The sequence below is a fragment of the Littorina saxatilis genome, linkage group LG12 (assembly GCF_037325665.1).
Source record: "Littorina saxatilis isolate snail1 linkage group LG12, US_GU_Lsax_2.0, whole genome shotgun sequence".
Taxonomy (NCBI): Eukaryota; Metazoa; Mollusca; class Gastropoda; order Littorinimorpha; family Littorinidae; genus Littorina; species Littorina saxatilis.
In genome coordinates this window covers 65,344,956-65,405,903 of record NC_090256.1, presented here as the reverse complement: position 1 = coordinate 65,405,903, position 60,948 = coordinate 65,344,956, and the positions used below count along the sequence as shown (strand labels likewise).

At 43.7% G+C, this 60,948-nt stretch overlaps 4 protein-coding genes across 6 annotated transcripts in view; 3 read left to right on the top strand and 1 right to left on the bottom strand.

Moving 5' to 3' along the window:
• The first annotated feature begins 980 nt into the window (after nt 1–980).
• LOC138982568 (blue-sensitive opsin-like) lies at nt 981–28,239 on the top strand. The gene is made up of 2 exons (XM_070355892.1): nt 981–1,275; nt 23,839–28,239. Exon 2 carries the CDS (start codon nt 23,916–23,918, stop codon nt 24,981–24,983), a length of 1,068 nt encoding a protein of 355 aa, XP_070211993.1. The 5' UTR covers nt 981–1,275; nt 23,839–23,915; the 3' UTR covers nt 24,984–28,239.
• A 12,427-nt stretch (nt 28,240–40,666) lies between these two features.
• LOC138982566 (probable G-protein coupled receptor 139) lies at nt 40,667–42,283 on the top strand. Its single transcript, XM_070355890.1, has one exon. The coding sequence runs from the start codon at nt 41,145–41,147 to the stop codon at nt 42,279–42,281; it is 1,137 nt and encodes a 378-aa protein (XP_070211991.1). The 5' UTR covers nt 40,667–41,144; the 3' UTR covers nt 42,282–42,283.
• Nucleotides 42,284–42,305: 22 nt separating this feature from the next.
• LOC138982567 (neuropeptide S receptor-like) lies at nt 42,306–47,198 on the top strand. Its single transcript, XM_070355891.1, has one exon. It carries the CDS (start codon nt 44,191–44,193, stop codon nt 45,271–45,273), a length of 1,083 nt encoding a protein of 360 aa, XP_070211992.1. The 5' UTR covers nt 42,306–44,190; the 3' UTR covers nt 45,274–47,198.
• Nucleotides 47,199–54,520: 7,322 nt separating this feature from the next.
• Nucleotides 54,521–60,948, bottom strand: part of LOC138982565 (SH3 and PX domain-containing protein 2B-like) — a 25,980-nt gene continuing 19,552 nt past the window's right edge. For 2 of the 3 annotated variants that reach the window (XM_070355887.1, XM_070355888.1), the window contains exons 11-12: nt 60,459–60,575; nt 54,521–59,108 (exon numbers count right to left, since the gene is read on the bottom strand). In XM_070355887.1, coding sequence (XP_070211988.1) covers nt 57,441–59,108; nt 60,459–60,575 — 1,785 coding nt within the window. In that variant the 3' untranslated portion in view covers nt 54,521–57,440. The remainder of the gene's footprint in view (nt 59,109–60,458; nt 60,576–60,948) is intronic. The other variant, XM_070355889.1, reaches the window with a different exon arrangement.

Genomic DNA, 60,948 nt, shown 5'->3' with positions numbered 1-60,948 from the left:
GAGACGAGCACGCGCGACCCGTGTCTGTCTACTTGTTTCGGCTTGCCAAGCCTTACTACATGTAGTCAGTCTTGGTGATGACTGATTTTTAGTGTTCCAGGCCGAAAGATTGGCTAAATGTTTTGATTTCGCTTCACGCGACTTGTTTTTTTGTCGCACTGTTGGCGCGCCGAATCGCACATGAGCACGTATGGTGAATAACTTCAGCTGTTTTAAGTTATTGAGACATCCCAGTGCACTTGTGATTTATAGAGCAAATCGAGAAAATTCACTTTATTGAACGAAGCGCATAGCGCTGAGTTCAATAATTATTTTCGAGATTTGCTCTATAAATCCCTTAGTGCACTGGGATTGTTTCAATAACGATATTGTCAGTACTGCCAGAGAAAAAAGAAGATTCAAAACGCACATTTTGCTACGCGCATTTGGATAGGCGTAACTGTGTGGTCAGGTTTGTGTCAGAACTGCTTTTGTGTGGGCTGTCTCAAGTGTGTCGTGCTTTCGTCACACGCATTTTAGTTTCTGTTGTTAAATTCCAGCCTGTGTAGCGTTAAGCTGAACAGTGATGATCTTTCAGAGAGACCTCATTTGAACTCGGAGAAAGGACTGTGCTCTTCGTTATTTGCGATTCGAAACCTCCAGTCGAGCTTCGACTGTGCGGAGTGACTCCCCTTGAATTGACTAGCTCAGTAGCTGGTAGTGGTACGTTATCGGAATAACACTTTTGTTTTCTGTTCGCCGCTGGGAATTGTATACTAACTCATCATTTGGTAATGTGGATGATAAGCTACATGCCACTAACACGGCATATGAGAAGAATCTATGCTAGTCGGCGAAAATGAGATGAAATACAGCGGCTTCTATTTTTAGATCAGTGGCACTGTGGCACAGGCACATGCAATCTGTCAGAAAAAAAACCTTCTGCTTTAATTGAGAAGCAGGGAATTTAAATATGGTCATTTGGTATTGTGGATAATATAAGCTACATGTCATTAATTAATTCTGAGGATGAGAGCACAGTCTCGCTTAGGCAAAGGGCGGAAGAATACGCTCTGTGGAAAAGTTAGCGACTCCAAGAGTGCGCTGACAGTTTTAGCGCATCGCTATTAGCCAATCAACTGGTTCACATCAGGCATGTAACACCAGTACTTATTTGCACGTGTGCCGCACGCCGCCCAAACATCGGAGTTGCTCAACACTGAAACCCTACAGCACACCACCTGTTCCTGCCGCCCACCGGTTCAGTTAGACTGCTTTTGCTGCAGCTGATCCAAGGTAGGTGTGCTTGCATTTTACCACACTGAAACGTAATTAACGTAACCGAGTGTTCCGTTTGAGCAGTGTGTAATACTTGTAACAACCTTGCTGATTCAGTGTTTACTTGTTGTGCCCCTTTTGATGTTTAGCCTATAATTGCTTATTGGCATTGCAATTTACGAAGTAAACTCTCGTTTAAACCAAGAGTGTATCCATGAGTGAGGTAGGGTAAAGCTGTTTTGAAAATACTCACAAGACGACTTGCCTGTGTTTGATGTCTATCAGTCTCTGTCTGTGTATCAGTCCGTCTGTCTGTCTGTCTCTCTGGAAACGTTTCTCACTACAAATTACAAATCTCTCTCTCTCTCTCTCTCTCTCTCTCTCTCTCTCTCTCTCTCTCTCTCTCTCTCTCTCTCTCTCTCTCTCTCCTCCCTCCTCCATTTCTTTTCTTCTCTCGGCTTCTTCTTCTGCGTTCGTGGGCTGAAACTCCCACGTACACTCGTGTTTTTTTGCACGAGTGGAATTTTACGTGTATGACCGTTTTTTACCCCGCCATTTAGGCAGCCATACGCCGTTTTCGGAGGAAGCATGCTGGGTATTTTTGTGTTTCTATAACCCACCGCGGAACTCTGACATGGATTACAGGATCTTTTTCGTGCGCACTTGGTCTTGTGCTTGCGTGTACACACGGGGGTGTTCGGACACCGAGGAGAGTTGTATACTCTATAGTCTCTGGGAGAGTCTGCACACAAAGTTGACTCTGAGAAATAAATCTCTCGCCGAAAGTGTGGACGAACTCACGCTGACAGCGGCCAACTGGATACAAATCCAACGCGCTACCGACTGAGCTACATCCCCGCCCCTTTTCTTCTCTCTATCTCTCTTTCTGCGCGCGTAATACAAAATAGAACCTTTCCATCGTCATTCTCGACGAAGCATGTAAAAAAAAAAAAGAAAAACGTGTTCTGCTCACTTTGTGTAATATTATCGCTACCTTGAGCAGAGATAATCCTCATACCACCGTCATAACGGCAACGCACCGAGAACAATTCAAGGAACAAACAGTCTTAACGCTGCGGGCCAAGCAATGCAAGAACATAATTATTGTGTACCAGCATAGGAATTTTATCAGTCACCGAGGAGAGTCTGCATACAATTGACTCTGAGAAATAAATCTCTCGCCGAACGTGGGGACGAACTCACGCTGACAGCGGCCAACTGGATACAAATCCAACGCGCTACCGACTGAGCTACATCCCCGCCCCCGTTGCAAGATATGATTCTAATTTTGTTTTCTTGAAGAACAAGTATGCGTCGATTAAAAAAAACAAACACGTGCCCTCATTGTGCATATAAGTAATGACTGGATTACATCACAAACGTATATCGTTTTATTTTTGATATATATGACTGTTATGTCTTTGACAAAACCATTCCCCTGGAGGACCAGACTCCGTGTGGATCGAGATTTTTCAAATGTCAATGGGACACCTCACCTTTTCATGAACTATGAAACGTAAGCGCGAATCTGTCAAATCGAAACATCGTAACTGCCTTGATCTGTGTGTTGGTACCTAACGTTTTTGTCGGGTCGATTTTGGGGGTACCCTTTTTTGGGGCGGCGGTCACGTGACCCCTTTAAAAGAAATCATTGATCAGGAAAATGTGCTGCAGAGCCAAGTGAAGGGCGTTTAATGGCATAGAATTAACACGGGAACGAATGCTTTGGTTGAGGTACGAAATTGGGTGCAATGATTTTTTGCCGAGCTAAGATCAATTCTTTTGGATGTGTGTATTAATTGTATTGGGATAACGAGAATGGTTTATAGAGAAACGTTCCAAAAAGACATCAAGTTTGACATAATGTTTTAACGTTGACTGGGAATCGAGATGAGGGTCTGGTGTATGTGTGTGTGTGTGTGTGTGTGTGTGTGTGTGTGTGTGTGTGTGTGTGTGTGTGTGTGTGTGCGTGCGCGTAGAACGATTCAGAGAAAACTACTAGACCGATCTTCATGACAATTCGCATGAGAGTTCCTGGGTATGATATCCTTAGACTTTTTTCTTTCTTTTTTTTGATAAATATCTTTGATGACGTCATATCCGGCTTATAGTGAAAGTTGAGGCCGCACTGTCACGCCCTCATTTTTCAACAAAATTGATTGAAATTTTGGTCAAGCAATCTTCGACAAATTCCGGACTATGGGATTGCATTTCAGTTTGGAATCTTACAAATTAGTTAATTGATTTGCTCATTAAAGTTGTCATTACAATCTAATTTTTCGTTACAGATTAAAAAATGATCGCATTGTATTCTTCACTTTCTCCTGAATTCAAAAATGTATAGATATGTTATGTTTACTCTGAACATGTGCTCAGAATGGAAGAACAAAAGTTCAGTAAGTTCTACGGTCGTATGCTTCGCGGAGACGAGCGTGACTCGCCTCAGTCTTCGGGCTAGCCATAGATATCCCTTGGCCGTCTGTATAGATCTATGGGCTAGCCGAGACTGCGAGACTATCTGAAGGTAGTCTCGGCGATGACTGTTTTTGGGTTATTGATCTTTATAATTTGATAACGACTGACTAAATGTTTTTATACCGCTTCATGCGACATGTTATTTTATGAATCAGAACCACTTGAGGGAGGGAGAGAGTGGGTTAAGAGAAAGAGAGAGAGAGAGAGAGAGAGAGAGAGAGAGAGAGAGAGAGAGAGAGAGAGAGAGAGAGAGAGAGAGAGAGAGAGAGAGAGAGAGAGAGAGAGGGGGGAGAAAATAAGTGGTCATCCGGCCAAATCTCTTGAGATTTTCTTGTTCGTTCGATTACTGTCAGTGTGCAGAACGAGGATTTTATTGGCATGCACCGGATAGGGCCGGATGGACGCTTGGGATTAACAGCGAATAAAGAAAAACTGATGGCTCAGATTGCACCAGATTGTTCCATTATATTTTTCTTGATTTTTATCAAAACTTTCCCGAGGGGGCATGCCCCCGGACCCATTTGGGAGCAGGCCTTTGTCTTCTAAGTGACGGTTTTGGAAAGTAGTTGGCTCCTTTGTTGGCTCAGGCTGCACCAGATCGATCAATTGTCCTTGCTTTGATCCAAATTTGTCTTCTTAAACTTTCTTTTTGGAAGGTGTATTAGGGGAAGTGTTTTGGCTCAGAGTGCACCAGATTGCTCCATTTTCAGAGTTTTTATCAACACTTTCCGGGGGAGCTTGCCCCCGGACCACCCACAGAGGGTCGAACGGTTCGCGCCCTCAACTAAACGCTTCGCGTCGTCGAATTGTCCCTAAAATGATGTGATCCGCCCCTGCCGCGTGTCGACTTCATGTAAAGGTCGTTAACGACTTCGAAATATAATGTACTTCTGATAGCGGGTATTTTCCTCGTAGACCATCATGTCATTTGGAGTCGATGGGGGTACGTTAACCCTCGTGAATACCTTACACGCAAATGGATGAACTTGTTCAATCTGCATATTATTCTGCATGGTGACCCCATTCCTCCGCTGCACTCAACGAGGAGAGGACATGACTATCTGTGTATCGAACAGTTTGAAGATTAATTTGATAATAAGATTGAGGTGGGTTTTTTTTTTTTGGGGGGGGGAGAGAGAGAAAGAGAGAGAGAGAGAAAGAGAGAGAATACGAATACGAATACGAATACGAAAGTTTAATTGCTATAGGCCATCGGCCCCTTGCAATGGGGATATTACACATCACGCGCAACGAAGGTACGGTACAAACAAAACCGGGTGGAAAACCGAACCCGGAATTAGTATCCACTTGGTCACATCCAAGTCGACAGTGTCTTTCGTCTGAGACCAATGTCAATGTGATCGATCGCGAATAACGATGCTGTTTATATCAACACAAAGGCAGAGACATTCACAGTCTTTCTCCAGTCTCGAGGAATGTTCGTATTACACGCACATATTCATGCAAGTCTGTGTTTAGTTGCTCAATTTCTTCCCTGAGGCGGACCCTGTTCACCTGCTGCCCTCTCCGTAGGTAAAGCATGTCCCGTCTCATGTCCTCCGAAGCTGTTTCTGCTGCCACTGGTATTACGTCATACGTTCTGGTTTTAAACATTTCACAGTCAAACACTAGAATACAATCGTCACTTTCAGCAAGCAGCGTTTTCTTGCCACCTTTGGTCTGACATACTATTTTCTCAAACCTATTGTTCCTGAACGTAGATTTCAGCTTTGTTTTCTTGTTCTCAGGCAGCGTTGAAAGTATATCGAACAACGGAGCTTCATTTGCCCCAACTTCAGAAGACTGGTTGGCGGTGTCAATGTTTTCATGCACACAGGACAGGCTTACTTGTTTGTTGATACACAGCGTGCTATCTGGGTCAGGTGTGTCGTCATTCATGCGTGAAGAAAGCTCTGCGGCATTCAGAGGGGCGAGCATTGACACAGTGGAATGTGGTGGGGTGGACAAGCTAGGGTCACTGGCACGTGCTTCACGGCGTGAACTGACATCAACATGGACGCTATTTCTGGTTTGACCTAGATCAGACTTATTGACTACACACTGGTTATTATTGTTTTCCTCGCTCTGATGGTTTGCATCAATTTGAGCTGTAAACTGAACATTGTTTCTGTTCATGCCTACCTTGGCACTGTGCTGTTCTGCTCTTCGTTGGTCTCTTCTTTGTTGGGCTGGTGGCTTGCGTCTCCATGCACCGGTCGGTGCGGGTGTCATGGCGAAACCCCGGTCGTCTTTGCCATTTCTTAAGCGGAGAACGAACACTGCTCCTTCATCTGTTCCGGTCACCTTCCACGATGTCACCGTGTTTTTGCACAGTAAGGTGGATAAGATGTCTTCTGCAGCAATAGGAAGTCCTACGACTGGCATTTTGGAGTTAGAAACGCTGATAATTCAGGAGCTCAAGAAAACGTGTGTTGCTCCTTTGGTGCACCGCGAGAGACCCAGAGAGAGAGAGAGACAGACAGACAGACAGACAGACAGACAGACATACAGAATGATTGTGTGTGTGTGTGTGTGTGTGTGTGTGTGTGTGTGTGTGTGTGTGTGTGTGTGTGTGTGTGTGTTGGTTGATGGGAAAAACCTGCTTTAATTTTTTCCACCAAGCATTAGGTAACAAATGTCACCACACGTGATCAAAAGTGATGGTTTTGTTACTGTGGTAATGAGAAACAAGTCGCGTAAGGCGAAATTACTACATTTAGTCAAGCTGTGGAACTCACAGAATGAAACTGAACGTAGTCCGCCGCTAGTGCAAAAGGCAGTGAAAGTGACGAGCCTGTTTGGCGCTGTAGCGGTTGCGCTGTGCTTCATAGCACGCTTTACTGTACCTCTCTTCGTTTTAACTTTCTGAGCGTGTTTTTAATCCAAACATATCATATCTATATGTTTTTGGAATCAGGAACCGACAAGGAATAAGATGAAATAGTTTTTAAAACGATTTCGGAAATTTAATTTTAATCAATCAATCAATCAATCAATGAGGCTTATATCGCGCATATTCCGTGGGTACAGTTCTAGGCGCTCTGCAGTGATGCCGTGTGAGATGAAATTTTATACGGCCAGCAGATTGCAGCCATGTCGGCGCATATTTACCTTTCACGGCCTTATTTCAAGTCACACGGGTATGGTAGACAATTATTAACTGTGCCTAAGCAATTTTGCCAGGAAAGACCCCTTTGTCAATCGTGGGATCTTTAACGTGCACACCCAATGTAGTATACACGGGGGGTGGTTCGGACACCGAAGAGAGCCTGCACACAAAGTTGACTCTGTGAAATAAATTTCCGCCGAACCTGGGATCGAACTCGCGCTGACAGCGGCCAACTGAATACAAATCCAGCGCGCTACCAACTGAGCTATTTCCCCGCCCCTTACGGATTTTTCAGAGCTTGTTTTTAATCCAAATATAACATATTTATATGTTTTTGGAATCAGAAAATGATGAAAAATAAGATGAACGTAAAATTGGATCGTTTTATAATTTTTTTTTTTTTTTTTACAATTTTCAGATTTTTAATGATCAAAGTCATTAATTAATTTTTAAGCCACCAAGCTGAAATGCAATACCGAAGTCCGGCCTTCGTCGAAGATTGCTTGGCCAAAATTTCAATCAATTTGATTGAAAAATGAGGGTGTGACAGTGCCGCCTCAACTTTTACAAAAAGCCGGATATAACGTCATCAAAGACATTTATCGAAAAAAAGAAAACAAGAGGCGAAGCCATCAAGGCTCACGTAAGAAATCGACAAACAGTAACACACACACACACACACACACACACACACACACACACACACACACACACACACACACACACAGAAAGAGCATAGGTGAAACTGTGCAAGAAAGCGAGACACTAGATCTAGATCTGTCTGTCTGTCTGCATGTAGCCTACTTACAGGGAGTAACTAGTCTCGGCCCGCTCAAAATAATAATGACCGAGACTTTCAGTACTTCCTTCGCGTGACGTCTAACCCTCTTAGGTCATAATGTGACGTCAATGTAATGTGACGTCTTCAAATGTTAGAGTTTCTACCACAGACATACACACGCACGCACACACACACACACACACACGCACACACACACGCACGCACAGACAGACAAAGTTACGATCGCATAGGCTACACTTACGTGAGCCAAAAACGTCCGGGGATATCATTCCCAGGAACTCTCATGTCAAATTTCATAAAGATCGGTCCAGTAGTTTAGTCTGAATCGCTCTACACACACACGCGCACAGAGAGACACACACACACATACACCACGACCCTCGTCTCGATTCCCCCTCTATGTTAAAACATTTAGTCAAAACTTGACTAAGCTAAATGTAACAAGTCGCGTAAGGCGAAAATACAATATTTAGTCAAGTAGCTGTCAAACTCACAGAATGAAACTGAACGCAACGCAACGCAGCAAGACCGTATACTCGTAGCATCGTCACTCCACCGCCCGTGTCAAAGGCAGTGCACGTGGAATTGACAAGAAGAGCGGGGTATTCGTTGCGCTGAGAAGGATAGCACGCTTTTCTGTACCTCTCTTTGTTTTAACTTTCTGAGCGTGTTTTTAATCCAAACATATCATATCTATATATTTTTGGAATCAGGAACCGACAAGGAATAAGATGAAAGTGTTTTTAAATTGATTTCGAAAAAAAAAATTTGATAATAATTTTTATATATTTAATTTTCAGAGCTTGTTTTTAATCCGAATATAACATATTTATATGTTTTTGGAATCAGCAAATGATGGAGAATAAGATAAACGTAAATTTGGATCGTTTTATAAATTTATATTTTTTTTTACAATTTTCAGATTTTTAATGACCAAAGTCATTAATTAATTTTTAAGCCACCAAGCTGAAATGCAATACCGAACCCCGGGCTTCGTTGAAGAGTACTTGACCAAAATTTCAACCAATTTGGTTGAAAAATGAGGGCGTGACAGTGCCGCCTCAACTTTCACGAAAAGCCGGATATGACGTCATCAAAGACATTTATCAAAAAAATGAAAAAAACGTTCGGGGATTTCATACCCAGGAACTCTCATGTCAAATTTCATAAAGATCGGTCCAGTAGTTTAGTCTGAATCGCTCTACACACACACACACACACACGCACGCACACACATACGCACATACACCACGACCCTCGTTTCGATTCCCCCTCGATGTTAAAATATTTAGTCAAAACTTGACTAAATATAACAAGTCGCGTAAGGCGAAAATACAATATTTAGTCAAGTAGCTGCCCTTTTTCAGCAAGACCGTATACTCGTAGCATCGTCAGTCCACCGCTCATGGCAAAGGCAGTGAAATTGACAAGAAGAGCGGGGTAGTAGTTGCGCTAAGAAGGATAGCACGCTTTTCTGTACCTCTCTTTGTTTTAACTTTCTGAGCGTGTTTTTAATCCAAACATATCATATCTATATGTTTTTGGAATCAGGAACCGACAAGGAATAAGATGAAAGTGTTTTTAAATTGATTTCGAAAAAAAAATTTTGATAATAATTTTTATATATTTAATTTTCAGAGCTTGTTTTTAATCCGAATATAACATATTTATATGTTTTTGGAATCAGCAAATGATGGAGAATAAGATAAACGTAAATTTGGATCGTTTTATAAATTTTTATTTTTTTTTACAATTTTCCGATTTTTAATGACCAAAGTCATAAATTAATTTTTAAGCCACCAAGCTGAAATGCAATACCGAACCCCGGGCTTCGTCGAAGATTACTTGACCAAAATTTCAACCAATTTGGTTGAAAAATGAGGGCGTGACAGTGCCGCCTCAACTTTCACGAAAAGCCGGATATGACGTCATCAAAGACATTTATCAAAAAAATGAAAAAAACGTTCGGGGATTTCATACCCAGGAACTCTCATGTCAAATTTCATAAAGATCGGTCCAGTAGTTTAGTCTGAATCGCTCTACACACACACACAGACACACACACAGACACACACACAGACACACGCACATACACCACGACCCTCGTCTCGATTCCCCCTCTATGTTAAAACATTTAGTCAAAACTTGACTAAATGTAAAAATGAGAAGTAATGAGAAGAAGAACAAGTCGCGTAAGGCGAAAGTACAACATTTAGTCAAGCTGTCGAACTCACAGAATGAAACTGAACGCAATGCAATTTTTCAGCAAGACCGTATTATACTCGTAGCATCGTCAGTCCACCGCTTGGCAAAGGCAGTGACTGAAATTGACAAGAAGAGCGGGGTAGTAGTTGCGCTGAGAAGGATAGCACGCTTTTCCGTACCTCTCTTCGTTTTAACTTTCTGAGCGTGTTTTTAATCCAAACATATCATATCTATATGTTTTTGGAATCAGGAACCGACAAGGAATAAGATGAAAGTGTTTTTAAATTGATTTCGAAAATTTAATTTTGATCATAATTTTTATATTTTTAATTTTCAGAGCTTGTTTTTAATCCAAATAATACATATTTATATGTTTTTGGAATCAGAAAATGATGAAGAATAAGATGAACGTAAATTTGGATCGTTTTATAAATTTTTTTTTTTTTTTTTAATTTTCAGATTTTTAATGACCAAAGTCATTAATTAATTTTTAAGCCACCAAGCTGAAATGCAATACCGAAGTCCGGCCTTCGTCGAAGATTGCTTGGCCAAAATTTCAATCAATTTGATTGAAAAATGAGGGTGTGACAGTGCCGCCTCAACTTTTACAAAAAGCCGGATATGACGTCATCAAAATTATTTATCGAAAAAAGGAAAAAAATGTCCGGGGATATCAATCCCAGGAACTCTCATGTAAAATTTCATAAAGATCGGTCCAGTAGTTTGGTCTGAATCGCTCTACACACACAGACACACACACACACACACACACACGTATACACACACACACACACACACACACACGCGCACACACACACGTACACACACACACACACACACACACACACACACCACGACCCTCGTCTCGATTCCCCCTCTATGTTAAAACATTTAGTCAAAACTTGACTAAATGTAAAAACAATGAAAGAGGGACGAGGACAGGGGAAATGAAAAGTAACGGAAGGAGGAGTACATGACACAGCAGGAGGTGAAGGGGAAAGTAGGGAGAGTCTGACAGAGACAGAGAGAGAATTATAGCCATGCGTTGCCATGGAATTTATTTTTCCACTGGGGCTTTAAAAACAAGAATCTCCGCATCTCAACATTCTTGATACGAAACTCCCTTCCTTTTGGCACTGACTTTCTACTCAGTATCTCAAAAGACGGGTTAGCTTCTGCTAAAACTCAATCAATCAATCAATATGAGGCTTATATCGCGCGTATTCCGTGGGTACAGTTCTAAGCGCATTTTTTTTTTTAATATATATCGCGCACATATTCGAAGCGCAGGGATTTATTTTTGCCGTGTGAGATGGAATTTTTTTTACACAACACATCACGCATTCACATCGGCCAGCAGATCGCAGCCATTTCGGCGCATATCCTACTTTTCACGGCCTATTATTCCAAGTCACACGGGTATTTTGGTGGACATTTTTATCTATGCCTATACAATTTTGCCAGGAAAGACCCTTTTGTCAATCGTGGGATCTTTAACGTGCACACCCCAATGTAGTGTACACGAAGGGACCTCGGTTTTTCGTCTCATCCGAAAGACTAGCACTTGAACCCACCACCTAGGTTAGGAAAGGGGGGAGAAAATTGCTAACGCCCTGACCCAGGGTCGAACTCGCAACCTCTCGTTTCCGAGCGCAAGTGCGTTACCACTCGGCCACCCAGTCCACGGTTGCACTCTCGGCCGGTTGCACTTTAACATTTTTTTCCCCCGTTGAATTTAGCCTTTACAAAAAGCAACCGAATGATTGCTGTCTGCGCTAGCTTGTTGGCCTGTTTCCCAAACTTGAGTGTGTTTTTTTAACTTATAGCTAGCTCGACTTATCAGCCTCTTGAATTTCAGATGGCACTTACAGAGATTAAATATATCTGACTTGAAGAACTTTAGCACATGCTGCTCTGGCATGCATCCTCTTATTATGAAACCAGCCACAGTGAAATGCGTTGGCCTAGTGGTAAGGCGTCCGCCCCGTGATCGGGAGGTCGTTGGTTCGAACCCCGGCCGGGTCATACCTAAGACTTTAAAATTGGCAATCTAGTGGCTGCTCCGCCTGGCGTCTAGCATTACGGGGTTAGTGCTAGGACTGGTTGGTCCGGTGTCAGAATAATGTGACTGGGTGAGACATGGAGCCTGTGCTGCGACTTCTGTCTTGTGTGTGGCGCACTTTAAATGTCAAAGCAGCACCGCCCTGATATGGCCCTTCGTGGTCGGCTGGGCGTTAAACAAACAAACAAACCAACATTGAAATGCGCGGTCTGTCCGGGTCCCAATCATTGGCTGGTTGATTATTGGTTAATACGTTTGCCTTTTGATTTTAAAAAACAACAACTTGTTATTGTTGTTGAGGGGCTAGTTGTTTGTTTGTTTGTTTACAACATTTAGTCAAGTAGCTGTCGAACTCACAGAATGAAACTGAACGCAATGCAACGCAGCAAGACCGTACACTCGTAGCATCGTCAGTCCACCGCTCACGGCAAAGGCAGTGAAATTGACAAGAAGAGCGGGGTAGTAGTTGCGCTGAGAAGGATAGCACGCTTTTCTGTACCTCTCTTCGTTTTAACTTTCTGAGCGTGTTTTTAATCCAAACATAGCATATCTATATGTTTTTGGAATCAGGAACCGACAAGGAATAAGATGAAAGTGTTTTTCAAATTGATTTGGAAAATTTAATTTTGATAATAATTTTTATATTTTTAATTTTCAGAGCTTGTTTTTAATCCAAATATAACATATTTATATGTTTTTGGAATCAGCAAATGATGGAGAATAAGATGAACGTAAATTTGGATCGTTTTATAAAACATTTTTTTTTTTACAATTTTCAGATTTTTAATGACCAAAGTCATTAATTAATTTTTAAGCCACCAAGCTGAAATGCAATACCGAAGTCCGGGCTTCGTCGAAGATTACCTGACCAAAATGTCAACCAATTTGGTTGAAAAATAAGGGCGTGACAGTGCCGCCTCAACTTTCACGAAAAGCCGGATATGACGTCATCAAAGACATTTATCAAAAAAATGAAAAAAAGTTCGGGGATTTCATACCCAGGAACTCTCATGTCAAATTTCATAAAGATCGGTCCAGTAGTTTAGTCTGAATCGCTCTACACACACACACACAGACACACATACACCATATGACCCTCGTCTCGATTCCCCCCTCTACGTTAATACATTTAGTCAAAACTTGACTAAATGTAAAAATGAAACGCCTATATTTGTGAAGTAATAACTATGATAACTTAGGCTGATGTATTGTCCTGAGAGAGTGTCCGGCTTTGATGAAATTGTTCAGCTCTCCCCTGAACTGCGTGCTCCGACGCCTTTGCACTTGCCACTTTTTTTGTTTGCTTGTTCGTTTGCTAGTTTTGTCTTCTTCTTTGTTTTCTTACTGTTGTTGCTTTTCAGGGGTGTATTCGTGGTTTTTTTATCTTATCTAAGCCCTGAGACTTTTCCTGTGAGCTTTGAGCTCGTGATATTTATCGTGCGCAGTGTGTGCGCACTTGGCATGGCTTTCGGAAACAGACACGAGTCTGCACCCAAAAAAAACTTGGTCGAATCCACGGCAAAAGTGACACGCTACCCACTGCGTTGCAAGCCCGCCAAATTCTCTGAAGATAAACAAAGGTCCCGGCGCATTGCACGAGCATCTGTTACGCGCATTCTTACGATTACGACCATCTTAAGATGGCGCTGCGCCGGTACACGCCGCGTGTATTGGCGCAGCCGGCTTTAGACGGTTGCGCTATTACACGTCTGCGGAAAAACAGATGGCTGCGCCGATACACGTTCACCTACAAAGCAAACTGCGTTCAGTAAAACCTATTATTTTCCTAATGTGTGAGCATTGCTCACTTTCACATTGAGTTGTTGTCACACGTGATAGGTGTTCAGTGTCACTGTCAGTGTGCCCGTCGCTTTCTGACCATCGTCATTCTCCCAGCCAACATGGATCCAGTCTGGCGAGAAATCGGCGAGACCCTCGCAAAAGAACAGGCCGACCATCCTAGGTCTCTTGTTATGACTGAAGGTCTCTTGTTATGACTGAAGGCCGTTACAACAACATTGTAAAGTATATAAAGGACAATATCAGCAGACAAATATTCACAACAAATGTTTACTACTACCTGACTTCATTTCAAACCCACACCGATAATTATACATACACACATTTTACATTTAAAGCATTTGTCGGCTACTATCAATATGTATCGACTTAAGTTTGATAGATTGTGATTATCAACGTGTATCGGCGCAGCCATCTGTTTTTCCGCAGACGTGTAATAGCGCAACCGTCTTAAGCCGGCTGCGCCAATACACGCGGCGTGTACCGGCGCAGCGCCATCTTGAGATGGTCGTAATCGTAAGAATGCGCGTAACACAGTGGTTAACGAATCACAGCAGGGCCATGAAAAGACAAACTCCAGGATATATTGCACAGTCTGCAAGATAAGAAACTCCATGTGCATTTGTCAGAGGATCCTACCATACTTAAAACGGCTAGAAACTTGTCAGAGAGGAAAAACCATTTGGAGGTGAGGAGGGAAACGGTTGTATTGGCACCACTAAGCCATCGCCGCTAAAGTGCATGTGGAACATGGTTTTCGATGAGTTTTGCCAGTTAAGTTTAGTTTGGAGTTTTGGAAAATCCAGTTCATTGTCACCTCCCATTGTCACAAATAACTGGAGCGTGCTTTCTTTTCACTGTCTTCGAATCGCTGGCCTTTCAAACCGGACGTTTAGCGCCCCTGAAAGTCGAGCGTCGTAACCTCGAAGGGTCACGTGACGAGTTGGCGGTCAAGGCTATTTGGTCTATGCCGTGAAAGTCGCCAATGCCATCGGTTCTGTCTGAACTGAAAGGGACAGTCCTCTCCGTGCATATATACCGAGAGGCATAAATTCCGCAAACTGAACTTTAAAAAATCACAAAAAATCAACTCAGTGGTGAATGTTTTCAATGTTTGAATATTTTATTTATTGGCCATTTTAGTGTTTATAAACCTTCGCTTTATTGATTTTGAATAGAATATCATGAAATGACAATTTTTCTAAAAAAGTGACTGAGTCCAAGCGCAATGATTTTGGAAAACGTTTAGTGTTCATCACGTTCAATGCTTTGGCCAGCTGTAAGCATCCCAATCGCTTGCTGTCTCTCTCCTTCATCAAGTCGTGGCATGATTGCGATATCTGATACAGCCAAACAGCCAGTTGCATTTTATAGGGCCATACACTATCTTTTTTACGTTATTGTCTCCCGTTCAGCCCATTGTCTTTATTAGCACAGTGAACTGTGGCTGGATCAGCAATACTGCAAAGCGCACGCTGACAGCGTGAAACATTTGCTCCGACACTCAAGATGTCAACTACAAATTACAGGTTCAATCTGATTTTCGTTTGAGAGCAAAATCGTTCAATGCACTATTTGCAGAATTTATGCCTTTCAGTATACATGTAAGCGACTCAGCTCACCGTGTGAAATCTGTCCCGGGTTGTTTGAAACAAAATTGGGGGGGGGGGGGGGGAGGGGGGGGGGTTGAGATCATTCTTTCGGGAAGGACTGTGCCTTTAAATGTCACGTTTTACTCCAAGATGTCTATGATCTGTGTCCATGTCGTGCCAGCTAAGTCTTCTTATTATTATTATTCGTTCATGGGCTGAAACTCCCACGTTCACTCATGCTTTTGCACGAGTGGGTTTTCACGTGTATGTGCGTTTTTACGGCCCCGCCATTCTTCTTCTTCTTCTTCTTCGTTCATGGGCTTAGACTCCCACGTTCACTCATGTTTTTAGCACGAGTGGAATTGTACGTGTATGACCGTTTTTACCCCGCCATTCGGGCAGCCATACGCCGATTTCGGGGGAGGCATGCTGGGTATTTTCGTGTTTCTATAACCCACCGAACTCTGACATGGATTACAGGATCTTTTTCGTGCGCACTTGGTCTTGTGCTTGCGTGTACAGACGAAGGGGGTTAAGTCACAAGCAGGTCTGCACATAAGTTGACCTGGGAGATCGGAAAAATCTCCACCGGCAGGGCCGGACGAGAGGGGGGCTGGGTCTTTGGGGGCTTTAGCCCCCTCCCCAGCCACACAAAAAAAAGAAGAGAGAGAGAGAGAGAGAGAGAGAGAGAGAGAGAGAGAGAGAGAGAGCTTAATAATAATAATATTGCAAAAATGTGGTTTTTTGGCATAAAAGTAGAAAATTTGTTTCGTTGATGTTTAAGACAAGCTAATCTTTTCTTCATGCATCAATTCTAAATTAATATGTTACATTTCTGGTGGTGCTATTTCATTATTTAAATGACTTTTTTTGTGCAAGAATAGGATAATTTTTCATGTATAAATGTTAACATTTCCTCAGCTTATGGGGGCTTTGCTCCCATACCCCCACGCCTTCTGCGGCCCCCGGACCCCCGCTTCAACATTTTAGCCCCCCCCCCCCCCCCTAAAAACGTACTGACCGGCTTAACTCACCAGGCGGCAGCGACCGGGATTGGAACTCACGACCTCCCGATTAGGAGGCCGACGTCTTACCACCACGCCACTGCGCCCGTCGGCCCCGCCATTCAGGCAGCCATACGCCGCTTTCGGGGGATTGTGCCAGCTTAGTGTAACTCTGCGCTAGTTTCTTGTTTGAATTATAAAGACTGACTGATGTTGGTCGTTAGTTGGAGATTACTCACATACATTGGCGCGACTGAGCGATGGAATGAATTAATGCTTTCTGATTGTGTAAGAGATCATAGATTAACCGTTACAAGCAAATATTTTGTCAGGAGGATACCCAAGAGTAAAAGTAGAAACACTATCAAACATTAGTAAATCAACCAAAACAATTTTTGTTTAAATGCGTTCAGTTTGGAAAACCTTCACAATTTTCTTTGGAAACATATTTTCACGACTAAAAAAACAATACAACCGCACACAATGAGGAATACCGCTAATTCATCAACGTCAGCAGCAGAATCTACGAAGACATCCCAATGCATGCATCCAAGAAAGCCCCCAGAGTCTCTCCTTCGCGCTGTCATTCGTTACCCTAATCGTGTGTTTCACATCGCCGTTCCCTTGTGCACGGTGGCCCTAACCTGATTTGGTGATGACCGCACATTTCTGGTATTTTGCTGGTTGTGTGTGTGTGTGTGTATATAGTGTATGTGTGTGTGTGTGTATGTGGGTGTGTGTATGTGTGTGTGTGTGTGTGCTAAGTGCGTGTTGTGTGTATATAGTGTATGTGTGTGTGGGTGTGTGTGTGTGTGTGTACTGTGTGTGTGTATGTGTGCCCCTGTGTGTGTGTGTGTGCTAAGTGCGTGTTGTGTGTATATATTGTGTGTGTGTGTGTGTGTGTGTGTGTGTGTGTGTGTGTGTGTGTGCTAAGTGCGTGTTGTGTGTATATAGTGTATGTGTGTGTGTGTGTGTGTGTGTGCTAAGTGCGTGTTGTGTGTATATAGTGTATGTGTGTGTGTGTACTGTGTGTGTATGTTTGCCCCTGTGTGTGTGTGTGTGTGTGTGTGTGTGTGTGTGTGTGTGTGTGTGTGCTAAGTGCGTGTTGTGTGTATATAGTGTATGTGTGTGTGGGTGTGTGTGTGTGTGTGTATGTGTGTGTGTGTGTGTGTGTGTGTGTGTGCTAAGTGCGTGTTGTGTGTATATAGTGTGTGTGTGTGTGTGTGTGTGTGTGTGTGTGTGTACTGTGTGTGTGTATGTTTGCCCCTGTGTGTGTGTGTGTGTGTGTGTGTGTGTGTGTGTGTGTGTGTGTGTGTGTGTGTGCGTGCGTGCGTGAGTGCGCGCGTGCATGTTTTGGTGTGTGTGTGTGTTTGTTCGTGTATGTAGCCTATGTATGCTCGCGAAGCTGGGATGTAAGTCATCCGCGATAAAAATATCCTGAAAAACTTCCGTCTTTATTTGTTATCTTTTTCTTTAGTCCTTCTTCGTCTTTAGAACCGGTGGAAACCAGGTTTGACAGGTTTTTGTACACAGACACCACTTTGACAACAGGCTGAGATATACCTTTCAACACGTCGCGGCGTACTATCATAACATTGTAAGGATGAAAGACGGGTATCTTTTAACCTGATGCTAAGAGAGTCACAGAGAGAGAGAGAGAGAGAGAGAGAGAGAGAGAGAGAGAGAGAGAGAGAGAGAGAGAGAGAGAGAGACAGACAGAGACAGACAGAGAGAGAGACAGAGAGACAGACATAGAGAGAGAGATAGAGAGAGACAGAGAGAGACAGAGAGAGAGAGAGAGACAGACAGACAGACAAACAGACAGTTGGACCAAGAAAATGGCATTAATTTATCAGTACAATCTCTGACCCATTTGCTTACCATCCTACGTACGATGTGTCTGGAAACATCTCCGCGCGGAGGGGTTTTGCGGCCAGCGTAGCAAAGATAAAGAGGGAACATTTTCTCGGCTCGCGCGGCAGCAAGCATGTTAGGTCTCTAGACTGTTACAGGGTCTTTGAATGTAAATACGGTAGGCGACAAGAGTTTTCTGCGAGTCCTACAGAAACTCATCCTCGGCAGCTCAAGTTGTGCCTCAAAACAGCCTGGTACACCCAGATCGCTAACTCCCTATCAAAAGCCACTTCAATTACGCCCCACGCCCCATGGTGCCTCCACTAGGGAAAACAATCTGTCAAAATAACTGTTCCTTGCAATCTCTGGACGACTTTGCACCTCCCGTGGGAGAAGAAAATCTAGTCAAACCGTCAAGTGTTCTTTATCAATTTATTGACGGTGCAAGTAATCTACACACTCCTGTCACAATCCCTCTATACTAACATTTTCTTGGTAACGTTGACCATCACTCATTATTCGATGTTACGCACATTTATTCACAATTACGACGACCAAGCTTTCATCACTACGTGGACTATGGACCACAGGCTTTTATTTTCTTCTCAGAAACAGGGGTGTCGTTTTTCGTCCCGAGTCTGCGAAACAGCTACATTAATTTCGGCGAATTGCTGACAATGTTGTAATCATTTTGGTAGAGTAAGAGAAAAGAGGAAAGGTGCTGCCAAGGACTGTCTCAATTCTCCGATAATAGACATTGTTGGAATCTGAGCAGCTCTCGCGACATATCCGCGAGATATGCTCTTTGTTATGTATCGAATGTCGCGAGAAGACTTTTCGCAGCTCTCACGAGACATCCGTCCCAAATGCTTTGCTACGAAGCTTCGGTGTTTGCGAGAGTTCGGAATAATAATAATACGAGAATTTATATCGCGCACATATCTCACCACAAGGCGACTCAAGGCGCACAGTAGGGGAGAGTTACTGATTGCGTACCTGTTATCCATATCGTACCACCCCCATTCCCGCGAAATGACGAATGCCTGAAGCCCCTGCTGAAGTGTGGGGAGAACCCCGTAGGAAAGAAGCATTCTTCCGGTGTCAACATGGCAGCTAGCGAGAAAACCACCAGCAAGAACGAAAAATTCACTTTTTTCGCATTTTGATGTTATTTTCGTTGTGACAAATTTGTGTGACTATGCAAAGACTACACCACTGAGCAAATTAACTTGACTATACATTAATACCTTGTTGAGTGTAGGCTGCATTTGGATCAAAACATTGGCATTTGCTTTACATGTGGAAGGCTAGATCTGCTTATTGTCCAGCCTACCGAAGTCACGCATATCGTACCAGCCAGAGTCTTGATATAGTACCGGTGGTACGATAACAATGACTTCTGGTACGATATGCAGGATGACACAACCTCCTATTAATTGCCAAATGATCCATTTAGGAGTACTTATTAAGAAGTCTGAAGCCTGAAGTTGTTTCAGAAAAATGCTTTCCCCCTCGAACTGGACATCAGAGGACATGAAAAAATGTCTGGCAGCCATTGCAAACGGAATGGGCTTCAGCGCTGCTTCAAGAGTTATTGATATTGTACCACAAGGTCACTAATATCGTACCCCTAGTACGTTATAAGTGACTGACAGGTACGCATTACAGAACTGGTCTTGTAATTCGTACCATTTGGATGATTTTTTTAAATCCGTACTGAAACCAAGTTTGCGTTTTTTTCATTGAAAACAATATACGGAACGTTGAAGGCACAGGAGATGAGTGTTTATGGACAATTTGAAGTGCCTAGCATAAAATGGTTGCGTTATAGAGCTGTTACGAACTATGAGAGTGCCCTGAAATGCAGCCGCTCGGCGCAGAAGGGACAGCACTCTATATTTCGGGGGAAGGATGCTGGGTAATTTTGTGTTTCTATAACCCACCGAACTCTGACATGGATCACAGGATCTTTTCCGTGCGCACTTGGTCTTGTGCTTGCGTGTACACACGAAGGGGGATAAGGCACTAGCAGGTCTGCACATAAGTTGACCTGAGAGATCGGAAAAATCCCCACTTGTAACCCACCAGGCGGAATATCAGTAGATTCTATTGTCGAGCCGGACAGGTCTGTAATAGCAGAAACAACGAAGGGGAGTCGTAGAAAAAGAATGTAGGTACAGCCGGTTAAGGCAGTCACTGGCATTTACCCCCTTTCAATTACAAACAATTACTGCCCTAAATACAGATGTCACGATCTCAGCATCAATTGCAGCAATTTGGCGTCACCGTGCCGAACCGTACTCAGTTGTGTACATTACATGACTTGCCGCCTTTCTCGCAGAGAGAGAGAGAGAGAGAGAGAGAGAGAGAGAGAGAGAGAGAGAGAGGGGGGGGGTTGTAAGTCTGTCATGTGAATAACACTTTAGATACGGTAACCCCACGGGAGCAAGGTCAGCGTATGCTTACAACCCAGTCTGTCAACTAATCGTGTGTAAATCACAGACTGACACGGTACGAGCGTAAAATAAGGAAGATGTGGACAATTGCCAGCCTTCCGATGCTGTCCTTAGGCCAACCGCAGACAGTCACATTCTATGTAGTTATCTCGATTCAGGATCTAAATATATGTAGAACACCAGTAAGGTGGAAGTATGCAATACCAGTCTCCTGGCACCTGGGAGAAATAAGCTACACGGCTTGCTGCGTAATACCAGGTTAACACGAGTTTTTTGTTTAAATATTGAAATTTGAGCGAAAGCGAGCTCAAGTTTTCAATATTTGACAAAGCCATTGAGTGTAAACCTGTTAGCACACAGCAAGCCTTGTAGTACGCTGTACTTGAGTGTCTTCTACCTCAAACTTCCAGACGGAGTCAAAGTGTCAAATCTGAAGACGATTAATCTTGAACCTCGATCTCTTTGCCAAGTGAAGCCACACTAGGAATTATGTATAGCGTCACGTGTAAGTTCTCAAAAGGAAATGTAACAGTGTTTCGAGAATGAAGTTCAGGGTTTAGCCTGGGAGAATAAGGCAATGGGACATTTGTCCCCCTCAACCAAATTCCGATGGGACATATAATCGAAGGCAAGAAGCGCAAAAGAGACATGTACGCGTTTTGACCAAAGATGCAAAATGGTGCAACATGGTGCCATCTGAGAATTAACCGCTATATTGTGTTATCTGTGTGTGTGTGTGTTTGTGTGTGTTTGTGTGTGTGTAATCCGATGTAAAGTGTACATTTGGTGGCGCAGTGGTACGTAATCTCAATGCGCCCTTTGACGCACTTAGGGGAATTGTGATGGGACATTTTCAGATTTAATGCGCCAATGAAACCCTGAAGTTTGTCTCGGTGACTTGGCCATCAATAGAAATTGACTTCTGAGGTCCCTGTCAGACTGTAGTTTGACCCGTTATATGATATAGGATATCGGATATACATGATATACATGATATACATGATACACGATACACACACGTGTAAATGGATGGTTATATTTATCACATAGGTGGTCTATCTCAAGTATGTAGAATAAAAAGAAGCATTCAAATGGACAAACGACTTTATACCCTCAACGACGGGCGAAGTGGCCTTGTGGATAAGACACCGGCCTCCTAATAGGAAGGTCGTGAGTTCAAATCCTGGTCGCGGCTGCCTGGCGGGTTAAGGGTGGAGATTTGTCCAATATACCAGGTCAACTTATGTGCAGACCTGCTTGTGCCTTATCCCCCTTCGTGTGTACGCACAAGACCAAGTGCGCACGAAAAAGATCCTGTAATCCATGTCAGAGTTCGGTGGGTTATATTATAGAAACACGAAAATACCCAGCATGCTTCCCCCGGAATCGGCGTAAGGCTGCCTGAATGGCAGGGCAAAAACGTGAGTAAATGTGGGAGTTTCAGCCCATGAACAAAGAAGAAGAAGAGATCCCCTCAACAACAAAAAAGCTGTCTAGCTAGCTGTTTCAGATAACGCGGACATGATAGGGTAAACATTTGATTTTTTTTCCTAGTAGGGTCGCAAGCTACCCTAGATAGCTTGACGGTGGGGTGAGACCGGTGTAGGATCCGGTCCGGTCCCCCCTCTGAAGTAGTCCCCCGGGGGACCAATTCGTGGCAAAAACTGCTCTATAATGGTCCCCCCTTAGACATCCAGCCTCGTTTTCGACTGGTCCCCCTGGGCGATTTTGGTCCCCCCTCGCATCCAAAATAGGCCCCCTCTCGAACTGGTCCCCCTCTTTTCTAACCAATGTAGAGCTATGTCAGTATTTATTTTTAACTTTATTGTCAGAGGGTAAGTGCCATTTTTCAAATAGTTCAACACGTTGTCATACAGAGTGTCGTCCATGATGATAGTCAATGAAAAACTAAGACTGGCTGACGGAATGAATTGTCGTGTACTTATAATTATAGGCATGTTTGACACGAGTCACGTGACGTGTCAAGAAGCGTGGCGACCGTTTTCTCATCCCACAAAAAAAGAAAAGAGAAAATAAAAAACAAAAGTATAGGCTACATAGAACGGCAAATCTACGAAGTTAAATCACTTTTAAAAGTTTAGATTTGACACTGTAACCTTGACCCAGTGAGTGTGCACGCGTGCGTGCGTGCGTGCGTGCATAATGTGTGTGTGTGTGTGTGTTTGAGAGATGGGGGGAGGAGAGAAAGTGTGGGGGGCGAGAGAGAGAGAGAGAGAGAGAGAGAGAGAGAGAGAGAGAGAGAGAGAGAGAGAGAGAGAGAGAGAGAGAGAGAGAGAGAGAGTGAGAGAGATCCAGAGTCACGTTTTCTACTGAGTTGACACACACTATAACAATAAAGTTAAAATAAATACTGACATAGCTCTACATTGGTTAGAAAAGAGGGGGACCAGTTCGAGAGGGGGCCTATTTTGGATGCGAGGGGGGACCAAAATCGCCCAGGGGGACCAGTCGAAAACGAGGCTGGATGTCTAAGGGGGGACCATTATAGAGCAGTTTTTGTCACGAATTGGTCCCCCGGGGGACTACTTCAGAGGGGGGACCGGACCGGATCCTACACCGGGTCGGGATGAAACGGGTTGGACCGCCTTAGACTGTTTATTTCTGTTAGGATACTATCTCCATATCATGCACCATCACTACATGGCGCGGCCATAAAATAGCTCCCCCCGTTGAAAATGAGTTGGCACTTTGCCAGACAAGGTCGCGACCTCGCGAGAGGAAGAACGGCAACGGCGGTAGCGGCCCCCCCCCTCCCTACCCCCACCTAACCCCAACCCACACAGTTTATTGCAGAACGTGTATAAAGATTACCTGTGTTTATTTTGTCAGTTGTTTGTATGAAGCAGTCTCAACCGCAGCGCGTTTCGCAGGTAAGAAACGGCATGCTCACGGTGGGCTCTAGTTTATGCCTGTAAACGGTTTCACAATTCTTCAGAAATATGCGCTAATACAATAGCGCGCTTTAGCTTGCTATAGGTTGAGCCAAACTAATCGCCACATGTCCTAACTAATGCCTTTTGGTAAACTTTTGAAAAGTCCCGTGATCATTCAGTGTGTAATGATCGATACACTACTCAGTCCATATGTATTAAAACTGTAGGCCGTACTAAAGTCGTACAAAGCTTGGAGAGATTGTATGCCGTCCCAAAGGCCCTTCTGTGTTTGGCCAAGAATATCTCAGCTTGTCTTTCTTCATTCCAGGCTAGCTGCACGTGCGTGACAAGCTAGTGTGCACGAGACAAAAGAACACGACAGTGATCCGGTGACTCACATACACGATGACGTCGACCTTCACCATACCCAGCTCTACCGATCCACTTCTGTCCGTACCCATGTCTACTGATCCACCGCTCCCTGTACCTTACCAGTTCACAGTGGCCTCGACGATCCGTGACGTGTACATATGGGTTTTACTGGCCGTGGGTTTGCCTTGCAACGCCGCCTGTGTGGTAACGATCCTGTTCATGCACGTGAACATCGCCACTTTCTACGTGGCCTTGTTGGCCGTGGCTGACAGCCTGGCGCTGATTGTCAAGGCCATTTACATTAAGAGGGAAGTCCCTGACGCACCCAGCTGTTACATGCTGTACATCAACAATTTTTTCAGCTGCTACGCTAACTGGGTTCTGGTTCTCATCGTTTTTCAGCGATTCTATGCTGTTTGTTTCCCTCTCAAAATCAAGGGTGCCTTTACAAAGAAGAGGATTTACATCAGTGCAGGGGTTCTGGCTGCGGTCTTGTTCGTCATCATGGTTGTGCCCACGTTTTACTTCCTAGAATGGGACGCAGAATCAGAATGTAGATGGCGAAATGAAACTCAGATATACGGCGTGGACAAAGTGTGGGACTCCTGGATCATGTCTTTGTTGTACTCTTACCTACCGTTTCTTTTCTTGGTTGTATTCACAACGCTCATTATCGTGGGGCTGTTTAGGCATCGTCGTACCCGAATATCAATATGTGCGGCGGGAACGAGCAGCTCGAGCGACGACGGAAAAGCTGAACGTGCCATCAGCATCATGCTGGTGTGTGCTAGCCTCGTCTTTCTGCTTCTGACCCTGCCAGCCTGCCTTTTCCACCTCTTCATCTCTGATCTCTACGATCAGAAAGTGCGACAGGAGAGTGCAGAGAGGTACCTCGTCTACCAAGTGGTCACCATGCTGTCGGACGCAAATCACGCTGTGAACTTTTTCGTTTACTTCGCGAGCACGCGAAAATTTCGGCGCTGCTTCTTTGACCTTGTACGATGCCATCCCTGTCTGGACAACAGGGACTGGAGCAAGGAGAAAGCACAAATCAAATCTGATCCTGAAAGGAGAGAGGGAGAGGACGAAGAAGAGTGTTAGATCAAAAGTTCGGATGTTGAATTATCTCTAGACATCCACAGCTCATGGCTTAAGTTCTTTAAGGCCGCAGTGTGCATTTGCCCATTACGAGTTTTAGTTCCCTTTTACTACCGTTAGGCAGTCAAAGTAGGTACAGGTAATTGTCCTGCGCAGTGACGAGTGACTAGTCACTCCCAATGATTAGTACGCCATGAGATATTGCAAGAAATAATGCAAAGCAACCCTAGAACTTTAGTATGACCCTGATTCTTTTAGATCGGTGCATGCCAACTGTTTTGCAGGCGTGAGGTGATCATTAACGTGCGTGCGTCTTCTCTTATAATCCCTTATTTCGATTGCAAAATGTATATGTGGTGCGTCACCAGAGTAAATTCTGGAATTGGAATCGTGATAAACGGTACGTGGAAGCCTTAAAAATACATATGGATTTACATTTACTCGCTGTGACCGGACTTTTATTCAAGGAACTTTAAGGATTTGGCCACCCTATTGTGAATTAATATTAGTCCATCTGTCATGAAGTGGAATATGCGAATAAAGAAGTTATTTTCTATTACTACGTGCTCTGCCCTATCCAGTTAAACTGACTCTTTCACTCTTCGCACTACACACTTCACACACAGAATCTGGGAGGATACAGACTTATTATTTCCTCACAAATAACAATACAATTCTTCACATCAATACAGCAATACCAATCACCACTCACGAACGCACAGTTCACACAGTGATATTGTAATCACTCAATACATGTGAGTACATAGTATAACAATCTTTCTTAACCATACTATCTCAATATTAGGTTATTCCACAAGAGAGGATGTTGACTCACGAGTTCGTAGTTCTCACTTCATGCCGTCCTTTACACACTCTGGTGCCACTGTAATCCATGCAGATACCGTTATCCATATCTCACGTTCCTCCCCGAGAAACACTACTTCGCTCTTAGCGAAAAGTACCGGTTCGTCTCAACATCCAGTGTTGATGGGGACTCCACCGTCCATCCACCTTCGCCGATGTGACTACTTGTCCTGACATCGTCACGAACTCTCCAGTGTGGGTTCCAACCCCCGGACACCGTCATGGAAACTCCTAAAGAATTAACCCAAGTCTTATTATTACCCAATATTCACGGACTGTGTGATGATATCTTCTGCTATGGTCTGTTGAGACAGTGATATCAAAATCGAGACCTCCGGTCTCGATTTTGATATCACTGTCGAAACAGACCAATAGCAGAAGATATCATCACACAGTCAGTCAATGTTAGATATATTGCTAATTCTCTGGATATTTTGTATTAACTGTTAAGAAATTACAAAAGTATTTGTCTCAGTTTTGGCTGTTCCATATCCCTCCCTCTGATTATTATTTCTTTTTGTTCACTCTTTTCTTGTACTTTTCAGTATTTCAAAATGTCTTTTCTTTCAAAAACTATCACTACAGATTGCAACAGTGAGAAAACGGAAAATGACTCTCTCTCTCTCTCTCTCTCTCTCTCTCTCTCTCTCTCTCTCTCTCTCTCTCTCTCTCTCTCTCTCTCTCTCTCTCTCTAATATCGATAATAATTTGTCTTGGGCCCATCATGTTCGGTCGTTATGTAAAACAATGTCGAGAAAAATATATCAGGTAAATAGAATTAAACACTTTCTAGATCAGCACTCAAGGTTATTATACTTTAACGCATATATACAAACCATATATTGTTCGACCATCTGGGACTCTGCCAGTGCTAATATTTTAAAACCATTATATAGTTTACATAGACGAGCACTAAAACTAATTTTACTGAAACAATCCAGTCTTGTATTTGATGATTATAAGAAACTTAAGATTCTCCCATTAAAAGAAAGATTTAAATTAAATGAAGGCGTGCTCCTTCACAAAATACTTTCCGGCCGTGCACCACGAACTTTCGTTGCTAACCTTAAAGTCAAACCAAACCGAAAGTTTAACCTCCCAATTCCAAGGATAGATCTCTTCAAGTCAAGCTTAGCCTATTCTGGTAGCGTCCTGTGGAATTCTCTCCCGGAATTTGTGAGAGTCCCAATACTTTCAAAAAACACCTTTCACTGTATTTAATGTTAAATTACGAAAAATCACAGTGATGGAAGACTTCGTTTAGTTATATTTTCATTTGTCCAAAGCATCAGTGTTCATTATATCCACACAAAAACACTCAAAGCTTTAATAACACATTTACTCATGCATGTGTATTCAGCATTGTTTTCACTACGTTACATATACAGTGAAGTCCGGATGAAGTGATAGCCCTCGGGACCAACTTTTTTTATCACTACATCCGGACTATCATCACACCAGGACGTCCGGTTATAGTGATATTTTTGTAGGTTTTATCACTACACCCGGACGTCCGGTTATAGTTCTATTTTTGTAGGTTTTATTACTACATCCGGCCAATCGCTTGTAGTTGTAGTGATATCTTCAAAGCTTTTATTGCTACATGCGGCGGCACATTTGGTAAACTAGCCTCAAGGCAGTAACAAGGTGATTTTGGAACCACTATTGATTTCGTTTTGTGACGTTTCTTCTGTCGTCTTTGTCAGGCTTGCAAATGTCCTGTGTTAACCTACCCCCGTCCTGGCAGTTCAACAGCCGGTGTGTGTGTGTGTGTGTGTGTGTGTGTGCGTGCGTGCGTGTGTGTGTGTGTTTTAGAGAGAGAGAGAGAGAGAGAGAGAGTGAAGGGCCACTTAGAAATAAGGGTTAGGCTAAATGAAAAATTGTCAGATTTTTTAGGAATGAAATGTCTTTACTCAAGAGATCAATTTTCCGCTTCAGGGTAAGCACAGTGCGTGGCTGGCGTTTCCTCGCCATTTTGGTAAAGGGAGATTACTCTCGAAAATTATCACTACAGCCGGACTTTAGCTTCCCCGGGACTTGAAAATAGTATCACTACAAGCGGACTATCACTATATCCGGACTGAAAAATATCACTACAACCGGACTAAGTTAACAAAGAACATGAACAACTGGGATCGGGACCCAGAAATTCTATTACTACAGCCGGACTATCACTATATGGGTCTATCACTACAGCCGGACTTCACTGTATTTGTGTATAATATGTAATATGTAAATATTTATATGTTGTTGTTTTTCTCTACCTTTTTTTCTACGTGAATATCCGTGTAAATATGTGATTAGATTAGTCCCCTCTCTGGGCGAGGGCTGGTTGAAAAAAAGCTCGTTGTATTGCTTATGCCACAACCCTCGAAAAATAAAATTTGATTTGATTTGATTTGATTTGATTTGATCTCTCTCTCTCTCTCTCTCTCTCTCTCTCTCTCTCTCTCTCTCTCTCTCTCTCTCTCTCTCTCTCTCACACACACACACAGACACACACAGGCGCGCGCGCGCAAACCATGTCACACACGCACACACTCACTCACACACAATCCATGCACACAAAGCACATACTCGCACGTAAATAGTCAGACAGACATCAACACACATTCTACACACACACACACACACACACACACGTACCCAAACACATGTACACATTAATATGTAAGCGCCTAGGGCTATATCTAGATTAGGCGCATAAAAATGATCACAATAATAATAATAATAATGTACACACACACACACCTAAAGTGTGGATGGTTACCTAAGAGACGGCACTGGGTGTAGTGCCTTTCTAGTGCACTTGCACTACAACAGCACTGGGTGCAGTACTCGCTCCGGCATCGAAGAATTTTGCACTAAAAAATGCACAAAATTTGACCTATTTCGTCGCCTATAGAGGACGGAAAGAATGTCATTTTGAACATTGTTATGACATTCTTTCCGTCAAAAAAGTCAATTTAACGGTGTCAATTTAACCATAAGGCAACCATCCACACGTGTGGACGGAAAGAATGTCGTTTGGAACATTGTTATGACATTCTTTCCGTCAAAAAAGTCAATTTAACGGTGTTAAATGAAGCGACCATCCACACAATTAGGTTGCCATCCAGAGTTTAGGTTGCCATCCACGTGTGGATGGTTGCCTTATGGTGATTTAGGCAACCAAACCTGTGGAAACATGGGTACACACACACACACACACACATGCACGCACACACGCGCACACACACACACACTAACTTGTACACATAAACGTGCAAACTACACACGCCACGCGCGCGAGAAAAAAGCCCCAGAGAGGGGATGACGTCACGAACCTTTGATGTCAAACAAATCTTGACGTGGTCTAATTGCGCGAATATTATGCCCTAGTCTCTAGAAATTTCACCCCAACATATCTGCCCTGGGTGGCGACGGATCAATAATCGAAAATTTCTAAGATACATTTTCATTTAATTAATATACTTACTCAACTCACGTATGCAGCCGAGGAGGAGCAGTCCGAGACCCCGGCGGAAACGCAAAAGCGAGACCAGGGGAAACGGGAACGTGAGAGTCCCCAACAAGATGGGAACTCCCACCAGCACCACCCAACGCCGAAGCGCTAGAGGTAGGTGGTGCTGGAAACGCGAACTCCCCTGGAAAACCAGGGGAATCCGTCAAGAAACCGGAAAAATCCAGCCCGATGTCGGCCGACGTGATGGTGGCCGAAGCCCATATCCGCGGAATCGACGGGACGCTAACCGCGCCGGGCCGCGAAATCGACGGGACGCTAACCGCGTCGGGCCGCGAAATCGACGGGACGCTAACCGCGCCGGGCCGTGAAATCGACGGGACGCTAACCACGCCAGGGAGGGAAGCGACCGGCGAGGGAGGCACGCTTCTATCACACACTGTAGACTCCTTCGCAGCGGTGTGTTGAAGTTCTATCCGTGACTCCAGCAGCCTTTCCTTCTTCAAAACACAACTCAAAACATACCTGTTTCGTAAAGCCTTTGCTTAGCCTGAGTAGACTCTCCACAACTCTATTCTGTTTTGGAACTCTCTACCCTGTATGTGCTTTATGGTCTATTTGTCAATGGTATCTTTGTGTGTGCGCGTGCGTGCGTGCGTGTGTGTGTGTGTGTGTGTGTGTGTGTGTGTGTGTGTGTACCTTTAACATTGTACGCTAAGTTTTGCTTAGTGCTTGGGATCTTGGTGTTATGTCTCAGTTAAATGTATGCTTTGTATGCTTGTTGATTTGTGCTAGTTTATTCTATAATGAATTTGTAAAGCGCCTGGAGCCAATTGATGGGACTCGCGCTATAGAAAAGTTATTTATTATTATTATTATTATTATTATTATTATTATTATTTGCACCAGCTAGCTGGCTGTTCCATTAGCTGCACGGCAGTTGTACTCCCACCGCGAATTGCGCCCGCCGTTAAGAGTCGTTTTTGTGGATTATTTGGCATTTAGGTCCCAGGTAACATTATGAAGTTTAAATACGATCAATCGGACCTATTATCAAGTTAGTGTATCAACTTTTGAACGAACTGCGCCCAGTAGTTTCCCAGCAATAAGCTGTTAAGTCGAGACAGACAGACACACAGACACACAGACACACAATTAAAGTCTGTTGGACCCTAGTACTGCGTACTCGGGGATTAAAGTCTGCTGGACCCTCCTACTGCGTACTCGGGGATAAAGGAACGATCTTACCAGAGAAGATGCAACGCATAAACCAGATGGCCGTCCACAAAAGGCCAAGCAAAAAATATGCCAGAGTTACAACAACACGTGTAGACAAGAGCGTTGAAGTGGGTATGACGGCCGTTGGCGGGGCACGCGCATGCGCGGGTTGACGGTAGGGTAGGGAAGGCGATTCCCGTCCTTACGGACTTTATTTCTTTTGGGAGTTTCCTCCCCCTTTACCAGGGTAGAGTACTACTTCAATACCTAAGCAATGAACTGAAGTTTAATGCTAATTATGTGAGTTGACGTAAGAATATGATTATATGTTATTGAATCGAAGAATTGGTCGTCACCTTCCGTATTTTACTTAGTATGTTCCCTATTTTGGGGGAACTTCCATCCCCAATCAGGGGCGGATCAGTTGTTTTGTAAGGGGGGGTGCACTTTAAATCGAAAGTGAATGTGATGGGCGCGAAGCGCCCGAATTTGCCAGGGGGGTCCGGGGGCATGCCCCCCCCCCCCGGAAAATTGTTTGGCCCAAAGAAGCAAAATGGTGCCATCTGGTGCCATTTGAATTTAGAAAATAATGGTCATAGAATCAGCTTTCCAATTTTTTAAGAATTTTTTTGCTGGAGGGGGGGGGGTGCACCTGCACCCTGTGCACCCCCCCCCCCCCCCTCGTCCGCCCCTGCCCAACTGTAGCCTGAGTGTGTGCACAAAGAATCCTTCTTTATCATGATTTCAAGTATCGGCATGAATAGCGTTTGTGGGATACCTCCAGCTTCGCTGGGATCAAAGTCTATACCATACAGGGGTCACGTGAGAGCCGCTCAAATAAAGGTAACCACTGACCCGAAACGACCTGACTTCAGATACCAAGTCGCCCAAACCCTACTGTCAATCGAAATTGGTGCATAAATGGGGTGGGCGCTTACAAGGTAGTTAACGGGATGAAGGAAACAATGAATCAAGAAACCCAGGTGCACATCTGCGGCTCCTGGGCATGTGCAGTGTGCATGCACACTATCTTGTGCCTGCATCTTGCCATCTCTGAGAAATGGCGACCACAGCCAGACAGACAGACACACTTACGTCCATTCTTATATATATATATTAGATACTGTCGGGCCAAATACATGCGATGACGGCTCCTGATGCTTGATCACGACACAGGAATACATACCAAAATATCCTGTGTTGGCCAAAGCATGAGTTTTGTTAGTTTTTTGTTAGACATAATGCTTATGGAAGCTAACAAGCACTCATCTAGGTATGCATACATAGTGTGATACAGTATTTAGTCTTAATACGTAAGTTTACAGTAATTAAATTGTACAAAACTACGTACACAAAAAACAATAATATTTGGTAGTTAAGTTTGAACCTATACGTGTAGTTGTGCGATCCGTAACATTTGAAAACCAAAACTAAGTGCTATCTGTAACATGCAAGTTGTGCGTGTCGTAACATTGTGTTTTCCAACTACATAACTTTGAATTGATCTGTATGCGTCATTTTTAAACAAAGCGCAACCAAAATCACAAGATGCACTAAGCATAAGCTAGTCCATGTCTCTATTACAAGAAGTGTGTGTTTGGATGAATGTAATATCAATAAAAACAGCTATGAATGCCAGGTTTTGGTTTCTGAAAGCAAAATATTTCAAGAAGTCTTTGAATACGGGCACTGTGAGTTATATTACAGTGATCACTTTAATTCAACAAAAAGACGAATATATGAGGTAGGCCTACATGTTAGACACTAACTTTAGTAACATTATGCTTTTTGAGAAGCTGTTTAAGTGATATTTCTAGACCAACACGACCCGTAACTTTTGTGTTGTGCTCCCAAAACACGATGTAACTATTTATACGGCGTGTAAACACAATTCCAGGGCTATTTCCTCGTGAATGACACGAAACCCTTTTTTGGGGCGGCGGTCACGTGACACCTTTAAAAGAAATCATTGATTAGAAAAATGTGCTGCATAGCCAAGTGAAGGGCGTTTAATGGCATAGAATTAACAAGGAAACGAATGCTTTAGTTGAGGTACGAAATTGGGTGCAATGTTTTTTTGCCGAGTTAAGAGAGAGAGAGGGGGTGGGGGTGTGGAGAACATAAGTGGTCATCCGGCCAAATCTCTTGAGATTTTCTTGTTCGTTCGATTACTGTCAGTGTGCAGAACGAGGATTTTATTGGCATGCACCGGATAGGGCCGGATGGACGCTTGGGATTAACAGCGGAAGGCACGCCCGAAACTGATATGTCTCAGTAGAATTCAGAGGCGAGACAAAAATATGAATATGCAATCATCTCATTCTCACTCTCTCCGCTTCCTGTCTGCATGTCTACTTCTCTCTCTCTCTCTCTCTCTCTCTCTCTCTCTCTCTCTCTCTCTCTCTCTCTCTCTCTCTCTCTCTCTCTCAGTCTCTCTCTCTCACTCTCTCTCTCTCACCGAACTCTGACATGGATTACAGGATCTTTTCCGTGCGCACTTGGTCTTGTGCTTGCATGTACACACGAAGGGGGTTAAGTCACAAGCAAGTCTGCACATAAGTTGACCTGGGAGATCGGAAAAATCTCCACCGGCTTAACCCAACAGGCGGCAGCGACCGGGGATTGGAACTCACGACCTCCCGATTAAAAGGCCGACGTCTTACCACCACGCTACTGCGCCCGTCGGCCCCGCCATTCAGGCAGCCATACGCCGCTTTCGGGGGATTGTGCCAGCTTAGTGTAACTCTGCACTAGTTTCTTGTTTGAATTATAAAGACTGACTGATTTGGTCGTTAGTTGGAGATTACTTACATACATTGGCTCGACTGAGCGATGGAATGAATTAATGCTTTCTGATTGTGTAAGAGATCATAGATTAACCGTTACAAGCAAATATTTTGTCAGGAGGATACCCAAGAGTAAAAGTAGAAACACTATCAAACATTAGTAAATCAACCAAAACAATTTTTGTTTAAATGCGATCAGTTTGGAAAACCTTCACAGTTTTCTTTGGGAACATATTTTCACGCTTAAAAAACAATACAACCGCACACAATGAGGAATACTGCTAATTCATCAACGTCAGCAGCAGAATCTACGAAGACATCCCAATGCATGCATCCAAGAAAGCCCCCAGAGTCTCTCCTTCGCGCTGTTATTCGTTACCTTGATCGTGTGTTTCACATCGCAGTTCCCTTGTGCACGGTGGCCCTAACCTGATTTGGTGATGACCGCACATTTCTGGTATTTTGCTGGTTTTGTGTGTGTGTGTGTGTGTGTGTGTGTGTGTGTGTGTGTGTGTGTGTGTGTACTGTGTGTGTGTATGTTTGCCCCTGTGTGTGTGTGTGTGTGTGTGTGTGTGTGTGTGTGTGTGTGTGCGACAGGCTGAGATATACCTTTCAACACGTCGCGGCGTACTATCATAACATTGTAAGGATGAAAGACGGGTATCTTTTAACCTTGATGCTAAGAGAGACAGAGAGAGAGAGAGAGAGAAACAGACAGAGAGAGACAGAGAGAGAGCGAGATCGAGAGAGAGACAGAGACAGACAGACAGACAGACAGACAGACAGACAGACAAATAGACAGTTGGACCAAGAAAATGGCATTAATTTATCAGTACAATCTCTGACCCATTTGCTTACCATCCTACGTACGATGTGTCTGGAAACACCTCCGCGCGGAGGGGTTTTGCGGCCAGCGTAGCAAAGATAAAGAGGGAACATTTTCTCGGCTCGCGCGGCAGCAAGCATGTTAGGTCTCTAGACTGTTACAGGGTTTTTGAATGTAAATACGGTACAAGAGTTTTCTGCGAGTCCTACAGAAACTCATCCTCGGCAGCTCAAGTTGTGCCTCAAAACAGCCTGGTACACCCAGATCGCTAACTCCCTATCAAAAGCCACTTCAATCACGCCCCACGCCCCATGGTGCCTCCACTAGGGAAAACAATCTGTCAAAATAACTGTTCCTTGCAATCTCTGGACGACTTTGCACAGAAAATGTAAGTTTTACGCCCTCACGGCAAAGCCATTAGGGGCATGTTACACTGACGGGAAAACCCGGCTTTGTATGAAAATAAAAAATAAAAATGCGGGGGGGGGGGGGGGGGATGTAGACAGCTGGCTGCCGGCTGCTAGAGGAGACCTGAAATGGGCTATACGCTAGGGACCGGGTTGGGTCGTCTTGGGTCAGTGCTGAAATGGTTACTTTATTGGCTGTTGGCCGAACGGACACCCGGGCTTCATATTTTTGCATGCATGTATTCGTGTTTCCAAGGCCTGAGGCTTTTGCTGTGACCCTGGGATCTTTATCGTGCGCATGCGTGCACACGGGGGTGTTCGGACACCGAGGAGAGTCTGCACAAAGTTGACTCTGGGACACACATCCCGCGCCGAACTTTGGGGTTGAACCCACGCTGATAGTAACAACCGGTTTTAAAGCCAGCTCCTCTACTGACTGGGCAAACTCCCCCCCCCCCCCCCCCCAATTTGTTGGGGTCAAGAAGTTCCATGGAGGGCGGGGGGTATGGAGTAACACATAGTGTTGTGCTCAGAACATTCCCACCCATGCAGAGCCGCGCTAGGGGTACGCATTACCATGAAGCTGGCAGTCAGTGCTACCAAATGTCGTCTGTGTCTACCACTCGGTGGTGACTTAATGTGGGTCTATGTAAGCAGATGCCAGCGCAAGCAATCTGATGCAGAGTCAGGATGCGGTTTGGTACAAGAAAACCTTAGAGGCCACAGCCTCGGCCGTCTAAGGGATCTGTGTGTCTGGAGGCACATTTGGTTTCTGAGGTTCAAGCGGAGCTGTTGCCTCTGCTCCCAAGTTCCCGTGTCTGGAGGCGTTTTTGGTATGGAAGCAAACCTGTAGGTTGGGGCCTCTGCCTTTCAGGATGCCAGGACTACAAAATTTGTGTCTTGGGACACATTTAGCTTAAGATTCCAGAAGTGGATCTGTGCTGTGCTGGGTCTGCTGCAAGCACACTAGAACCAGCTCGCAACAGTTGAGGTGAACAGATTGGTGACCAAGACCATCATCGGTTTCTCTCCGAGTGATGGGTGTGGGCGGAGAAAGTCTCCCAGACTGAGAGCATTCTCCCTTCTGTAGCGGACGAGACTAGACATCTCTTCCTTGAGAGTGTCACAACCTTCAAACACGTGTGTGAGGTGTCCAGTCTTGCCACACTGACAGACTACCTTGTCCCAGTAGATGCGGCTGCTGACCGTGCGCAAGCGACGCAACAGGCTCATGGGTCTCGGGGGGAGTGGGAGGTGGTGCCCTTTCCTATTGTAGGGGAGGTGTATCCATCCTCTCTCTTCACATGTTTGTGACAGTGTCTGCTCTCTTTCCTCTCTTTTTAGCTTGGCTAGCAGCAGTTTGGCTTCCTGGCAGGAGAGCCGAATGTCTGTCACTGGCATGGTTGACATAGCCGCTGCTTTTGCTGCTCTGTCCGCCATTTCATTTCCCCGGATTCCTGTGTGGGATGGCAGCCACATGAGGGAAAAGTCTGTTCCTTTTGTCATAATTTGGTGGGCTAAGAAATGAATTTCAGTTTGCATCTCTCCTCTGTTCTTGGTGCCATGTGTAAGTGCTTGCAACGAAGACTTTGAGTCCGTAAGGATGACCACCCCCAGAGGTGGGGTTGGCAGATCGTTTATCAGTGTGCGGGCCATGTAGATAGCAAATAACTCTGCAGAGAAGATGCTGATCCCCTTGTTTAGCTTGTATTTTCGTGTTATATCAAGTCCAGGAATCGACAAGGCACACCCAGCCTCCCCTGACTGCAGGATCGAACCATCTGTGAAGACCTGTAGGTGGCTTTTAAATCGTTGATTGATCTTTTCTTTTGCAACTGTGGCTAGCAGCAATGGGTCTTCTGCCTTTTTGAGGCCGTCTCCATAGTCCATGATCAGATTTGGGGCTTCAAGCAGCCATGGAGGGTAAGGAAGAGTACCACCTGTAACCAGCTTTTCCTTGGACAGGCCACTCTGTTCCCATATGCCCTTCACATGGTTGTATATTGGGAGCACTGTTTGGTATGTATATGAGTCTTGGATTCAAGAGCTTTGTATTGCATGTGGTCGGTATCTCCCATGTCTGGGGTAAATACTTCCACTGTCGTGTTTGGGACACAGTGTATTCTGACAGCCAGTTGTGCACATCTGAGGTGGCATTCCTCTTTCAGTGGCAGCCATCCCACTTCCTGGTTTGCACCTCCCGTGGGAGAAGAAAATCTAGTCGGCAAACCGTCAAGTGTTCTTTATCAATTTATTGACGGTGCAAGTAATCTACACACTCCAGTCACAATCCCTCTATACTCACATTTTCTTGGCATGTAACGTTGACCATCACTCATTGTTCGATGTCACGCACAAAATTTTATTCACAATTACGACGACCAAGCTTTCATCGCGACATGCCGGGACTATGGACCACAGGCTCTTATTTTCTTCTCAGAAACAGGGGTGTCGTTTTGCGTCCCGAGTCCGCGAAACACCTACATTTATTTCGGCGAATTGCTGACAATGTTGTCGTCATTTCGGTAGAGTAAGAGAAAAGAGGAAAGGTGCGGGTAAGGACTGTCTCAATTCTCCGATAATAGACATTGTTGGAATCTGAGCAGCTCTCGCGACATATCCGCGAGACATGCTCTTTGAGACTTTGTTATGTATCGAATGTCGCGAGAAGAGTTTTCGCAGCTCTCACGAGACATCCGTCCCAAATGCTTTGCTACGAAGCTTCGATGTTTGCGAGAGTTCGGAATAATTAATAGGAGAATTTATATCGCGCACATATCTCACCACAAGGCGACTCAAGGCGCACAGTACAAACTATGAGAGTGCCCTGAAATGCAGCCGCTCGGCGCAGAAGGGACAGCACTCTATATTTCGGGGGAAGCATGCTGGGTAATTTTGTGTTTCTATAACCCACCCAACTCTGACATGGATTACAGGATCTTTTCCGTGCGCACTTGGTCTTGTGCTTGCGTGTACACACGAAGGGGAATAAGGCACAAGCAGGTCTGCACATAAGTTGACCTGGAAGATCGGAAAACTGAATCCCCACTTTTAACCCACCAGGCGGAATGTCAATAGTAGGTTCTAATGTCGAGCCGGACAGGTCTGTAATAGCAGAAACAACGAAGGGGAGTCGAAAAAGAATGTAGGCCCTAAGTACAGCCGGTTAAGGCAATCACTGGCATTTACCTCCTTTCAATTACAAACAATTCCCTCACTAAATACAGAAGTCACGATCTCAGCATCAATTGCAGCAATTTGGCGTCACCGTGCCGAACCGTACTTGTGTACATTACATGACTTGCCGCCTTTCTCGCAGAGAGAGAAAGAGAGAGAGAGAGAGAGAGAGAGAGAGAGAGAGAGAGAGAGAGAGAGAGAGAGAGAGAGAGAGAGAGAGAGAGAGAGAGAGAGAGAGGGTTGTAAGTCTGTCATGTGAATAACACTTTAGATACGGTAACCCCATGGGAGCAAGGTCAGCGCGTGCTTACAACCCAGTCTGTCAACTAATCATGTGTATCGTAGTAAATCACAGACTGACACGGTACGAGCGTAAAATAAGGAAGATGTGGACAATTGCCAGCCTTCCGATGCTGCACTGTTCCTTAGGCCAACCGCAGACAGTCACGTTCTATGTAGTTATCTCGATTCAGGATCTAAATATATGTAGAACACCAGTAAGGTGGAAGTATGCAATACCAGTCTCCTGGTACCTGAGAGAAATAGGCTACACGGCTTGCTGCGTAGTACCAGGTTTTAAACAGGTTTTTGTTTAAATATTGAAAATTTGAGCGAAAGCGAGCTCAAGTTTTCAATATTTGACAAAGCCATTGAGTGTAAACCTGTTGTCACACAGCAAGCGTTGTAGTACGCTGTACTTGAGTGTCTTCTACCTCAAACTTCCAGACGGAGTCAAACTGTCAAATCTGAAGACGATTCATCTTGAACCTCGATCTCTTTGAAAGTGAAGCCACAATAGGAATTATATAGCGTCACGTGTAAGTTCTCAAAAGGAAATGTAACAGTGTTTCGAGAATGAAGTTCAGGGTTTAGCCTGGGAGAATAAGCTAGGCAATGGGACATTTGTCCCCCTCAACCAAATTCCGATGGGACATATAATCGAAGGCAAGAAGCGCAAAAGAGACATTTACGCGTTTTGAACAAAGATGCAAAATGGTGCAACATGGTGCCATCTGAGAATTAACAGCTATATTGTGTTATCTGTGTGTGTGTGTGTGTGTGTGTGTGTGTGTGTGTGTGTGTGTGTGTGTGTGTGTGTGTAAGTATGAGTGTGCTGGGCCGGACCCAGGGGGGGGGTTCCAGGGGTTCCGGAACCCCACCCCTGGAAAAAGCATGTACCTTGCAATTGCTTTGAGTGTTTTTTTTTATTTATTTTTTTTAAATAAATTTTGTGTGTGTCTCTAACAAATGTTATTCAATGTGAAATCCGATGAGAAAAAGGTACCCCCCCCCCCCCCCACCAACTCACACTGACAGGCCTTAACCCTCAAAACAAGGCCCAGAATGCACCAGATTGCACAGATTTCAACAATTTTCCGGGGGAGCATGTCCCCGGACCCCCCTAGTTCGCGCGCCTGCTTTGCAGGCGCGCGCTTGTGGCTTCGCCACTTCGCTGATTTGCCCCCCCCCCCCCCCAAAAAGGAGGAACCCCCCCCTTACAACTCATTTGGTCCGGCCCTGGTGTGTGTGTGTGTGTGTGTGTGTGTGTTTTTGTGTGTGTGTAATCCGATGTAAAGTGTACATTTGTGACCCTCCACCACGGAATGAGTCGCATGTCACCTTTGCATGATTTTCATATTTTTACATTTTCCTAAAGAGTTGTTTATGCTCTATCCAGTGGTGAAAACCGTTTTAGAAAAGAGCGAAAACTGTTTGAGTTATAAGCCTGTGACTAAGGTGACCCTCACACTGTTACCAGACACTCCTCGGACTTATATTAAGCCTAGCGCAGAACCGCGCGAGGTGACATGCGACTCATTTCGTGGTGGAGGGTCACATTTGGTGGCGCAGTGGTACGTAATCTCAATGCGCCCTTTGACGCACTTAAGGGAATTGTGATGGGACATTTTCAGATTTAATGCGCCAATGAAACCCTGAAGTTTGTCTCGGTGGTTTGGCGATCAATAGAAATTGACTTCTGAGGTCCCTGTCAGACTGTAGTTTGACCCGAAATATGATATACGATATACATGCTATACAGGATACACATGATACACGATACACACACGTGTAAATGGATGGTTATATTTATCACATAGATGGTCTCTCTCAAGTATGTAGAATAAAAAGAAGCATTAAAATGGACAAACGACTGGAAGGTCGGGAGTTCAAATCCCGGTCGCGGCTGCCTGGCGGGTTAAGGGTGAAGATTTGTCCAATATCCCAGGCCAACTTATGTGCAGACCTGCTTGTGCCTTATCCCTCTTCGTGTGTACGCACAAGACCAAGTGCGCACGAAAAAGATCCTGTAATCCATGTCAGTGTTCGGTGGGTTATAGAAACACGAAAATACCCAGCATGCTTCCCCCGGAATCGGCGTAAGGCTGCCTGAATGGCAGGGTAAAAACGGGCCTACACGTGAAAATCCACTCTTGCAAAAACGTGAGTAAACGTGGGAGTTTCAGCCCATGAACAAAGAATAAGAAGAGATCCTCTCAACAACAAAAAAGCTGTCTAGCTAGCTGTTTCAGATAACGCGGACATGATAGGGTAAACATTTGATTTTTTTTCTCCTAGTGTGTAAGGGCTAGCTAGTCTAGATAGCTTGACGGTGGGGTGAGACCGGGTCGGGATGAAACGGGTTGGACCGCCTTAGACTGTTAGGATACTATCTCCATGCACCATCACTACTTGGCGCGGCCATAAAATGATACGTTTTCTGTTTTTTCACAAAATAAAGTTAAAGCCTTCCTGCCGCCGCAGTAGCTTCGCAAATAGCTCCCCCCGTTGATAATGAGTTGGCATTTTGCCAGACAAGGTCGGGCCCTCGCGAGAGGAAGAACGGCAACGACGGTAGCGGACCCCCCCCCCCCCCTCCCCTCCCTACCCCCACCTAACCCCAACCCACCCAGTTTATTGCAGAACGTGTATAAAGATTACCTGTGTTTATTTTGTCAGTTGTTTGTATGAAGCAGTCTCAACCGCAGCGCGTTTCGCAGGTAAGAAACGGCATGCTCACGGTGGGCTCTAGTTTATGCCTGTAAACGGTTTCACAATTCCTCAGAAATATGCGCTAATACAATAGCGTGCTTTAGCTTGCTATAGGTTGAGCCAAACTAATCGCCACATGTCCTAACTAATGCCTTTTGGTAAGCTTTTGAAAAGTCCCGTGATCATTCAGTGTGTAATGATCGATACACTACTCAGTCCATATGTATTAAAACTGTAGGCCGTACTATAGAGTCGTACAAAGCTCGGAGAGATTGTATGCCGTCCCAAAGGCCCTTCTGTGTTTGGCCCTGTTAAGCATCGCAAGAATATCTCAGCTTGTCTTTCTTCATTCCAGGCTTGCTGCACGTGCGTGACAAGCTAGTGTGCACGAGACAAAAGAACACGACAGTGATCCGGTGACTCACATACACGATGACGTCGACCTTCACCATACCCAGCTCTACCGACCCACTTCTGTCCGTACCCATGTCTACTGATCCACCGCTGCCTGTACCTTACGAGTTCACAGTGGCCTCGACGATCCGTGACGTGTACATATGGGTTTTACTGGCCGTGGGTTTGCCTTGCAACGCCGCCTGTGTGGTAACGATCCTGTTCATGCACGTGAACATCGCCACTTTCTACGTGGCCTTGTTGGCCGTGGCTGACAGCCTGGCGCTGATTGTCAAGGCCATTTACATTAAGAGGGAAGTCCCTGACGCACCCAGCTGTTACATGCTGTACATCAACAATTTTTTCAGCTGCTACGCTAACTGGGTTCTGGTTCTCATCGTTTTTCAGCGATTCTATGCTGTTTGTTTCCCTCTCAAAATCAAGGGTGCCTTTACAAAGAAGAGGATTTACATCAGTGCAGGGGTTCTGGCTGCGGTCTTGTTCGTCATCATGGTTGTGCCCACGTTTTACTTCCTAGAATGGGACGCAGAATCCGAATGGTGTAGATGGCGAGAGGAAATTCAGAGATACGGCGTGGACAAAGTGTGGGACGCCTGGATCATGTCTTTGTTGTACTCTTACCTACCGTTTCTTTTCTTGGTTGTATTCACAACGCTCATTATCGTGGGGCTGTTTCGGCATCGTCGTACCCGAATATCAATATGTGCGGCAGCAACGAGCAGCTGGAGCGACGACGGAAAAGCTGAACGTGCCATCAGCATCATGCTGGTGTGTGCTGGCCTCGTCTTTCTGCTTCTGACCCTGCCAGCCTGCCTTTTCCACCTCTTCATCTCTGATCTATACGATCTGAAAGTGCGACAGGAGAGAGCAGAGTGGTACCTCGTCTACCAAGTGATCACCATGCTGTCGGACGCAAATCACGCTGTGAACTTTTTCGTTTACTTCGCGAGCATGCAAAAATTTCGGCACTGGTTCTTTGACATTGTACGATGCCTTCCCTGTCTGGAGCGAGGCAGGGCTGGCCGCAGTGGGAGCGGTTCCTCGCAGGAGACGACGGACTTGACTCAGGCCACAAGTGCCAAGGTCTGGCAAAGACACCCTGGCTTTGGCGGCAGTAGCAACGGGCCCACAGAGACAGAGATGCAAATGCATTAAATGAGTTTTACTGTCGATTCGACAACAGGGACTGGAGCAAGGAGAAAGCACAAATCAAATCTGATCTTGAAAGGAGAGAGGGAGAGGACGAAGGAGAGTGTTAGATCAAAAGTTCGGATGTTTAATTATCTCTAGACATCCACAGCTCATGGCTTTAATTAAGTTCTTTAACGCCGCAGTGTGCATTTGCCCATTACGAGCTTTAGTTCCCTTTTACTACCGTTAGGCAGTCAAAGTAGGTACAGGTAATTGTCCTGCGCAGAGTGACGAGTGACTAGTCAATCCCAATGATTAGTACGCCATGAGATATTGCAAGAAATAATGCAAAGCAACCCTAGAGTTTTAGTATGACCCTGATTCTTTTAAATCGGTGCAGGCGTGAGGTGATCATTAACGTGCGTGCGTCTTCTCTGAAAATCCCTTATTTAAAAATGTATATGTGGTGCGTCACCAGAGTAAATTCTGGAATTGGAATCGTGCCTTGAAAAGACACATGGATTTACATTTACTCGCTGTGACCGGACTTTTATTCAAGGAACTTTAAGGATTGGGCCACCCTATTGTGAATTAATATTAGTCCATCACACAAGTGAGCAGTGTATTCTCGGACTTGACGTTGTGTAGTATTATACCTGTGTTATTCACCATGTTCTGCTGAGGTGCGCATTATCGGACAGTGAGTCGAGTGACGTAAGGTCCGGTATAAAGATTTCGCAAGATGTATCGTGGTTTGGATTTGTTTTTGGTTTTTTTCACTCCTGCAAATGTAACGGTGGTTGATCTAGCCTTGTAGCCTAACCTATCAGTAGGGCTTGGTTTTTGATCGTCTGTAATGTAAGGTTTCAAAGTATTGTGTCATGTACATTGTAGAATATGAAAGAGAGAATTATGTCAGGTGGAAACCAGCTGTCTGGTGTTAGTGTATTGTGTTGTGGTGTACACCCAACAAATCATGAGTAACTAACTTTTTTCGGCTTCCTTTTGGTGACCATGTGTTGAGAGTGAATACTTGAGTGATGTTGGATGACTTTGAGGATTTTAGGATGTTGTAAGAGTGGCTGGGTGGCCGAGTGGTAACGCACTTGCGCTCGGAAGCGAGAGGTTGCGAGTTCGACCCTGGGTCAGGGCGTTAGCAATTTTCTCCCCCCTTTCCTAACCTAGGTGGTGGGTTCAAGTGCTAGTCTTTCGGATGAGACGAAAAACCGAGGTCCCTTCGTGTACACTACATTGGGATGTGCACGTTAAAGATCCCACGATTGACAAAAGGGTCTTTCCTGGCAAAATTGTATAGGCATAGATAAAAATGTCCACCAAAATACCCGTGTGACTTGGAATAATAGGCCGTGAAAAGTAGGATATGCGCCGAAACTATGATGGCTGCGATCTGCTGGCCGATGGGAATGCGTGATGTATTGTGTAAAAAAATTCCATCTCACACGGCATAAACAAATCCCTGCGCCTTGAATATGTGCGCGATATAAATTGTATCCATAACATAAAAATTTAAAAAATTAAAAAATAAATCCCTGCGCTTAGAACTGTACCCACGAAATACGCGCGATATAAGCCTCATATTGATTGATTGATAATTGATTCACTGTGTTATACTTTGATGCTTAGATGTTTCGTCAAGAGCGCTATAAGTACGTATCTTAGTTGACTCATGTCAGCATAGTGTCTGCTTGTTTTGCATGAAGAGTACGGGGAAGGTGTTGCTATGTCAGTGGCGTTTTGATATTACAGTCATCGGATCATTTCATGAGTGTTCACTTCTCAGGCAGTCACAGTCCTTTGAAAATGCAACCTATGTTTCTTTATTCCAGGCTCAGACTGCGCGAATGACAAGGCCAGTAGTGTGCACGTGAAAGAAGAACATAGCCGGAGGAAAGAGACATCCAATCAAAGATCGATGGCGTCGACTGGCTCAACACCCCCCAGTGGCAGCAGCATGCCATATCCTTACGAATTGACAGTGGCCTCGACGATCCGTGAAGTGTACATATGGGTGTTACTGGCCGTGGGTTTGCCTTGCAACGCCGCCTGCGTGGTGACGATCCTGTTCATGCACGTGAATACCGCCACTTTCTACGTGGCCTTGTTGGCCGTGGCCGACAGCCTAGCGCTGATTGTCAAGGCCATTTATCATCAGAGAGAAACACCTGACGCACCCAGCTGTTATATGCTGTACATCAACAATTTCTGCAGCTGCTACGCTAACTGGGTTCTGGTTCTCATTGTTTTTCAGCGATTCTATGCTGTTTGTTTTCCACTCAGAGTCAAGGGTGCTTTTACCAAAAAGAGGATTTACATCAGTGCCGCGACTCTGGCTTTTGCCCTGTTTGCAATCATAGTTGTACCTACGTTTTACTTAAAGGAATGGGACGAAGTAAAAGCGGAGTGTAAATGGCGGGATGAGATTCGAAGTTTCGCAGGCAAAGTTTGGGACGCCTGGATCATGGCTTCGTTGTACTCATACGTACCGTTTCTGTTCATTGTCGCGTTCATAACGCTCATTATTGTGGGTCTGTATCGGCATCGTCGTGCCCGAACATCAATATGCGCTGCAGGAACGAGCTGCTCGAGCGACGACGGAAAAGCTGAACGTGCCATCAGCATCATGCTGGTCTGTGCTGGCCTCGTATTTCTGCTGCTGACGCTGCCCGTCTGTCTTTTCCACCTCTTCATCTATAAACTATACGACTGGAACGTGGTACAGGAGATGTCAGAGGGGTACCTCGTCTACCAAGTAGTCACCATGCTGTCGGACACAAACCACGCCGTGAACTTCTTCATCTACTTCCTATGTGGACCAGCATTCCGCAGACAGTTTTTGCAGCCTTTCCAACGGTTCTTTCGCTGCTCCTTCTTGCGGAGAAATGAGAGATCTTCCAAAACATCGAGCAGAGAAGGCGGACTGGTGGGAACAGGTCGAGACAAGAGTACAGCACAACCACACTCGCTGTCCACTGAAGCGGAGAGCGGCATGACTTAGTCACAGGACCGAGCTCAGATGACATAAAGCCGTGTCTTCATCAAGAGTTGCTTTGCGTATTGGCTGATCCAGATGACGAGAATGCTGTGTCTGACAGGCATAATCAGATCGGAGAGATCCAGTCTCTATTGTGGTCGAAATTAGCGTGTAATAAAACCGTTATTTCTCATATGCAGATTTTGAGCAAGTGATAACACACACGTCTCGACATGCCTGTAATCACAGTCAGCATATTAGCACTGTGAGGAAAATTTTTCAATCAATTTCATTGAAATCTTGGCCGAACATAATTTGGCTCGGTACGGGCTATATGATTGCATTGATATTCAAAGCTTATTTATTGATTAATCAATTTGGTTATTAAGATTAAAATTGAATTTGTTGTATTCTTTGAGAAATTTTCAAAGAAGTTATTTTTGTGGACTTGCTCCTCTACAACAATGGCGCCTCGTTTTGGTGCTGGACGGCTGTTATGAATATTCAATACCGGAAATCACGCCCGGACAGTAAGCCTCCCGTAAACCATCACAGATACTGTCAGGCTTTTACACAGTACAAACACCCTTCCATTTGAACGCTCACCAAACGGGAACATCCTAGGTGCCCTACGTAAAGAGCGAGCAATTTTTAAAGAATTAATTTTGCAGATTGTCTCGAACACTTTTTGGACCCATCCTGAACTCAGGTCACAAATGAGTTACTTCCCTTCGGGTCTCATTCTATCGATGTAAACTGGCCATAGCCGTGGATCGATGATTATCAGAATGTTTTTGGACCGTGGTGCGTTTTTGCGCTAGACCTAACTTTTAAAATCTAAATAATAAATTGACAGCTTGTTACACAAACATACTTTAATCATAAAAGAATTCTTTTTTCATCAATACAAAATCAGTACAATTCGAAGTTGTGAAAGTTTGAAAAAAGAAAAGCCTGGAAGCAGGGTCACGCAAGGGTCGTAGCAGACGACGGTTTATGCATATCGCCGTTCCTCTCAACAGTCAAAAGCCATCGCCAGAGTTCTTGTGAACCACAGCCGTTTGTTTCGTGCATAAAAACGTGCTATTGTAGATAAGCTCACATCGAGTCGCATTCAAATGACTAACTGACGACTACATTGTGAAAAAGGGAAACTGGCTCAGGGACGTAAGATAAACCACGCAAAAATAAATTCTTTGAAACTTGTTCGCTCTTTACGGAGGGCACCTAGGATGTTCTCAATCGGTGAGTGTTTAAATGAAATGGTGTTTGTACTGTGTGTAAAAGCCTGACCGTATCTGTGATGGTTTACAGGAGGCTTACTGTGCCTTTAATCAAATATAGAGCATTTGTATGCTTTGGCTGTATAGAAACCTTAATTATAGCTTTCATTGCTGTTTATGTACCATTGATTTTAACTTTGTTCAGTTGGTATTTGTATTATATGTTGCTTTTTCGCACTTTGTATATATTGTAGATTTCCACATACTCTTCGCCGACGGATAAAACAAGGCTTCTTTGGCTACCGAAAACACTCCCCCCTCTCTATGTTGGACAAAGTAAACTCTAAAGAGAGAAAGTTGAACGAAAGAGAGTTGGATGTTCGAATGTGTACATTTAGCAATTCGTTCTGCTGTTGCTGCAGGTGACAGATAGATGATTTTTCCTTCTTTCAAAACCTTGTGTAGCAAATCCTGGTAGGCCTACGTCATCGTAAAATGTAACCGATTTATAACATTTTCTCACCAACAAATTTACACTGATGACACACTGCATTATTGAGTTTCCCCAAATGATTGTTATCCGGCCAAATGACTAACACCTGTTTGTTTCTGCAGTTCGACATGGCGATGTAAAGAAAGAATTAACGGGCAGCAGCTAGCCGCTGCAATCCGGAAGCAAAGTTGCCAATTGTAAAATACAAATAAACAATTGTGTGTGAAGAAAAATATACGCGTCCACTTTTATGTGAATCTACCTTCTGACAGACACACAGATCCAGGCCCCCATCCCCGATCCTCCCCGCCCCAAAGACAGACAGACAAAGGGGGTCGCAGGCACGCACACACACACACACAGCGTCTTTTACATTTACATGTGCATGACTTTTACACTACACACACATACACACACGTACACACACACCGTCTTTTACATGTACACTACACGCAGGCAAACGCACACACACACAACCAAAATATACCAGAAAAAGCATTTTATTGTGGACAGATTGGTATATAACCATAACAAGCAAACAGCGTGCCTGAAAGGACGTAGTAACATTCATTGTGTGAGGGTAAAGCTCAGATAGGCACACATTTTGTGCCAAAAAATGAATATTAAAAAACCTGACTTTTGCAAATAGCAAAAACTCACATACTCATTTTATTAGCTTTCATCTTCTGCTAACGACTGCTAAACACTGGAGTACCAAAGGTCAGTATGCATTTATAATACAAATAACATTTCAAGAAGGGATAGGATGGACACACAGAACTAGACAGGAACAAGAATAATTCAATAATAACTCTTCCCCTCCACCTTGCCCCATCAAATTGGCAGGTTTTTATACATGGGCAATACTTAATTTGTAGGGCTCCTCAAACTGTGCGACCCTGCACGAGGAGCTGAAAAAAACGTACCAGGAATTCATAGAGGGGGTCCCGCGACGCACTTACTCTGAAAAGAGTGGGTCTTAGGACGCACACAATTTCTGTTATCATGCATACCATCGTTACAGTTTTCAGACAATGTTCTGCTGGATATGTACCAACACAAATTCACAGAGTTCTACATACCATGTTTTTATGAAGGGCTCAGAGAACTTCCAAAAGTCGCCATTACATCGAGAAGAGCGCTCTAGGGATCATATGTTGACAACCAACGTTCCAAACGCAAGAATATGAATTTACCTCATGGTCTTAAGACACGCTGTCCAAGGACCCCGAACTACATGAAGTCGATATAAAAAATGTCGTCCACTGATGTAGATACTTGCGTTTATATGCATCGCACTTTGATAGTACATGTATGCGAACTATACCACCTTGCTATCCCAGATTACCCAGAAATATAAACCCCTCAGGTTACGTAGTCAAGAATACTTCAGAACAACCAACCCTTCAACCAAAATGACCTCTGAACTCACAGTCATATAACTTTTGACGAGAACATACTGCATATTAATACTCTCTCCATGATATTACCTATAGTTTGAGGAAACAATCTTTTTCCTACTGAAAATTTAAAACAAAATAAAACCGACAAACATTCAAATGAAAGAATTTTTGTTTGTTTGTTGGGGGGGGGGGGGGGGGGGGTGTAAAGAAATACAGTGCATTTAAACTAATAATAACTATAAAACCACAGTCCTGCGAATGGAATACTACTCAAAAGTGTGAATATATGGTCCAACATTCCTATCACATACAAATTCAAACTCTCGCAACACTCAGTAAAATGAAGGCTTTAAAATAGATTCTCTGATGTATGGTCCCACTGATATATAAAATAAAAACAATTTCCATAACATTGCTTGCAATCACACACTCTGTGTTCATCCAGTACCATTCATACCTTGGCACATGGGGCGGGGATGTAGCTCAGTCGGTAGCGCGCTGGATTTGTATCCAGTTGGCCGCTGTCAGCGTGAGTTCGTCCCCACGTTCGGCGAGAGATTTATTTTCTCAGAGTCAACTTTGTGTGCAGACTCTCCTCGGTGTCCGAACACCCCCGTGTGTACACGCAAGCACAAGACCAAGTGCGCATGAAAAAGATCCTGTAATTCCATGTCAGAGTTCGGTGGGTTATAGAAACACGAAAATACCCAGCATGCTTCCTCCGAAAGCGGGGTATGGCTGCCTAAATGGCAGGGTAAAAACGGTCATACACGTAAAAGCCCTGCGAGTTTCAGCCCATGAACGGAAAAAAAAACACAAAAAACCCACCTTGGCACAGGGTATTCATTTATGATTTAATAAGTCAATTTTTGTTTTATTTTTTATGAATCTCCAACCCTTTGAAAAAAGTCTGTTCTAAGTCATGTAAATTGAACAAAATCGATGCGTATTTTCTAAACTCTCTGACAGATTGTTTTCTTCCAACCTAAATATGTACAAAGAGCAACCGCTTCAAGTAAGCTGCCATTTAAAAAACAAACATCATTTTGTAAAAGGCAAAACCTTTTTTTTTTTTAATTGCAGAATAAGTGAAATTCAGCCTCACCAACTCACTTTTGATTGCACACTCACACCTTTTAAAATAGTTCAATATTCCTTAAACATGTAAACACACAATCATATTCAAGCTCTCAAGTTATCCCATTAATTGAATATTTGGAGTACACCTATCTCACAAATGCATCAACTCAAATTTGATTATGCTTAAAAGAAACAGTGTTTGTCACAAAAATAACTGAAATCTCAGATGAGCATAGAGTTAACTTTTATGTATGGACTACAATGTATTTATTAAGGCTAAATAAAAGTATGCAGTATCTTTGTGCTGAGAGCCTTTTTCCTTTACACTTGGTAAAACTAAACGTACTTGTATCAAACGCGAACTGTAATCCTCTTCTCCATTACTGTTTTGATAAAGTCCTTGCTTTTAATAACGTAAGGGAAGAATTTAGAAAATGAGTAGATCAAGGTCTCCAAATAAACAAAAAACTTGATATAATAAAAAAAAATTGTTTATCACCAAAGGGATTTTAATCGACACAAAAACAGAATGAAAAGAGGACAGTTAAATTGCAATCTCTCTCTTGCACATGTAGAGTAAAAGGCACAAGTAATGAAAGCAGTGGATACCTTGGTGTGTGTTGCTCCTATGAATAATTTTCTCAGAACAGTAAACACACAAGCAAAGACAATTACTTTTTTGAGTTTTTGATCATAAATTGAGCATACTTTGTAAATGATAAATGAAGGTGACATAAAAGAACAAAGACAACATTGTTCAACTGGATGTGGAGTATGTTAGGCACTGGTTGCATAAAGTAATATATCTATATATATATGACTAAGTGCCAAAAGGTGCTCACAGAACAGAAGACGACTTTGTTTTACAATAAAAATGTTTCTAAAAACGTGTGTCTGCTGAAAATTGGTGTGTGTGTGGATGAATGTGCGAAGAGATAGTGGACATAATTTCGTGTGTCTGACTTGAACGGTTTTGAAGTTATCTTTGTTTAAAGTCAAAAATAACGCCAAAACCGGCCATCTGAAAAAGGACATCGTGATACCTCGTGTTTTGAATATGCCACAGGAAAATAACAAGAAGCACAAATGAATTGCATTTAGTTTGATTGAATGCCTGAAACATCGCTTTACAGACGAGACCAAACGTCAAATCTAAATCTCGAGAGAATTTTTTTTTTTCGATAACCGAATTTTAAGGTGTCGCACGCAAGATGATTCGTCATCACGGCATACATTTTTCAATCGCAGATATTTACTAAATTTCTTTTTCAAAAACTCTGGAATTGATGTCGACACGTCAAGCGATAACGGTGTATCAAACTGCTGTCTTTCAAGTAATCCAGCAAAGACTGCAGAACTTTTGAACAGCATTTTTGAAAACGATTTGAAAATTTCGTCATATCTTGCGTGCGACAAAATGTTCGGTAATTAACGGTTATTTTCTTTTAAAAACAAAATTTACATGTACAAAGATCTACTTCATTTACGGAACCACGTGACACATTCTGTGTTCAAAATTTGTGAAGAAATCACGAACCACGATTGCGCTATCAAGTGTTGAAATTATGTCGTCAACATCTTTTCAGATCTTGCGTGCGACACCTTCTTGCGTTCAACATAAAATGTCACTACCTTATCGAGTTTAATGGGTAAAACTAACTATTTGTTGTCTTAGTTTAATCTTCTTAATTAAAAGCGTAATAAAACCGAACTTCTAAGATGAATTTTAATTGAGATTAGCGAAAGAGCGGGCACGCAAGTCGACCTTAAAGTAAAAGAATGATAACACGAGCGTTTGTCGTGTTGTCTTGCGTGCAACACATTGTCCAAAAAGGAAAATGTATATTTTTCTCAGACGTTTTTTAAGTTGAAACCTTGAAACTTCACACACATTTGGGGTTTAATCGCCCCCATGCATGGTAAAAGTCTTGTTGACCCTTGTCAGATTTCAAGGTCACGGCTGGGTCACATGTGGTTCAGAAAACGGATGAAACATATTTTTTCAGAGATTTTTGAAGCTAGAACCTTCAAACTTCAAACAACGCTTTTGCTTAATGATTGTTCAACATGGAGAATTCAAGGTTGATCCTTGAGAAATGTGAAGGTCACAGCAGGGTCTCGTGTGGGTAAAAAAAAAACATAACCTTTTTCTCAGAGTTTTTCAAAGCAAGAACCTTGAAAGTTCACATCTTTGGGCTTAATAGCCTCCATACACGGTTAAAGTCTTGTTGACCTTTGTCGAATCTCAAGGTCACATGGGCAAATCAAAAACACGAAAATGCATCATTATCTCAGTTGTTTTTAAAGGGAGAGCCTTCAAACATCACACAACTCTCAACTCCGACTTAAAGAAGTTAAGGTAGATCCTTGTCACATGTCAAGGTCACAGAAAGGTCTCGTACGGGTAAAGCAAACAAAACAAACAGATAATATTCATTTTTTCAGCTTTGTTGTTAGCTAGAATAGAGGCACATGCCACCATTCCATTCAACATGACTCATAGAAATGTATGATGTATGACGTAATTGCATTGTGTGTAATGACGCGGCTGCCTCTGTAGTTATTCCAGCCTTTGAAGAAATGGCGTTTTTCCTTGCTTGGACACATTTTTCCTTTTCTTGGATGTTTCCGGAGTTTGGGTGAGTTTGGTGTATATGGTTGAACACAATTTAAAATTTGCATAAAAGTGTATTAAAATAAACAGTGGTAGCCAGTCTCATCTGTTGTGTCGACAATTTAATCTCTTTTGTGTGACCTCAACTTGACCCCTCTGAATGCTCTCAATCATGGAAATTGACCACACTTTGATTATAACCAAACAACATCAAAACTTTGGAATGTGTGAAGTTTCAAAGGTGTTGCTTAAAAGGCGTTCGTGAAAATGACAATTGTATGTGTCTGACTTCAATGCGACCCCGCTGCGACCTTGACGTTTGATTTTATCAACCAGACTTTCATCATGTGTGAATGACTTCAAACACTATAAAACTAGTTGAAGAAATTGACAATTTTTCAAAGTTTAAGCCAGATGGCACTGCTGTGACCTTGAAATTTGACAAACATTAACCAGGCGGTCACCTTTTTTAGAAAATATCCTTAAAGGATCTTTAACCTCACTGTGACCTTGGAATTTGATGAGGTTTAATTTAACTTGCGTAGTGTGCCAAGTTTCAAGGCCCTAGCTTCAAAAACATATGAGAAAACCTCATTGAAAAATGTATATGTTTGACCTCAACGCGACCCTGCTGTGACCTTGACTTTTTCAACCAGACTTTAATCGTGTGTGAACATTATACACTAGAACTGTGTGTATTTTCAAAGCTCGTGCTATAAACGCGCTGAATAAATTGAAAATATTCCACATTTGGACCAGATGTGACCCCGCTGTGACCTTGAACTTTGACAAAGATTAACAAGCAGGTCACTTTTAATGAGGTTTTATAAAAATGCTGAAAGTATGTGAAGTGTGTAAAGTCTAACTGATCTAGTATTAAAACATGTAAGACGTGACAACGACAATTTTCCAGTTTGCAAAGGAAATTTAACCTCGCTGTGACCTTGAAATTCAATGTTGTTTAATGTGATGTGCACCATACCTGGAGGTCATTATACTTTGGTTGTGTGCCAAGTTTCAAAGCCCTAGCTTTAAAAACGTGCGAGATAACCTTAATGCTATGACTCAGTGCCGTTTTGAATGATATAACGAACAAAATTATCGTTATTTGTAAAATCATTTGGGTAAATTTATCTTTTCTTTTCGTAATTGGGTTCCAGCATCTGTTGTCTTAACAAAAATCACAATATCAGTCGTGTTTGTCAACTTTTATTTTTTAGCCCCTTTGTCCGCTTTTCGTGCGCACCTTTTGGCACTTAGTCATATACGACTTGTGTCTGTCTGTGTGTGTGTCTGTGTGTGAGTTCGCGATGCACGGCCAAAGTTCTCGATGGATCTGCTTCAAATTTGGTGGACATATTCAGGTAGACCCCGGACACAACCTGGTCGATGAGAATTTTCAACACGTGCTCTCAGCGCGCAGCGCTGAACTGATTCTGGTTTTTCTGTAGATCCACTACATCCATTCCCAGTAACTCTTCCTTATCTTCTCCAGTGTTTTGCGCGTTTATCTCCCTTCCTTCGTGTGGCGTCAATCCATATTCCCGTTACTATTTTTAGAAGGTCACTGTCCACAACGCTTTCATCCCGGCAAAGCCGGGTATTCCTCTACTTCTTCACGGCAAAGCCGGGTGTATTCGGCTCTACTTCTTCCCGGCGAAGCGGGTATTCATTCTAGTATATATCATATAGCAGTCAATGTCACTCATTTTGGTGAGAAAACATCTCCAAATAAATGACACGCTTATTGTGACAGATAGTCCAATACCTTAATTACCCAAATGTTCCTTGACATAAAAGAGCAGATGCAATAAAGAGGCATTTTTGACTTTTCAAATGGGTGTCTTCCTTCTCTTCACATGTATTACTGCTGTAAACCATTTTAACATTATTACTGAAGAAGTATATATGAATCAGTGGCCTTGGACAGTAGGGGCGACCACCCCCAACCAGGCGCGTTCACATCACAGGTGGCGGATAGTGTGATGGCCTTCAGATATGGAGGTTAGCTGCGAAATAAGCCAGGCTTGCCAGGACGAATAAGCAGTCGCGGACCAACTGGCGGTGCTTCCAACAGGATGGGGCGGGGTAACAGGTGGCACTGTTACACTCAAGAAATACCCCAGGTCTCCAATGACGGGAGCATCATGCGATCAAGAGCCGCATCTTAAGTTCTAGCCCTGGGGAAGGTCACCTCAGATAAACAAACCAGCCAGCTATGGCCAAATAGCCGGGTAGACTGGACTCGACAGCCCTGTAAAGCCACCAGTCTAGGAGAAGGACCACTCCGATATAAAAACACGCTGAAGCCGGATGAGCTGGGCCATGTATGGCGCATAACGACAGCTCAACGCATCAACGCTCATATGACAGACGGACTTTTTATGCAGGAGTGAGGAATATGAATAAGCACGATGTCCACACAAACACTGGAGACAAAGAGATTTGAAAAAGGAAATGAATGTGGGGAAAACATGTATTTTCTTCGTCAAATATGGCTTTTAAGCTTCTGAGTGAGACTGATCCTTTTGATATTCAGTGCAAAAATATAATCATACATTTTCAGTATCATGGTTTAAAAATAAAAAGGTTTGTGCAACACCATTTCTCCCTGACCCAAAAGTACGAAAAACCGAATAATGCAGAAAAAAAACACCATTCACGTATCACACATGTACAGGCAATCCTATTTTGGGGTAACATTCTATACAATAAATTTCTTTTCTGATACCAACAAATAATTTAGTGTGGATATGGATTTGATCATAATACCTAAGATATACACATTAAAATATCCAAATTCACACAATAAAAGCAGTCAAAATTGACAGGATTAATCGATACATAAAATGGTTTTTTTTCCCCATTCATTCATACATTCATCAAATCCAGCTTCACTGACTTATTGTTGTGACTTTGGGATTTGCTAATAATAGCAGGGAACATTTCACAAATTGCAATGTATATTAATTTTCTTCAAAAAAACTCACACAAATCAGCTGCAGATGCAACAACTATTTTACACATTCACTTACGCACATGAATTTAAAACGATGCTTAAATAGCCTAAATCTTTCTCAAGTTCTTGATAAACCCCTCCAGTTTCTGCAGGAAATCTACCCCAAAATGCACCACAAACAATGTTTCCATCAATCCATTCAATGAACGCAAATTCCTTTTTAGAAAATAAAAAGCATCTATTTCAAAAATACAATTCTACACCAACCGATTATGTCTCAACAGATTTTGTATGCGACTTGATCACCACATACAGGGGCGGACGAGGGGGGGGGCACAGGGGGCACGTGCCCCCCCCCCCCCCCCCCCCGAAAAAAAAAAAGAAGAAGAAAAAAAAAAGATTTTTCTATGCTGATTTTATGACCATTTCTAAGTTCAAATGGCACCAGATGGCACCATTTTGCTTCTTTGGGCAAATTTTTTTTCCGGGGGGGCATGCCCCCGGACCCCCCTAGCAAATTCGGGCGCTTCGCGCCCATCACATTCACTTTCGATTCAAAGTGCCCCCCCCCTTACAAAGCAACTGATCCGCCCCTGACATAGAATACACAACCAAGGATAAAGCAGATGCTGAAGAAAGACAGAGGTGGACAGAAAGAAGAGAGAACTTGCCTTTGAAGAATTCTACAAATGCAAAGAAAACAGGAGACACAGAAAGGTAATACAATGAACGCAACTTTAAAACAGCTTGAGAGGTCAATCATGCAATATAAGAATTAAGGAATGTTCGAAACAATTTTGCTTCTACCTAATTTTGCTACTGTTGCTTTATCCCACTTAACAGAACACAGCAACATTCATTCAGTGAAGAATTATAGACAATGAAAATTGTTCCCATTTTTATGGGAAAGTCAATTCATGTGTTCTGGCCCATTACATCATGCTCAATAAAGTGCTCAATTATTGACCAGGTCACTCCTAACAATGCTTAAGTAAATTGACCAGGTTACTCAGAAATTACTTTTGAATTACATTATTCACATGAAATATTATATCTGCAGGCATGATTTGTGATCATTACATCAAAAGTAACAAATGGCCACAAGGGTAACAATAAAAATAAATCCTCATGTGAGTGACATTTTTAACCTTAATTCACATACCGTACTTTCCGGGTTACAAGGCGCTACAGCGCATAAGGCCTTCTTTTTAAACAAAATTGAAATCCAGTCACCCATTGGGCGCAGGGGGCCGATAGGGTGCACCAAAATTAAAAAAGTATACCGGTAACAAACGGTCGAAGAATGAAAATAAGCCGCACATCAAAGGAAGAATACAGAGTGGAAATATGTGTGCTCTGTGTGTGCGGCGAGATCAAAGGCAGGTCCATTGTGATAGCTGGGTTGCCTTGTTTAGACACTGACCTTCTTCCCAGGGGTCAATGACCCAGTTTTTGCTGTGAGAGGTGTTTCCCCTGTCATAGATCTGAGAGAGGAAACACTTCCTGCACCGGGGTCAGTGACCGAGTTTAACCTATGGGGCGGTCTCTTTGATGTCTTGAGAGGAAACTTGGCCAGGGTAGTACCTAGTAGCTGAAACATGCATTATCACAAGTTGTTTGACTGGTACTCAGGCGGTCTCTTTGATTTTTTTTTGTATTTCATACACGGATTAGGCGCTTTGTTATACAAGACGCAGGGGTCAAACTCGAGGAAAAAAGTCGCGCCTTATGACCCGGAAAGTACGGTACTAACTGTCAGAACATGAATACTGCTTCAGGTCACAAAACTCGTTCCCCCTCTTAACAGGTGATCTCATCATGTAAACGTTCAACCAAGGCATATGCTAACTCCTCTTCATAATTCTATTCATCCCATGTATATTATGTAAAATTTAAAGGCATGAGCACAGGAGTACAATGTATTGACAAAAGTCAAGTGAAGGCTAAAAGTCAGACGTAACACAGCCATACCCTCTGTACACAAGGAATATATATATATAGCTGGTTTTTGCACATAAATATATATATAATTAACAGTAATCTGCATTCAGCCTAACTTCTAAGCTCCAGTACTCCATTTGATTCATATCATCATTCAAAAAGCAGGCTTATGCCTTTATTTTTGGTCCTCACACCTTTAAAATTAAATACTATAGTCTCTAGTCATCCCACTCTGCTGCAGGTTTGAGGTAGGAGATGGACACCCAGTCCCCTTACAGGGTTCAGTTTAGAACTGTAGGGTAGGTCCACACACCTTCAGAATCAAATTATTCTGGTCCCTATAATCATCCCACTCTGCTGCGGGTTCCAAGTAGGAGCGGGCACTATAGGAGCTGCTGAGCACCCAGACCCCATACAGGGTTTAGTTTATCCCTTTAGGCTGGGTCCGCACACCTTCGGAATCGAATTACTTTGGTTCCTAATCATCCCACTCTGCTGCAGGTGCAAGGAAGGAGCTAGGCACCCAGCCCTCCTCCCCTCTCAGCCGGACCAGCCACCAATCCTCTTGCTGCCTGTCCAGTACCTCCACCATGTCCCCGAGGGTAATGGCCAGCTCTTCCGCCCCCTCCGCCCTAAAGTCTGCTGTCACCTCAAACTCCACCCCACTGCTTTCCGCCGCTGCTTTAGGAATACTGGGTTGCTGGACGTTGGCCTTTACAGACCATGGAGCTGCTTTTGTCACAGGAGAAGGTTCTGGAGGTTTTGGTATTTCACTGTGCGCTGTTTGGGCCGACCAGGGGGCTGCCTTAGACACTGGGGAAGGTTCCGGACTTCTCACACTGCCCCCACCCCCTCCGGGAGTGTTTCCACCAAAGTTGAGTTTGTTGCCAAGTTCGCTGACAAAGTTTCCTACGCGAGGTTTGCCAGGGCCAGACTCGGAGCTGTGCGTGCTGGGTTTCTGAGAGGGGGCCTGCGGGGTTGTGGGCTTTTTGTCTGGCAGCGAAGGTCTTGTACCACCACTGGAGGAATTCTGTCCGAACCCCATATTCCCCAGCGATGCTGCCATGCTTTGGACCCTGTTCGGTGTAGGTTTATCAGTGCCATCACTCCTGTTGTTGTTGGAATCTGCACTAGGTTTGGGGCCAAAAGTGGGTTTGGATGAAAGCTTTGGTGGACCAGACAGAACTTTTGGAGGTGGGAATTGAGGCTTCACAGCGCTGGCTGGCCTGCTGTCACTTTTAAAAGGTATTGATGGCTTCTGTCCCGCCGTTGGTTTCACACCAAATGTAGGCTTGCCTGGAAGGCCAGGTTTGCTTTGTGAATCTCCAGACCCCCCAAAAGATTTTGCTGGCGGGGTTGGTTTGGGATGATGAAAAGATGGTTTCACAGGTTTCTCTTCCTGCTGAGACTCGAACATGGATCTGAGCACACTTGCCCGGTTAGAAACACTACCAGAAACATCTCGTTCTTCGGGCTTCTTTGGTACACCATGAAAACCTGGCTTTTCACCTGGCTTGCTAGGCAGGCCTGGAGGGCCTGGTCTGTCAGCAAGTTTGTTGGGCAGCCCCGGCTTCTCACTCACTTTGTTAGCCAGCCATGGCGGGCGGGTTTTTTCCGCTGACTTGTTTGGTGTTATCTTGCCTCCAGGCTGACTCGGCAAACCGGCTGGTCCAGGTTTGTCTGCCGGTTTAACTGGCAGACCCGGTGGTGTCGGCTTGCCTCCAGGCTTGTTTGGAAGACCTGGAGGTGTCGGCTTATCACCAGGCTTGTTTGGAAGACCTGGAGGTGTTGGCTTGTCACCTGGTTTGTTCACCAGACTTGGTGGTTTGGATTCAAACTTGGCCATCAAGGCACCAGCAAGGCCAGCTAGTGGCTCTTTCGCTTGCTGTGCATCGGTTTCTTCTGTGGGCTGTTCCTTAGGCTTGGACGGCAATGCTGGAGGTTTGCCAATGGCTTTTGTTGGCAGCTTCGGAGGCCCTGGTACTCCTGGTCTGACGGAAGTTTTGTTTTCGTTTACGCCCTTGAGGCGAGAGTTGAGTGCATTGGTCAAGGCTGCTGAGGGGGGCTGTGTGGGTAGATCATCATCGCTATCCTCACACTCATCGCTCTCTTCTTCCACTGTATTAACCCCTTGACCCGCCGAATTCTGTCAACAACAATGAACAAGTCGCGTAAGGCGAAAATACAATATTTAGTCAAGTAGCTGTCGAACTCACAGAATGAAACTGAACGCAATGCAATTTTTCAGCAAGACCGTATACTCGTAGCATCGTCAGTCCACCGCTCATGGCAAAGGCAATGAAATTGACAAGAAGAGCGGGGTAGTAGTTGCGCTAAGAAGGATAGCACGCTTTTCTGTACCTCTCTTTGTTTTAACTTTCTGAGCGTGTTTTTAATCCAAACATATCATATCTATATGTTTTTGGAATCAGGAACCGACAAGGAATAAGATGAAAGTGTTTTTAAATTGATTTGGACAATTTAATTTTGATAATAATTTTTATATATTTAATTTTCAGAGCTTGTTCTTAATCCGAATATAACATATTTATATGTTTTTGGAATCAGCAAATGATGGAGAATAAGATAAACGTAAATTTGGATCGTTTTATAAATTTTTATTTTTTTTTACAATTTTCAGATTTTTAATGACCAAAGTCATTAATTAATTTTTAAGCCACCAAGCTGAAATGCAATACCGAAGTCCGGGCTTCGTCGAAGATTACTTGACCAAAATTTCAACCAATTTGGTTGAAAAATGAGGGTGTGACAGTGCCGCCTCAACTTTCACGAAAAGCCAGATATGACGTCATCAAAGACATTTATCAAAAAAATGAAAAAAACGTATGGGGATTTCATACCCAGGAACTCTCATGTCAAATTTCATAAAGATTGGTCCAGTAGTTTAGTCTGAATCGCTCTACACACACACACACAGACACACACACACACGCACGCACACACACACGCACATACACCACGACCCTCGTTTCGATTCCCCCTCGATGTGAAAATATTTAGTCAAAACTTGACTAAATATAAAAAGGGTTTAATCTCTACATTCTGACTTAGACCCTAGATTCAACAATGAATTATTTGAGGAAATAAAGAAAGAAGGAAACTTACAATGCAGGAGAGAAGGAAGGAATAAAGAAACACAACATTAACAATATCAATATTCTTTTCTATAATTCAATACAAATTACTCATTGTCTAGGCTACTCAAAACACTGTCTGCATTTTTTTTAATCACTCAGAGTGATGTAATGTAGCTCAATAACTGCGTTTTGGGGCAAGAAACCATTATGTGAATAGAGCTTATACCTGTTTATTACACAGAGGTGTGTGTGCACCGAAAACACAAAGAGTCATGAATACATGAAATGTAAACAAACACATCACATCATCACACACACACACACACACACACACACACACACACACACACACACACACACACACACACACACACACACACACACACAAACACACTCACCAAATGAGTCACCTGTGGCCCTGAAGCAGAAGTCTCTTCCAGGTAAGACTCTGGCACCCATCCTTGGTCCTGTTCCCGCTTCACAAACCACCAGCCACTGGAACTTTTCTCCAGCACCTGATTTTACAAAGCAGAAATTCACAGATTAGCTTAAAAACAAATGCTGCAATTTTCAGTTAAGATTGACATTGTAAAATCTAGGTTCTTTTTGTTAGCCATCGATATAGTCTCTGGTTGGCTTAACCGAGTCACAGAAGTGTATTAGTGCTCTGAATTGAGTTCTGTGAAACTTACTTGGGGACAACGCATACACATGCTCTCTTTGTCTGTCTCTTGCACACACGCATTCACACACACACACACACACACACACACACACACACACACACACACACACACACACACACACACACACACACACACAAGCAAACGTGTTGGCAGATGTTGTAATCCTCGTAGTGTTTACAGCTTTTGCTTTAAAAGTGATCAT

What these genes read in the sequence shown, in the direction of transcription:
- LOC138982568 (XM_070355892.1), top strand. Translation starts at nt 23,916, where the DNA reads ATGACGTCGACCTTCACCATACCCAGCTCTACCGATCCACTTCTGTCC.
- LOC138982566 (XM_070355890.1), top strand. Translation starts at nt 41,145, where the DNA reads ATGACGTCGACCTTCACCATACCCAGCTCTACCGACCCACTTCTGTCC.
- LOC138982567 (XM_070355891.1), top strand. Translation starts at nt 44,191, where the DNA reads ATGGCGTCGACTGGCTCAACACCCCCCAGTGGCAGCAGCATGCCATAT.